Raw genomic sequence first — 57,561 nt, 5'->3', positions numbered from 1 at the left:
AGTCACTGACGCACTTTAGAAAGTTGGTACTTGTTGCCGTAAGACTACGATGTCCCTTCTATGCCACAGTGCGATTACCTAACTTTGAAATAAGGTTTCTCTTTCTCGTCTTTAAAAAGTTCAACACCGATGTCGATTAAACCACAATAAAGCAGCTCTCTCAATCGTGTGATCTGCTCAGCTGTCTGGACAACCAAGTTCAGACCGTTGATCAGCAGCCGTAAAAAGCTGGGATGATGCGACCCTGAGAAATCAAGACAACCTCACCAAGCCAGCAATGGAAAGTTGACAGGCCCGTCTATAAGGCCACATGACTTTTTGTTTGTACTCTCCTAAGTGGAATTAGATTTGATGACACCCTTTATCTTAAGACAGATCCGACTGACCGGTAAGACAAACTATTACAGAGATAATTGCACGGCTAACCCTCTTTCTACCCGGCACGAATCATCCGGCTCCCTACTGCCCGGGAATAATAGCGGCCTTTAGGTCTTCTATCACTCAAACAACTCTCGCGTTGATGCAATGTTTAATTTGACATCAGAAATCTGATTTTACATGCAAGTATGTTCCATCAAACCTGGCCAGCTCTCAATGTATATTGGTAATAACCTGTGTAGTCAGCTTTTGATTTTTAACTGTAGAACTCCATCTATGATGCATGCAAGTAAGTTTAATTTAGCCAACAGACCTGGCCAGCACTGTTTGGAAATTACCTGTCTAGTCGATATTCAGTTTTAGTCTCTAGATCTAGATTTCGATCATCCCTTGGCCATAGTTTTAACTAATACAGTGGAACCTCGATTTAACGAACCTCTATACAAGGAAGTCCTCGGTATAACAAACGATTTTCCTGGCTCCAGTAAAAGTAAAATATAGGAAAATAACCTCCACACAACTAAACCTCGTTATAGTGAACATATTTTGCCAGTCCCTTGGCCCTTCGCTATATCGAGGTTCCTCTGCACCTACTTTATGATATTTTTTGCGATCACTTGATTAATATGCGGTAGATTACAGTTGTTCTTCTTTTCCTTTCGGTTGGCCCTGACCAGGATCATTTGCCTTGTGATGAGCGCCATGGTTAGCTACCGATTTACGTGCGACGTAATCCTTGCTGGGTAAGGACCACACAACTTTCCGCCAATCACGATCTTTGTTATAGCAAGCACAATACGACCCAGCGTATTTCCAGTCGCAACCTTGCCATGACGTGTCATCTTTAGTATTAGCGTATGCAGTTTCCTTAGTTACACCTGTGTTTTGTTCCTCTTTCTTGTAGAACACACATGTTGGGCCTCGACAGGAACACCAAATTGGTTTGTAATGGCAGTCGTCGTCGCTGTGACAACCCTCTTTAGCGAGAGTACATTCGAACTCTGGATACATATCGTTGGACTTCTCGGTGTAGTCGAATTTCTGTATTTGAACTTTGTTCTTTCCTTTGCCACCTTTTACGTATGGACAACCATAATTCAAGAAGCCAAGGTAGTAGTACTGCAGGTTTAGGCCGCGGCGGTAGTTGGGTGATCCTGAATGAAACCGGCTTTGTAGAACTTTCCAAACGGCTCTGAAGGTGTGCTGGACAGATGAATGTGTGTCTGCGGCTTCGTTCATAAGTTGTTGAATCAGTTCCTTTGATCTGTCGTGTAACAGCTTGCTACGGGTTTCCCTGCTTCCTCCTCTAATGAAAAGTTTATCAGTCGAGCTCATTTCTCTGGCTTGTTTTGATTCACTTTTACTTATATTTGCGCATGCAGAGACACCGACCTTCCCAACGGATGTGGGGCCCGCTAACGAGATGCAGCTTTTTACCTGAAACTCTCTTTCACTGAAAGATTCAGAGCTCTGTGAAAATGACATTTGTTTAATTCTTGCTCCACGCTTAACGGAAGTAACAATATGGGAACCGTAAGTGTCCAAGAAATCATGATATGGCTTCCACGAATTCCGCAACCAGGGTGCATCAATCGTCAACGGCAATCCGACCAATTTCTCTATAAATCTCTTCTTGAACTTGAAGCTATCGTCATTTAGACAGTCATTGTCTAGATAGATCTTTTCTGTTAGTGACTCGACGATTAAGGAAATTCCACTCGCTTTCGATTTTTTCGAACTTGTGCTCTGTGTAACACTATTGAGCGTAGTGCTCAGAGAATAAGCTGACTGCAATGAGGCATCTAATCCAGCTTGGGTAGCCAATTTTGAATAGAAGGCCTTAGTACTTGCATAATATTCAAAATGACTTCCTGTGGAGTTCAGTTTTTCCTTTCTGAAGCATTCTGAAGGAAAAGCCTCAAAAATGCTTGTTTCTTTTTCCTTAAAGTCCTCCAGTAAGTTGGTTTTTCCAAGGTTAATGACTTTTCCAAGCTCTTGTGTTTCGCTGGTCGTCAGAGTGTCTTCGGTTCCTCCGGCACTGGGTATAGATATAGCTGTCAGGTAAATGACTAGCATCAAAGGTACAATTGCAAACATGGTTCCTGGGTGTGTTGCCTGTCTACAAGGACAACAGTGTCAATCGAATAATGCACCCTGTGTAAAAATCAATCAGTCAACATTTTATTTAAACACGCTGCGCTTTAGATCTAAGTAAGCTCGATCAAAATACGAATGCATGTGTATGCCAACTGAAAAAACAAATAAATAAATAAATAATTAAACAAATTGCATTGTCACCAAAACAACACAGTTAAATATCTATAGTACAAAATATGCACAGTCATGTATTTATATGTGTACCGTTAACGCTAAAAATTCAGCTATGTACAAAGTAGAAATGTAAATAACATAACGATAGGCCTATAAACATGCAGTAAAAGGTCTACAGTTCCCAATTTACTACTAAAATTAGCAACATAGCTGGCCAGCTCTCAGTTCTTTACTTATGCCGGATCATGCATATGCATACACAGACGGACCAGTCTATGTGTTCGTGGTTAATGATTGCATATCTAAATTACATCTCGGTCTGACTATCCCACTAAAGTTAAATGAAACGTTAATCGACTCATGTGTGGTGTTTTTTCGCTTTCCTGGCCCGTCTGAAGCGTCTATTTACGAAATTACTTTTGGCCGGAGACCAAAAGAGCGATGGACTGCCGTGGTATGCCAAGCGCTGATTGGTAGATTTGAAACGGCCTGCATGCCTTGAATTACTTTGGTCGCTGAGTTTGGCACCGATCATATTGAGAAAGCTGTTTTTGTGATTTCAGCATCGATTTTCTCGGAAAATATATGAGGGATGAAGCTCAAATTCGGCGAAGAGATAGAAAAAAAATCTCGTCGATTTACAACCGTCGCCATTCAGGTGAGATTTTCAGTATTTTGGCGTTAATTTCAGTTTGAAGTGGAGGAGGTCGCGGCTAGCGGCCGCCAAGTTGCAAGCCTGGTCTCCCTCTCTTGTCTTACCGGTCTCCGGCCAAACGTAATTTCGTAAAAAGACGCTTCAGACGGTCCAGAAAAGCGAAAAAATACACCACTCATGAGTCGTTTCATATAACTTTATTGTGATATTCATAGTGGTAATTGAACTGAGTGGAGTGCAATTTGGTCTGAAATCACAAGTATGATTTCAGACCAAAATTGCACGACCCGAAGTTCAATTGCCACTTTATTAGATCTATTTTGAAATTGCACATTTTTTTTTTTAGATTTTTGGTGTATTGTTCCAGTAGCCGGTTTGCTAAAAAAAAGCGGAACCGGAAACGCCTTTACGTCTCATTTAGTATGCAAAACGATGTCATGTGACGAAAACTCATTCGAGCATGACAATGAAACAAGCAGTTCTGAAGTCAGAACGAATATAGTCTACTTCAGGTATAAAAGTTCAATTCTCGTCGCCTGAATCAATTATGGAAGGCCTTCCTTTCTTCTGTGGTTGAGGCTGAGACTTTTCATTGTCTTTGGAGAAGGAATTTGAAGGTGCATATCCTGTGTAATTCTGCGATCGATTTCTTTTGAGTTGTGAAACTCCCTCGAGTGCACGATGCCCAGTGGATAGTACGTCTTTTTTTCCTTTCAAATACCGTTCAATGGCATGATTTTAAGGGAGTCCAGCTCGTTATCATCTCCGTTTCTTTTTGTGACCTCGGCGTAAGACTCAATGGGCCCTTTGCACTATCTGGTCACATGGTACAAAAATTAATTATGCTGGGACGCAAGTTACACGGTGGGACTTTCAAAACAAAGGAAAGTCGAGTTGGACTGGTACGAGTTCCTTTGTTTTGGAAGTCCCACTGTGCAATTTGCGTCCCAGCATAATTAATTCCGTACCATGTGACCGAATCGTGCAAAGGGCCTATACTCAGGACCTTGTCAAGTTCTTGCGGCGCCATTTGTTTTAAGATATTTCCAAGATGGCGGGACTAGCACGGGATTCGTAAGACGTTCGTTCATTCTCTATTTTGTGCAGTGTGGCGTATTTTGACTATGTTTATTCACAGCGACAGAGTTGAGCTCTTTTGTTGCTTCGTTTGAAACTACCGGAAACCTGGAAACATCTACCTTCTTGAGATGGCTCTCAATTTGTTGTTGTGTGGTTTTCGTTTGTTTATGTTTTACTGGACTCGGTATCATACGGATCTTGGGCAGATGTTCACAAAAAATCGCCAAAATATTCTTCAAAATGGAAACTGAAAGTTGGAAACTTCCATTACAGTAGGTCTTCAGCCTGAAGGAGCTCATAATCGTCATTCAGAAACTGTAATTAATTAAATTCGTCAAATTTTTTTGGAAAAAAACTACAATAACAACAACGTTTTGGCAATAGTGGTTGCAAAATTCTCCACACAATGGCTTTTTGCCTTTCATTTTCCTAAAATTTTATTGATTACTTTAAACCAATCTTGAAATCTGATTGGTTGTTTTGTTTTACTGTCTCATTCTCATTGGCTGACAAAAAGATGCGATTTAGAGCAAAAAATAGTGCGATTCGTGAATAAATCGCACCACCGAGAGCCAATCAGATTGCAAGGATAACCAGTGATTTCAAAATGGATTTAATGAAGATCGAGATGTAATTTAGATATGCAATTTTCAGAGCTTTATTCATAACCCTCATAGATTCTGTTTGTTTCAAATAAACAATTAATAACCACGAACACATAGAGTGGTCGGCCTGTGATACATGCGTTTAAACGTTTACATCAGTATCGGTTTGTTGGTTATGTTCTTAACACAGAATCTGCTTGTTCATATCACTAGATTAATATCTCTCTCAGAGAGTGAGTATAGTAGATCGCTCCTTTGCTTATTATCTTTATTTTTATTTTTAAACAAAAAATCTGACCACGACAAGCTTTAAATATTTCGCTTTTCTTCTCACATGTAATCGAATTCTCTACTGCTAATATGGATGTGCACGACTTTGAGACTATCTTTCTCTAGAGGTATATGTAATTGAAAAAAATAATCAAATAAAATGCCTTAAATTTGCCATGAACTGCTTATAAAGAAGTAAAGACATGATTGATCCTCGGAGGTGTGTATACAACTTAACCATAGGTTATAATAGAGCCTGAAAAAATTTTAGGCTTTAAGTAACAAAAGTAAAAAAGTAACCATTGAAAGGTTGTCATCCTCTAAGCTAACCAATAAGGGTGCTTGTTGGTAGATGAACAAAGAATATCAACCGTCTTCTTCAAAAATAATTTTAACAATGGTGAAATTAGTATCAACGCTAATCATTAGTTCATTTCGGTGAAAGTTTCCGGCTCGGCCACATGAACTACGATCAGCAACTTTAAAACTGATACTGAAAATATATAAATAGAAACGTTGATTTAAAGTTTATTTCGTACAATTTTTTTTTTTTTTAAATTTCATTATAGCTTAAGATGGGCTTCACTTTGGCCAATTGACCGTTTGAGCATTTCTCTGACAAGAATATGCGAAAAAGAAACACAATTCGTGGCTTTCGTGAAAGAGTTTCGTTTTGTACTGATCTGTTAAGTTTGGAAGTTTACAGCTTTGAGTGACCTTTTTTTTTCTGCATGTTACCATTTTTCGCAAGCAGAAAAAACCTAGAGAACGCGATTAAAGTCACATAACACAGTTACCACTTACTTGGATTGGCAATTTTGGCATTAGAGAATGATGGTTTTATTTTATTTTTTTTTTTCAGAACTTTCATTAAACTAATTCTGTGTTAAGTCGCGGATCGCACACCTCTAAATTCATTTGCTAATGATTTTTATACAAAAATAGAGAATATACACCAGTGAAGATGCCGAGTTAACCCAAAAGAGGAAATAGAATAGAACCATCTAAGGTATAGTATTATTTTCTACTAACCTGAGTTACTATTCTTCCAAAGTCTCTTGGTTCTGTGTTTCCTGCGCGTTGATATGAATTGAGGAGTGTTTAAGCTTACACAGAATATAGACTGTTAATTATAATTTAGAACTCTTAGCTCATTAAAGGTTACCGCAAGGTTAATTTGGTTTAAGGTTGTGAAAGGCTTTTTTAAAATTAAGTGGTCTAATGGATATAGCATAAAATCCATTAGTCCAACAATGAAGAAAATTTCAAATCCATTAACCCTTCCACTCGTTTAAGTGATTCTACTTGTACCCGCATTATGTCGTAGTCATTACACCATTTTTCAAGTTCGCAGACTGTGCCTTCAATTGTTATCACACAAGATAAGAATTTAAAAGCCGATAAAATAACTGGTAAATAACTGGTTGAATAATTAAGCACTGAAAAGAAATCATTGTGATTAATCTAATGTGCTTTTAGATAAACTAATTAGTTTTCTTGTGGTGTAATAAAGTTGATTTAAATATAAATATATCAGTGCACCTTCTTTCAGTAAGCAGATTGTCAGAATGTCGGCTTCTACCCAGCGTTTCTTATTCGTTGTTAACAGACTGATGATGAAGCCAACGGTGAAATCGATGGAATGGGTAATCACAAATGACGCTTGCACAAAAGTAGTAAGCCTGCGTTACAGGCGTAAACGGGGATGGGGACCTTTCACATAACGCCCGCTAGATTCCATGTTTTCCGATTTCAACTGTCAATACGTTCGCCAATATGAAACTAGCGCACACTTCTAGGCATTTTTGACTTTCCAGTTCCCCGGTAGTTCCATCCTTGCCCTCCTTCCTCCCATTTTTACGTCTGCTAGGCAGGCTAGGATTATATGCAGTTCTTAGCCGCAACTGCTTTGGACAATAGAAATATTTCGACTGAATAACAAACGTACTTTTTGTAGGCAAATATTCTAAAGCGGGATAGTCTTGTTTCATGTTCCTTGTCGCAATTAAATTTCGAGGACATAGTCATTGATAATCCCATGCTGATTTAGCAAGGAAATATTTATTTCTTACCCCCATTTAAAGAACATCCACTTGAGAAGAAATTTGAACAACAAATTATTTGACCGATTTTCGACATTTCGTAAACAAAGCCAGGACAAGCTCAAAAGCGAGAAATACGACTGAAACTGTAATGGAAATAGCTAAAATTTTACAAAAAGTAAATCTTTGCTCAAATATCTTTGCGTCAGGCAAGAAACAAAACATTAAACCGATGCAGTTTGCCTATAAAGTGCTTAATATATAGAACAACGTCCCTTGAAAAACTAAATTAATTTAAGCCGATAAAACACTCAGGACTGCTGTTGCGGTAGTTGCATGTCATCCTAATCATAGATTTTCAGTTTATTTAGCTTCCTTTCTATCTCGCACCCCAAATCATAACTGAATCAAAACGTGATTTCGGCGAAAGAGCATCTTTATGTTGGCTGTCAACTCCATTGCACCTATTTGCTTACGCCGGTTTTCTGTCGTTCAGTACTCTTATATGTACGTGTATGTGTATGCACCATTCTTGAATATCAAGCGTCCCTTCCATTCGTCTACAGCTGTCATTCAGGCGATTTGTGCGTCCGACATTGAAGAAACTTGTAGGGTAAACTGAGGCCAAACTCCATTTACCCATGACATTAGCAGTATAGTTCTTCACTACGAGACGTAATTAAGAATTATGTTCAAACTACCCTATCTACAGTCAAACTTCCCGCCCAGTTTGAAAAGTACAAGTTAACTATGAGTTGACATAGTAGTTATGCAAGGGAGAGAACAATAATGTTCATGTTAGATACCTGTAAACATGCGCTCGTTGATGACTCGGCGGGAAAATGAAAGGAGATGATTGAGGGTATCAACAACTTTATTAGTTATGATATTCCCTTATATAACTGAAAACACTGCAACCAGTATTGCGATCGCTAATAGACATGCGGTAAAATTTGTTCTTAATCCTATTAATTTTGCCTTTTCTGAAAATACTCGTTAGTTTCTGCCGGTCCACCGACCGATCCGAAAGTATCGAGGTTCATTACTTTGGGAACTCGGTGGTAACGATTGTGGACACGGTACATTGTAAACATTGTTATGAAAAATAATAACTGAATACAACAAGCTGAACCCATCAAAATGATCTGATATTTATTCCACCCTTATTATAGTTAACTCTCTTTGGCATGCAGTACATTTATCCCTTTCCTCTCAATCCTGTATAAATGTTGAAAATACCTCTATTTTATTAATTATTTGATCAGCCCACATCAGCTACCCTAACGGAGTAGCGACCAAAATCCTCCAAGAGGCTGCGACTCTCCGATCCGTAAAGTTCTGATGGGAGAAAAGCCTGATAGACCTGTTAACACTGAGACAAGTTATCGGTATCCAATGTAAGTATTTATCAACTTATTATACAACTCGGGAGGCGAGGCTTTAAGGTTTAACTCTATGCTAAACATTATTCTCCAGTGACTGTTTTACACCCGTGCTGATATCCGTATCTGATATCTTGAGGTAGGGGTCGGTTCAGGGAATGCTAACCTTTACACGATATATAAAACAGTGTCACGTTGACCGCTGGTCATTTTTCGCGTTCCCCCCACCCCGTATAAAAGCTTTTTCAAAATGCCTGGATAGTTTGGGACTGATTTGATGGAAATTGTTTTTTCTCGATCGGATAGAAACCACACATCGTGAACCGGACGGCGATCTTTTTCACAGAATCATTCGACCTGAACAATGCACCACATGTTCAGTTACATGGAATGCGCATAAATAACTCGGTTAAAAATATAGAAAGAGGAACTGGTACCTTATGGTACCTTATTTGTTATTTGTCATTCGCTCTACGATTGAGTCTGAAATCGGGATTACATATCTCCTAGTTTGTAAAGTGGCCAATTATAGAATATTTCACTGAATGTTGTAAACATTTGCTATTGACTGTTGAGATTCGGAGTCATGCTGTATAAGTTCGGTCAACCTGAGGTCAATTCCTCACTTCTCTCTCTAACAGCGGGTATATTACTGGTAATTTTTTTATCTCAGTTCTCGCCCGAGATGACTGCACTGTTCAGCACCAACATTTACTCAGCTAAACCCGTCGACCGAACAGAATGTCAATAATATCGTAATTTACTTTGAAAATTAGACTTTGTTGTTTATGCATCGTAACAGACGAGGTGTATTATTCTGATGAGACGGACCCGGTCTGCATGCAAGCGTGTACTATTGCCTTTGCTTCACGCGGCGAAGATGCTGGAGACAAATACCTACAGTAGGCATATGCACGCAGGCTAAGACTGACCAAGGTTTGTTATAACCCCAGAGGGGTAGTCCGAGAAAAATCGGGTGGGGGTGTGCGGCTCGCTTGCCAAAAACCTTACTCTATTTATGACCAAAATCTGCGATTTTCAATTCCCTGTTTATGACCTGACCCTAAATCAATACCCTGTTTCAGACCTGTCTCATACTTAGTTTCCTAGTGCAGACCGATGTTGAAGGCATTGTGAAGGGCTTTTGTTTATCGGTCCTATTGATAATGATGAAAAAGTAGCTTCTTCTAAAAAAAAACTGCCCAGTTCAAATCTAGAGTGCAGAAACCAGACCCTATTAATGATCAAAATGGCTAAAATCGATACCCTATTTATGACCAAAACGGGTGAAAAAATACCCATTGGGGTCGCACATACCTAAATAGGCCATATAAGGGGGTACAACCCGCCCCCCTTCCTTCACCCCCCCCCCTCCCCCTTCCCGAGATTATAACAAAGCGGTCAAACCCGCAGGAGAGAACATGCCAAAGTCATCCAAGGTCAAAGTAATACGGTATTTTAGAATGTATATCTCACTCCCCTTTAACCCCTAAATAAAGAGTATGTAGTAATCTTTTGGCGTAAGAAGCCACGTCCGTTATATCAATATTCTAACATGGCTCCGAGGCTTTCAGGACCAGATTGCAAATTTGTTAAGTGTATTTTGTTCCTCAATTTCCAAAGAGACTTGGAAACAAAGATAAAACCACTAAATATGGAAGTTTGTACTGAAATCTTCGTACCCATGTTAGAATAATGATATGACGAACGTGTCCTATTCGCCGCTTTAAAAACGAGAAGAAATCTGGGGCGAGTCTCCTCTCATAGTTAGTACTTGTGGGACCGTCACTGGAAACAATAGAGCTTCTGGTCTTTTGTTTCGTTCCCAGTAACGGCCCCGCAAGTCACTGTATTATGAGACTTACCACAGGTTTGCCCTCGTTTCTAAGGTGGCGACTGATTATTAAAAGATTAGTCCGACTTGATTGAACGCGCTTTTCTTTTCCATCTTTTTAACATTTATTAATCCGATCAAAACTTAGCCGTTGTACACGTAATAAAGTCTCCCAACTCTCACCTAATGGTATGGACTACAGGCATCTTTTAATTCTGGTTATTCTTTAATTTCAGATTCAGTGATTACTTTAAGTATCACTACACATGGAAGATTAATTTTGTTCTTCTTTTCCTTTTGGTTTCTTCTGGACTGCATCCTTTGTCTGACGGTGGCCACCATGGCTACGTGCTTTATGTGTTGGGTGATCTCTGCTGGGCAAGGACCATACAACTTTCCGCGCATCCCGATTTGAGTTAGTGCAGCGACAAACAGACCCGGCCACCTTCCAACTGCAACCGTGCCATCCCCAATTTGAGTTGGAATTTGCGTAGGCAGTTTCCTTTATGGCACCATTGTCTTGCGTCTCAGATTTGTAGCGAACACAGGAATTCCCATGGCAGGAACACCAAATTGGCTTATAATGGCAATCTTTGCTGTTGTGACAGCCCTCTTTAGCGAGGGTGCACTCGAATTCTGGGGAAATTTTAGGGGATCTTTTGGTGCGGTCAAATGCTGGGAAACGTTCAGTGGTACTTGCGATGTAGTCGAATTTCTGGATTGCAACTTCTCCACCGATACTTGGTATGTAGTGGCACCCGTAGTTCAAGAAGCCGAGATAGTAGTACTCCAAGTTTAAACCTCTGTTGTGGTTGGGTGATCCTGTATCGAAACGACTTTGTAAAATGTTCCAGATCGCAACGAAAGTGTGTTCGATAGATGCGGGTGCCTTACTGGCTTCATTCAAAAGTTTCTGAATTTCTTTGGGTGACCTTGTTTTCTGGTCCAAAAGCTTGTTACGGGTGTCGAGACTTCCTCCCAAAACGAACACTTTATCAGTTGTGCTCATCTTGCTTGCTCTGGATTTTTCACTTTGACTTATGTCTGCACAAGCTTTGAAATCGGCCTCTCCTGCAGTTGTGGGACCTGCTAATGAGAGACAACTTTTCACCTCAAAATCTCTCTCATTATAAGATTTTGAACTCTCTGCAAATGTCATTTGTCTGAAACTAGCTCCAAATGTAACGGACGTAATGACGTGGGAGCCGTATGTCTTCAGGAAACTATGGTATGGTTCCCAGGAAGACTTTTCCCAGGGTTTTTCAATTTTTTCCTGCAGGAGTTCAAAGTCTTTCACAAACTTTTCCTTTAAGGTCGCTTCATTGCCTTCTAAGCAGCCTCTCCTCACTAGTAGCTTTTCCGTTATAGCCACCGCATTTAAAGACATTCCACTCACTTTATTGGTCTGTGAACTTTTGCTCTTTGTCGCAACCTTTAGAGAAACACCCAGGGTGTATGAGGACTGCAACGACACGTCCAATTCTGATTGGGTGGCCAAAGAAGAGTAAAAAGCATTGCTATTTTCATAATATTCCATGAACTTTCGAGAGGATTGAACCTTTTTCTTTTCATCGATAAAGCATTTTGAGTCGAAGGGCTCAAAAATGGTTCTTTCGCGTTCTTGAAAGTCTCCAAGGATGTTGGTCCCTCGAAGATCTATCACTTTCCCCAGTTCCACGGTTTTGCTGCTGCTAGGGCCCTCGCTAGGGGCACCAGTGGATGTGGATACGACTATAAGGCAAGTGAGCAAAACTAGGGAGGCAAACATGGCTCAGTTTCCAATGTTAGCCAACGTGATCTGCCAGTAAACGAATACAACATTTGCATATGTTAGTGTGCAGTGTAAACTCCGTTATCTGGAAAACCGGTCATTTTGATGTAAGTTAATGGCACTGTTTACGCCTTAAAATGCACCTAACCCCAAATGTTTTTTCGCTAAAACGAATTCAATTGTTATTCTAAGCATTTGGGTGAAAACATTTTTGACTTTGGTTGAATCCTCGATTTTCTATGCCCTTTCAAAGTCGCGCTTGAAGTGTTGCACGACTGTGTTTTAGGGAGTTTGGGGTGGCGGTTGCTGATGACGTGTACCCAAGAACCAAACACAGTGGCGTATCAGTCAGCTCTCTGTATTTGCTCGAGAAAATGGAAAACAAAACTGATCGTTCCAATATATTTTGGGACTAAAACGGCCAATTTTTATTTCAGAATCATTTCTTTTTCGTCACTGGAGTCAGAGTTAAGTTTCGATTCGGAAGAATCCGAAATAAACTTCGATCGAGCCCGTTCGGCAACTGTGAACTCACTGCTTAGAGCTTTGAGAGCAATTTGCAATATTTCAAGCGACGACGGGGAAGACTTCTTTGCGGACGAGCTGCTTGTATATTAGAATGGAAAGCTAGATTCGAAGTGGAGGAGCAGGCAAACGAAAAGCAGTAAAGAAAACTCAAGGACTGCTTTGGATTGTAATTTCGTCACGTAAACACAAGATTCCCACGCGTGTTTGTAGCCCGTTTACATTTGTCCTTAGCGAGAATGTATTTTGTCAAGGTATGGTATCTCTATTAAATCCAGTTTGTGTTTTACTTTCTGGAATGCTTCATGTTTATAAGAGCGACGTAAGTGTTGCAGTTTTCGAGACTTGATGACCTCCAAAACACTGGAGTTCGATCGATTGAAAATCGTAGAATTGTTTGGACCTGTATTTTTGAAGCTGCGGGAGGCAAAGGCGGAAGGAAACATTTCATGCAATTACCGATTTCACAGTGTCACAACTCATAACTCCAAATAACCAATGTAAACTTTTCTCAAAGTTTGCAGTGAAATTTGTCGGATAAGCGAAAACGATATGTTTCATAAGCGGTCTGCAGATAATGTTACGAGGTCATATTTTCGACACTATTGCACAGAATGTTAGTCGCACTGCTGATTTCTAAACCTTCGAAAAACTCTGTGAGTCTAAAGTTTTGTTTTCATGTAATTCTTCAGGATTAATCTTCGACTTTTATCTAAATCGAAAGAGAAATAAGCGTTGGTTAGCGGCGTACAGTTGCGACCTACATTTACATATCAGTACATCGGTCGTAACGCTTCTTGATTGATCACACAACTTTGCCGGCTAGGTTATAAATACTACGGGACTGGAAGATATAGGTTGTCGGTAGTACTTCTACAAATTGCTGGTTGGTTCTAAGTACAAAAGTCTGCGGAACAAATTCCAGTGAGAGGTCTTCAATGGTTCTCACGGACTAAGTTGGCTTGTTTCGGTTCGACAAAATCAACCACCGTTTACGTCTTTATTGTAGCATTGACCGCTCATCGCCATTAAATTGTACAGTATGCCTTTCTTTATATCTAGGATATTGCTGCAACAGCCGATAGCACTTCTGGAAGGCGTTTCTGAGCACTTTTCGAATGTGTACTGCACCATCCTGAAGGAAATGAGAGGACGTGAGGTATACAACCTTCCTGGGTAGACGTCACAACAGCCGCTGGACCCATTCTCCTCAAACTCGATCGCGAAACAAAATGGCGGTGTTTTAGAGCTATTTTCGAGATTTCATCGGGGCCCAGAAAATCGAGGATTTAACCGAATCCAAAAATGTTTTCGCAGAAGTATTTCAAATAACAAGTAGATTCGTTTTAGCGAAAAGTAAAATTGGGGTTAGGTGCACTCTAATAATCGGTTTGGCTTTTTTCTCATTTAAATTAGTTTGATATTCTGAACGGTGTTAAATAATCCTGTTCTCTATGATAAATTTCCACCGTTTTTTGATGGTGTGACCATGTTTTACTGAACACGATCTCGAGAAAGGTGTCATCTTCGTCCACCAGAGGTAATTAAGGAGAAGGAGCACGTACAAAGCTCTATATTTTTATGTACATAATTCAGTGTCTAAGAAGTTTGATGGGTAGTGACTGGCCATGTAGAATAAAATGGCTTTCCATTTTTAATGGAAAGCTATTAAAAATAAAATATGAAAAAATTTAATGTCGTCCAAGGAAATATTTTTGTGGGGCTCCTATTCATCTTTTGCGATGGTTTGGTTGAGTCTTAAACATTTTCCTCTGAATCTTTTAAGCTATCTGATCTTAGTTTAGTTATTTTTCAAATTAAATCAGTTGCTTACATATGCGAGTTGTCCGCACAAAGAATAGAAAATATATATTTATCGCCTTGAGCACACCACTCAATGCTCAGAACAAATGATAGAAGGGGAGTATATATGATGACCATTAGTTTTATTTTAATCTTAATCTTATAAAACTTCATACCAGAATAACATGAACTGAAACACATCCATGTAAAAGGAATTAGTTATTATGAAAAAAGAACGAAAATCTACTGGTTATTCTGTAAAACAAAACTTGGTTTATCAACTTAATCAATCTGGGCTTGTTTTCGGCTGAGCGAAGTCTTCAAATTAATCCTTGGGTGCTTTGCATTCAACCACGAATGCCAAATATTTCGAACCGGTTACAAATGATACGGTCAACATTCTGGGAACGTTTTCAGAAAATCCGAAAAACTGTGGAATTTCTGAACAGCGAACCTTTCAACCGAAAAGTTCGGAAATTCTTAAAGGAAAAATGGAATGGAATTTCGAGGGAAGAAAGTTGAGTGACCTTGCGAGGTTGTCCTCTTTTTCGGAAATTTCAGAAAATGCTATTTCGTTCATTCAATGGATCGCGCTATTATTTGCTTGAAAGATATTCTGCCCACCAATAATTTTTAAACAACAGACAAAGAACACATGGAACACCCGCTGACCGAAATGATAAGGCGCATTCTGATTAGAGAGCGGAATGATGACGGTTCTTAGAGCCCTATACCTAAGAGACAAAATTCGTAATTAAAACAAGTTGTTATAAAATGTATTGCAAATATTTAAGAGCGGTTTTCCACTGAGTTTCTCAAATTCATCAATAATTCATCAAATTTAAACAAAGGAAATCATGACCGTGACTGTGTTGGGATATCTGACCTTAGATTTTTACTATTTAATTTTTCCGTTTTCTCCTTAGTTTTAGGTTCGATTGAGAAGATTTATCAAACGCTCAGGGCAGTGTCTGACCACATTTTGAAACACTTCAATGTTCGGCAAAAATATTCCGTTGCGCGTCATATTTTCGGTTCTGTTCTCGGTGTTTGGAAATGTGGTCAAACGCGGTATTTCGTGTTTGATATATTACGTCGTGAAACCAAAACCATAATAGGACAAAGACATTCCTATAAACCAATCAAAACTCAAAGTAAATACATGTGCTCTGGGAAAAGTGTGCGAACGAGTCACGATTGGGTTTGGTTTTACTTTCTGATTAAATGAAATTTTAGACTCTTGTGAAAGCAGATCTAAATTGTGATTTCAAGTTTTTTCTAATGGAGTTTCGATGTTTACCGAGGTGGAGGGGTTTCAGGAGGTTTTATACCACAAGTTATTAAGTGATTTAAATAACAAAGCAAAGGTGTTACTGCTAAGTTCGCTTACAGCTGAAATTCGAAATGTGAACATTTTAAATTTTTTTTGCCTTTACCCGAACTAATAAGAATGCCGGACAAACCCTTTTTTTCCTTTAAGGAAGGAATTTAAAAGTTGTCAGATTGATTTTCAGGGTGATCATTAATTCATTTCAGCGAGTGTCCGGCTCAGATACGAAGCGAACAGGAGTGACATCAGCAATTTTCCAGTTGAAGGTCCAAACAAAAACCTGACCAGGAGCCATAATCGGGGACGGAGACCGTAAGTCTTGGGATCCGCGCGCACCTATGATATGGGACAATTTTCCTATTTTTAGAACAAATTGCGCCATCCTGACGTCATATATCCGCGCGGATCCACGCACATGTCGGGGGCTCTCGCGTGGTTGTTGTCACGTTGCGTGATCAAATGGTGAGAGTTGCGAGATTCTCTTGCAGATTTTTCACAGCGATGGCAGGGAAAAAGGCAGGGAATAAGAACCAGGGCTCTTATATGTAGTTTTAAGCTCCGAGCGTATGGAAAAGGTGAGTTTTTCAGGGTCGAAAACATGACTTCGATTTCGCGCTGTGAATGAATGCTCGCGTTAGTTGTACGCGTAAGCTTTTGCGCTTGTTCTATAAAGAAAAGCTATATAAGAAAACTCTTTACTCTGGTATCGAGTTAATTTGTGAGTTTCCCAAACAATACTTAATCATAACCAAACCCTGTTTTGATAGTCTCTTATTGTTTCTGTTTGTTTGGCGAGTTTGCAAAGGTTTTTGAAAGGAAAGTCTGACGCGTACAAGTAGCTCATTTGCATAGTGCAGCGCGTGCACTTTCAAGTCCGAGTCGGTGTTTCCAATTGTCAACAAATCTTGACAAAGATTTCTTCCGCTGTCTTTTGTGCCGAGATGCTGCAACAATTTTCACCAACGCCAAAAGGCTACTAACATCATGAGTACGTGTTTCTTTAACATAGTAAAATTTAAAACTGCGAAAATAAAATAGACAAGGAGTTTTGATAACTCAACCAACAAAATCGAAATCTTTATTCGAGTACCGTGACTATTCGAGTTGATTAAAGAAAGCTGATTATTTCTGCTGTATTCACATATTTTCAGCTAAGCTTTTAATATGTTCTCAAACATTTATCAACCTTAAACATATTTGAAAACTAGAGATACATAAGTTCGATGTACGTTTTCACTCGAAAGTGGGGAAGTCCAATTTGTCATGTTTTATTGACTGTACAAAACACGCATCGGCAGGTACTCTTATTCATCTACAACAGTCAATTTATTGGATTTTTACCCAACAAAACTGAGCAGCATCTACAGACATAAACTTTTACTTTGTCGCGTATTGGGCCTTGATAAAACATCAAGCGTTGCTTACAATTCGGGCGAAACTCAAACTTGCAGTTATTTTTTTTTTTACTGTTCGGTCGAGATAGACTCTGGTGAAATCCTCGCAAGCGTGTGGCAAGAGGAGTCCAGAAATGCTACTATATCCAAATATGTCCAACTAGTTTTTGCTGTGTTTTGGAAAAGCTGTTAATCTTCAACATATGCAAAACGTAAAGTGAAGTAATGTGGAGCCCTTGTAAACCAAGCTGCGGAACACAACTTGGTTAGTGATATAAAGCAGGACATAACTAAATTTGACAGTCTTACTTCACTCAAACTGGAGTAGCTTAAGACGAAAACACTGAAGCAAAATTCCACCAGACATGAAAGTATCGAGTTGTGGGCCAAAAGCATCAAACATTTCGGGAATTTCGGACGCCATTTCCCCGCGCTATATCCGCAAAAATCCTCGCAGCATGTACGCGCGTGTGCCGCACGGGATGGCGCAATTTGTTCTAAAAATAGAAAAATTGTCCCATATCATAGGGACAGACCCAATACTAGAAATGGCGCGCGCTTACGGTCTTCGTCCCCGATTATGGCTCCTGACCTAACTTAATAAAGAAAACCTATTTGTTTTTGTCTTTTGTTTTTATTAATATAGCTAATTCTTTTTCGGCTTATCACGGTCTTGCTTAGAACGTTTTATTTTCAAAAAAAATTCATATTACTCTCAAAACGCCTTTCGATGGAATTTTAGCTCGTGGTTTTTATACAATGATATGTTTTACGTTCATAAAACCTTCACAAAGAAATTCAATCAGCTCAGCTACCACTAATTAGTTTGGTAATATTTGCGAATAGGAGATAGTCAAGCCTTTGATTTTTCATTCACATTCGTTTTTCCTGGGGTGAGTTTCAGCAGCAGCTAACTCGTTTAGAAAAAAAAAAAGGTTTTTTTTTTCCAGTGTCGGTGCGTGACAATTGACTAATTAATTGTTGATATAAATGCCTCGGAAGTATTAGGTGACAGCATAATAAATTTGAAAATGGCGAAATGATTGGAAGATGTTGAGTTAACCTAAAAAAGGAAATCGAAACCATCTCAATTAATTACTTCATGTATTGTTTTCTACCAACCTTACGATCCACGATCCTTCCGATTTCTCTTGATCTGTGTTGATATGAACTGAGAATAGATTTGCTTTCACAGAATATAAACTGTCAAGTTCAAACTCTGAGCTCATATATTTCTACCGTGTAGATTTATAGCTGTAAGAAGCGGATTGGCTCTCTAAAAGGATGTTGTTGAAATTAAACGGTTAATTGGAGAAAACTGAAATTTTCATGGTCAGCTAGTACCCACATTGTGTCGTAGACATTACACGCTCTAAAACTCTCTCTCCAATCCAAAATAAGGGTTAAGCTCTCATCTTGAACTGGTAAAACTGGTAAAATTAAACAATTTATAGATCAGTGTTACACAAACTAACTAGTTTTCTTGTTTTTTTTTTTGTTTTTTTGTTTTAGTTTTAATTCATTTCCTTTTCTTTAAAAACGTAAGTACAAAATAAAGGAGGTTGAAATAGTTAATTTATACAAAAAACTGGCTGTTTTGTGATTGTCAGTTTTTGGGAAGCTTGTTGAATGTTCGAAGGTTACAAGTTCAAAAGTCGCCATCAACCTGTGACAGACAAGAACTTGGTTTTTAGTTAATTTTATTCAAAGGTATGTCTTGTAAACTGTGTAGTGGACAAGTAGCCTTTAGTTAATTAACTCAGTTGTTACAATCATAACTTTTAAAACGGAACAAATGGCTGATCACAAACCAAGATTGTTCTGCAGTCGTTGAGACCTCGCGCTAGTTTCTCTCTTGAGCTGTTCTCTCGTAGAATAGTAGCAAGCCTTTCAACGAGAAAATTCAACGATAGTAGGAGCTCGTTTTAATGATTGTCTAGAGTTTGGGCCAATTTGTATAGCATATGGACCCAACCCGTAATCATGTCAAATTCCAAAATCACTTCTCTAGAAAATAAGCGCAAACAACACAACTCATCTCGGACATGGCCAGTTATCGGCCGCCTCAGACAACGATTATTTATGTACGTGCGTCTCCAGTCTTAAAACGGCTTGTCGTCTATCAGTTCAGCGCCCTTTAGAATACAAAACTCGGGAAACCTAAGGGCCGATTTACAAGGTACGACTTTGTCGCATGCGACAAGCTTACGACAGGTCTACGACATGGCTTAGGACCATTTACACGCGCTCGACATTTTAACTTACAAAATTAAATATGCAAACGTTTGCACCGGGATTTACGGAGCGAAAGTTCTAACAAACGGTAAACAAATATTTCAGATGTCCTACGCTTTGAAAAAACTTTCTAACGAGATATTTTTCGCTTTACGACTTCATGTGAATCAGTCAACAACAACTTCGTCCGTCATTTTGAGGTAAGAAAACTACACCTTCGTCCCTTACTCAGTAGAAATTTGTCACAAAATACGTCATTTTCTATCGATTTCAGCTACGATTGTCGCAGCGTTTTAAAACATGTTTTAAAATCATACGACAATTTTTTGACGTACATAACAGTCGTAAGCGAGTTGTAGGTTTGATTTACACGAAACAATTCATGTCGTAGGCCTGTCGTAAACTTGTCGCATGCAACAAAGTCATATCGTGTAAATCGGCCCCAAGAACGCTGCTAAGTTCAGAGGATATGTGTCTATTACAAAGATCAAAGTTATTCCACGATCATTGCATTAAGCTCAGTGTTTAGTAAAGGTATAGGGGTGTGACAGATACGACTCATAATCATTTTATCCATGTCACTGATTGTCAGTGATTTTTACTTAATCAAAAAGTTCCGATTAAAAATGTCCTCTCTGTGATAAGTAACACAGAGTTTGCTGATACTGAATTAGACTAATCTCTTTCTATATCTATGGTTAAGTTAAATTTGATTAATTTGAAATTTACTTGTCAAGTAGTTGAAAAGCACATATGGACAACTTAATAAGGACGGGCAAGCCCTTTCAAAAGCAAAAACATGATTTCATTTGAACAATTAAATGTTCAGCCATGCAAGAAAATAAAGGAAGAGAAACAGGTACCATATTTTTCCAGTTGAAGCACTACGAATTCGATTTCATTGAGTGGATCAAAGCCACTTAAAATTAAAACGTCTAGAACTGGCTTGTCGTTCGGATACGTACTAAGGCTAGAAATTTAGTGTAGAGAAAAAAAATAGGTTTCTTGTTCTCACAGGGTCCTCGTCAGACCTTTTATTCCTGAATAACCTTTTATTTATGAATACGTTGTATTATCAGCCACAAAGAAACTGGTATCAACATTTAAAAATAAAGCGGAATAGTGAAAGCATCAATTTTAAGAAAAACTGGGAGACGGCGCGACAGAGCCACATTTATGAATGACGGGGTAAAAACTGGTCTGAAGGGTACACTGAAATTATTCGAAGGAGTTTGGAACTAATACTTGAACAGCTGTGTTTGTGTTATTACTAGTTTCCTTATCACTAATCTTTTTCCACATTTATAATTAAAATGTGTTGTACCATTTAACCAGGAACACGGAACATGCTGGCGCATATCGGAACATGCAAGAACGCTAACGAAAACATGAAAATAATATTATTAAAGCTATAAGAAATCTTTCCCCAGATTTTTTTCTATTGAGCAGAGGATTGCCTTAAAGTATGAGCTAAAGAAAGCCCAGTTTGTCTGCGGTTAGCTTTCATTTGTTTTCAGTAATAAAATTGAGATTTTTTCAGATAGTTCTGGGTTTTCTGGACGGTCGAGTTTGAAACCCGATTATTTCTCTACAGATCTTTAGGTTTTAGGTCTTTGATCTTCATTTTGGTTCTTGTAATCATAGGACTGCCTCTATTCCATAATTATTCTACGATAAATTTAAATGTCACGCGACGCAAAAGCTTTAAGAGTTAAAGCTAATTAAACGTGTTCTGTTACAAAACGAAAATCCTGTCAAGTTAAGACTTTGTAAAACGTTCCGGCTTAAAGAGTTTGTTGAGACTAAAACCACATAAGGATAGGTATGTTTTCTGATTTCCAAGAATGATATTAAACGTCACATGAAAACCAGCAATAGCTCACTTTGGATGCTCGGTCCAGGACTCGACCATTAGATTTGGCCACGATTCTTGCCTCAGTCTGGGGTCAAAAGTTAACGGTTGATTCGTGACCGAAGCTTCGAATCCAATGGAATCTTTTTCTTTCAAAATTATTTTCTTTGTGGTACTGAAATCACCAGGATATTTGATATATTCATCGTCCTTGAAACATAAGAGGTAGGTATGAACTTCGTCTGATTTTAAGCGACCATTTGGTGCTCTCAAAAATAAACATCAGTCTTTCAGTATCTTGCTGTTATATTTTCTTATATCTCTCGTTTATATCTTTAGCATTTGACTGACCGCTGAAAACGATATCCCGGAAATGGCTTCAGTACAAAAACGCTAGAAGACAAAGATACCAGGTAGGTTTAAAACTTTATTGCGTTATCCAGTTCGATCGAATTCCAAGCAGCTCTTGTCAGTCCACGGCCCAAAGGTACAGTGTCTTAAATTAGTGCTCCTTGGATATTTAGGAGAAGTAAGTTTACAGACATCCAAAATTACTACCAGGTTTCTTTGTGTTCAATGCTGTCCAATATATGAGAAGTGGTAATCTTTTAAAAACAAACAACATGACGGCTCACGCGAGACCGAAAATCACGTGACCCTGATGTGCAAAGCTACTACTTCATGTAACGAACACTCGATACGTGATAAACTGACAAAACTTGATAAACCTTGTCCATGACAAAGCGACGATCGCATTTTGGTATGTGTGCCCAGGAAAACGGTATTTTTACAAGCATGAAAATCTTACAAACATGAGAATCTCAAAACATGATTATACCATGGCATAACTGAAATTTAAAGTAGCGCCCATTCAAAACGTGTCGGTCAGTTTACATACTATAAAAGAGCATGTTAGCTACTTTCTTAAAACGGGCACAGCGACTTTCTTTTAAAAGAAAGCGCGTCGGTGACTTTATTATTTAGTACGCCAGTGATATTAAATAGTGTGACAGTCGTGACTATTTTAATTTCGAACAAATATGGCTTGTTGCAGAACGTGTGCAATCTTCTTTCGATCTGTTTGATGTTTTCTACACTTGTAAGAAGTAGTTATACGGATGGACTCTTGATGAAGCCCTTCCTGTCGCCTAAGTGGGGTTGGTGGGCGGGGGGGGGGGGTGGTGGTAGGGGTGGCAGGAAGATTTACATATAAGGCGAGGTGACTTCAGTAACCACTCTTCAAAAAAAGTTGCGAATATGTAGTTTGGTCGCTGACATAGTGTCATACGTCGCTTACCCGCTTAAGGGCCTCTTCATATGAGCCCGGTAACCGGGCTGGCTCGGTTACCGGAACGAATTTTGTTGTCTGTTCATATGGGAAATTTCAGCCGGGTCTACCGGGATAAAATCCAAGAAGCACAACCAAAATGGTGGAACATAAACTTTTATCGTTCGCGGCTGTCGCAGCTTTGAGGACTCTTGTAACTTTACTAATAAAGCTAATTCGCCTACTCCTAAAGTGGAGAACATACTAGGCAAAAATTATGCTATTTTGGCCGCTATGTTGCGAAAGCGAAGCTATTTCGTCTAAAAAGTTGCGTCCCGGTTACCCGGGCTGGAGCGTTCATATAGGAAAATTTTCATCCCGGTTACCGAGATCTCGTTAACCGGGCCAGCCTGGCTTCTCATATGAACACGTCGAAATTTTTACGAAGGAAAGAGAAGCGAGGCGAGATCTCGTAAACCGAGCCAGCCCGGTTGACCGGGCTCATATGAAGAGGCCCTAAGTAACAGTAACATCAAGATGTACCTCGTATGCCACGATACGATTACCTCCTTTGAAGTGAATTTTTTTTCTTTCTTCGTTCCTGGCACGGCCAACGCAAAGCCTATCGGTCGAAGCTGACTGTCTTTCTACCAGGAACCCTCTCTCTTTAGCATTTCCAGTCAAACAACTCTAGCTTTGATACAATTTTTTATTCGACAATAGAAAGCTGATTTTACATTCAAGTAAATTATTTAACTTTGTCATCAAACTTAGCCAACATTGAATGTTGGAAATTAACCGTGTAGTCGATATTCAGTCCTAAAATCTATAGACCAGAATTTATTTTTCTCGTGGCCATAGTTTTAAAGTGCTTAAAACCCCCCAAAATATTTTTCTCTCGATAAAATCTTTGTATCGAGCTAAGAAAAATGCCACATTCGGTAAAAACCCAAACTATTTTAATTTTTGAGTAAAGATCGGAAAAATCGGACTTTTTCAAAACTTGACCGACCCGCAGTATCACTTAAAGAAGTCTGGGTATAGCGCTATTTTGACGTCATTCCAGGCCATCAATCGCCTTGTTCGGGACAGTCTTTGCTTCGGTTTGAAGATCGAAAATGCGACCGGATAAATGCATGTTTTTCGTATGCAACAACGGGTCAATAAACGGGAGCATGATCTCCTCACCAAATCCATATGATAGGACTGATAACATGGATAAACGCAAAAGAAAAAGGAAGTCGGTAGACTTCGTTAAATTAAAGCGTGCACATTGGGAACCCATAATATACACGGGTGTGTTCGAAACACTTTCGAGATGAAGATTATGTTTATTGGTCTCTCAAACGCTAATTTAAAAGAAGGCCGCGAAAGGGTGATTTAATTTTTTTGAGTTAAATAAACGTTCCTTTAACAAAATGTTAAACCCTGAAAACACCGAACCCATAACGAAAATGACCGGAGGGATACGAGCAAAGGCCTTGATGACTTCATTAGCTTAGTCCCATTCTCCCCTTTGCTCGGTCGTGCTTCAAAAGACGCTCACTCTACTTCATCAATTCATAAAGAGTTCGGGTTTGAACTGAATGCAAAATTTTTTTGAGCAGTTTTCTCAGTTTCATACAAAGATTTCACTCAGTGAAAACAATTTTCGAGGTTATAGGTACTTTAACTGATACCTACGTTACAATATTTCTGTGATCACTCGGATGATAATCATTGATATGAATGTGTGGAAAATCAGTTACAGTCATTCTTCTTTTCCTCTCGGATGGCCATGACCGGGATGCTTTGCCTTGCGGTGAGCGCCATGGTTAGCTACTGAGTTACGTGCGACGTAATCCTTGCTGGGTAAGGCCCACACAACTCTCCGCCAATCAAGATGGGTGTTTTTGCAAACACACCAAGACCCAGCCAGCTTCCAGTCGCAACCTTGCCATGCCGTGTTCTCTTTAGTGTTAGCGTATGCAGTTTCCTTAGCTATTCCTGTATCTTGTTCCTCTCTCTTGTAGAAGACACATGTGTCGCCTCGACAAGAACACCAAATGGGTTGGTAATGGCAGTCGTCGTCGCTGTGGCAACCCTCTTTAGCGAGAGTACACTGGAACTCTGGATACTGGTCGTTGGACCTCTCGGTGTAGTCGAATGTCTGTATTTTAAGTTCTCCACTTTTCACGTATGGACAGCCATGATTCAAGAAGCCCAGGTAGTAATACTGCAGGTTTAGGTCTCTGACGTAGTTGGGTGATGAAAGCGGCTTTGTAAAACTTTCCAAATAGCTCTGAAGGTGTGCTGGATCGATGAATGTGTTTCTGCGGCTTCATTCATAAGCTGTTGAATCAGTTCCTTAGACCTGTCATATAACAACTGGCTACGGGTTTCCTTGCTTCCTCCTCTAATGAATATTTTGTCAGTCGTGCTCATTTCGCTAGCCTTCTTGGATTCAGTATCAGTCACATTTGCACACGGAGAGACGCCGACCTTTGTTACGGCCGTTGTGGGGCCTGCTAACGCGACGCAGCTTTTCACCTGGAAATCTCTTTCACTGTAAGATTCAGAGCTCCGTGAGAATGACATTTGCTTTATTCTTGCTCCACGCAAAACGGAAGTAACAATATGGGAACCGTAATGATCCAAGAAATCATGATATGACCTCCACGAATTCTTCAGCCAGGGTTTTTCAATCTTCAACGGCAATCGTTCTAAGGTATCCATAAAGCTTTTCTTGAACTCGAAGCTTTCGTCATTTAAACAGTCTTTGTCCAGATGGATCTTTTCTGATAATGCCTCGACGATTAAGGAAATTCCACTCACATTCGATTTTCTTGAACTTGTCTTCTATGTAACACTATTGAGCGTAGCGCTCAGGGAATAGGCTGACTCCAGTGAGGCATCTAATCCAGCTTGGGAGGCCAATTTTGAGTAAAAAGACTTAGTACTTTGATAATATTCAAAATGACTTCTTGTGGAGTTTAGGTTTTCTTTTTTGTAGCATTGTGAAGGGAAAGCCTCAAAAATGCTTGCTTCGCGTTCCTTGAAGTCCTCCAGTAGGTTAGTTTTTGCGAGGTTAATGGCTTTTCCAAGCTCTGCTGTTTCTTTGGTCTTCGGAGTTCCTTTGGTTTCTTCGGTTCCTCTGCCACCGGGTATAGCTAAGCTTGTCAGGGAAATGATAAGCATTAAAGGGATAAACATGGCTCCTTGGTGTGCTGTCGGCCTACACGGACAACAGCGCCGATCAAATAATGGAACCTGCGTAAAACATAACAAATGAGGCAGTTGATTATTTGTGGTTCTCAGATACGTTTGCACGTGAGCATTGATACAACATAAATTGTTGGTTCCGTCGAAGTGTTTAATTAACAGAAATCAACCAACGGCATGCTCACGTTCAAGTACGAGCCTATTATTTGATATATTTCGAAATGAGCCCGCTTAGCGTCTTTAAACTACTTGCTATTAATCACTACATACCTAAAAACTTAAGATGACAGTTTGTATTTCTCGTTTTCCCCAGTCAATACCGCGAATTCGTGATCTCGTGTATCGCTCAAGCTCAGGGAGTCAAGGGCTGCCGTAGTTTGAGAGCGCAGGTTGATTGTACATGCGGTAAAATTTTCCTCACCAACGTGCTATTTGTTTTTTTTTGGAACGCGAGAAGTAATTTAGGTAAAAGCTGATAATTTCGTGGTGCCATTTAATTTGTAAATTTGCATGGCGTCCGATGTTTAAAGGAAACGAGAAAGATAAAAGCTTACTTGGTAAAGAACCATTGTTTTGCACGTCGGTAAGGTTAAATAGATATAATGGATTTATTTTGTAGCATAATTTCGGCAAACTACCGATCCACCGATCCACTCGGTGATTTCTTTCTTGGTTTCGGTGAGTTCTTGTCAACTGCTGTATTTGTTCACCATTTTATCATGTCTCTGGTGATTTGACGGATAACTAGAAGATAATCGACTAAATCTTGTGTTAAGTTTATCAGCATTAATGTCATCTCATAAGGATGACCAAGGGAAATAGGTATATTACTCTCCATGCATTATTAGACATTGGAGACTTTTAGATCGTCGAGATCCACGAAACGACGAACCAAAGGCAGACCTCACGTTTAAAATTTTCGACTTACGTTTTGAACTTTACTGAAGAGGTAGGTTTTTACGTAAGACCTTTACCTCAAGCTTTATTGCCTTAAATTTTATTTTATGCCACGTATAAATTCTAAATCGAATAAGGTAACCCTTTTTCTACAAATTGGTTATAGTGTTTAGGGAAATTAAAAATTACCTAGCCTTTTGTTGTTGTTTGTAGGGAAGGCACTCATCCTAAGTAGAAATCCAATATGACGGCTTTTTTTTCCAAAATCGGCGTTATTTTAACACTTTCCAATTTAAGGACGGAATGATTTCTATTCGCTCCAATTTAATCCAATCTAAATCGACAAACGTCTAAACGGCGAACGTCAAACGTCTAACCTTAAACCGCACTTAGACGTTTGAGGTAAACGTAGATCTTAAGAGCAGCTTCGCCTAAATATCAACTAGACTTGGAAATAGCGAAAAAATCGAATTTCTTCAAACTTGCCCAGAATGAAGCCCTACGGGCACTAGTTACAAAAATATCGTTTTAAGTTCGATAAATCAAAAATTATTTTTTTCCGCAATTTTTTCGTTTCGATGCCCCAAATCGGCCAAAATCCATCGAAAATGAGCCGCATATTCAGAGGCTCGTAAACTCAAAAGTAAAAATCTTCATTACAAACTGATTGCACGTCGTATTTGTACTTCCTTTTTTTGTCTATTTAGAGCTAAATAGATCGTGATTTGATTAGAACTTAAATATTTGACGAATTTTCTAAATTAACGACCCAAGACAGCTTTACAAGAGGTCTACATTTAGCTTATTTTCAAATGCTAAAAAGGCGTTCTGGTACACGACTTTTCCCAAAACGACTAGTTTGGTGTGAAAGAGCATTCTTTCTTCTTCAAATTAGTGAAATAAAATTTTTGGGTAAATAAAATCGCGAGCGCTGAGATAGCGAACTAAATGCAGCACTTCTTCCTGAAAACGTGACCTTTGACCCGAGCGTAACGAAACCGATTACTGCAAGAAAACCCGGAAGAAAAGCAAACGCTTCGTTATTTTGAAACAATTTCTAGTGATATCTCTCCGAAACCATGATTGCAAGAAACTATTTCCAGATATGAAATCTTACAGGGTCAAAAAAGGAGCTAAAGGGCGCATTTTGACACAATAACTTTGTTTGCTGAGAATTGAAGTCAATGACCGTTTACGAATTCCAGTGAAATTTGCAAACTTGAAGTATGTTAGCCGATACTTACCTGAATATTTACATTAATAGAAGAGTCGTCTTCTTGGATTAACCTTCAAAAGAAGCAAGATCCAGATTTGAAAACCTCTAAAAGAAGAAATGTTTAATGTTCCGTGACCTGCCCGCTGCTATAAATTAGCTTAAATTCCATGCACATGCCGACCGCATGTTTGTCGTAAAACCAACTGAACTCCACTGACAGTTTCCATGGGCAACCCCAAAATAAACAATCCCCAAAAATGTAAAGTGAAATTGGCTGTCTTCATGAACAGTTAGAAGCTAGAGTTAAGTTCCATTACCTTTAAAAAGTGCTTGAATTTATTTGTTTGCGTCGACTTTGTCCACTACTCTCACGTTCGAATGCCGCGAATCGGTCACGCCAAAACAGTGCAGACCGTGCAGACTGCAGACAACACCGCGTTCAAACGTCGGGCATGCGCAAATTGGTACATTTTTTGGCAGCCGCGCGCCAATTTCCCGCGCAAAAATTTAAAGGAAAACATGGGAAACAACCGGTGTCACGCAAAATTTACGAAAAAAAATTGAAAAGTTCATAGAAATCTGTAAAAGGAAAAGAAAGCAGGTAAAAGGAAAACTTAAGACTTTTCAGACACAAAGTTTATTAAGTTACCGGTATTCTGTTGATTTACCATTTTGTTTTGAGCTTTACCGAAAAAGTTTATAAGTCTTAAAACCCGTGTCATGCTACGAGCCGACGGCGTAGTATATTTTTATTTGTTTTTATTAATCACACGATGCGTGACGCCGGAAACGGACAACAAACGATGTGTAAAAGAAGGAAAAATGGGAGAAGAAAAAGACAATTGCAGTGATTCGGCTTCGCTCAGACGAGCTGGAAAAATTTTGGCAAGGACTGAGGGATTCCATCCGGATCCTTGATTTGTCTGAAGCACAGGAACGAGATGAATCGAAACGGCAAACGATGTTCATGTCCATCGTCATGGGGGCATAGCTGGCCAAAATACCGATCCCAAACCGACTGTACCTGGTCTTTGACCAGGTGGGAAAAGCTTTTCTAAACTACAAACCTGGAAAAAACTGGTGCACTAAATGCAAAGTCGAGGCGGACAAAAAATTCAAGGAGCACGGAAAATACATACCACGGAAAAGAAAGACCTGCAACAAGCAGAAGGTAGAACAATTTTTAACTCTCAAGTCATTTCTGTTAGCTCTCGTTGTACCGGCTAAAACATAAACAAATATATAAATAACGAGGAAAATGTCATTTATAGGATACCGATGACCCATGAAAAGAACAGTGTCATGAAAATATTTTGGCCACCTTTTAGTTGCTCCATTGCTCGCACATGCGCAGACGTTTGACCGCTGTGTTACTGCAGACACTTGTTTGGGCTTTTCATTGTGACTCCTTTTTTGGGTCTAGTTACAAAATAGTGTTGAATATATCTGAAAGTCTGTCATTTATCCACAGGCTGCACAAGCGCAGAATTGACTTTTGATTCAATAGACAAAGGCGTACAAGACTTTGTATGGGAAACTTACTCAGTCTGCACGGTCTGTAGTGTTTTGGCGTGACCGATACTACGCAGTATTCGAACGTGACAGTAACTACTGAGTGAACAAAGTAGAATCAAGCACTTTTAAAAGGTAATGGAACTTGACTCTAGCTTCTAACTGTTCATGAAGACAGCCAATTTCACTTTACATTTTTGGGGATTGTTTATTTTGGGGTTGCCCATGGAAACTGTCAGTGGAGTTCAGTTGGTTTTACGACAAACATGCGGTCGGCATGTGCATGGAATTTAAGCTAATTTATAGCAGCGGGCAGGTCACGGAACATTAAACATTTCTTCTTTTAGAGGTTTTCAAATCTGGATCTTGCTTCTTTTGAAGGTTAATCCAAGAAGACGACTCTTCTATTAATATAAATATTCAGGTAAGTATCGGCTAACATACTTCAAGTTTGCAAATTTCACTGGAATTCGTAAACGGTCATTGACTTCAATTCTCAGCAAACAAAGTTATTGTGTCAAAATGCGCCCTTTAGCTCCTTTTTTGACCCTGTAAGATTTCATATCTGGAAATAGTTTCTTGCAATCATGGTTTCGGAGAGATATCACTAGAAATTGTTTCAAAATAACGAAGCGTTTGCTTTTCTTCCGGGTTTTCTTGCAGTAATCGGTTTCGTTACGCTCGGGTCAAAGGTCACGTTTTCAGGAAGAAGTGCTGCATTTAGTTCGCTATCTCAGCGCTCGCGATTTTATTTACCCAAAAATTTTATTTCACTAATTTGAAGAAGAAAGAATGCTCTTTCACACCAAACTAGTCGTTTTGGGAAAAGTCGTGTACCAGAACGCCTTTTTAGCATTTGAAAATAAGCTAAATGTAGACCTCTTGTAAAGCTGTCTTGGGTCGTTAATTTAGAAAATTCGTCAAATATTTAAGTTCTAATCAAATCACGATCTATTTAGCTCTAAATAGACAAAAAAGGAAGTACAAATACGACGTGCAATCAGTTTGTAATGAAGATTTTTACTTTTGAGTTTACGAGCCTCTGAATATGCGGCTCATTTTCGATGGATTTTGGCCGATTTGGGGCATCGAAACGAAAAAATTGCGGAAAAAAATAATTTTTGATTTATCGAACTTAAAACGATATTTTTGTAACTAGTGCCCGTAGGGCTTCATTCTGGGCAAGTTTGAAGAAATTCGATTTTTTCGCTATTTCCAAGTCTAGTTGATATTTAGGCGAAGCTGCTCTTAAGGTCTCTATTAGCTACACAGCTGATTTTCGTGGCGCACTTCTCAATCATGCATTGACTATGTCTTCACTCGCGAGCGCACAATGTCTGAATCTACCGACCAATAACACCTCCGTAGATGACCCAAACCGAAGATGTCCGCAGGTATCCGAAAAGGTCCGAAGATTATCCAAAGATTGCCCAAGATGAACAGAAGTTTTTCAGATCATTTTCCAACATTACTGGGAGTTTTGCAAATATTTTCGGAAATTTTCGAAGATGCGCTGCGTAAAGCCCTATTTTCTCGTGCAATTATCTTAGTCTTTGAAATATTTGCTCGTGCTTATTTATTCCAAATCACACTCGAAATCATGAGATTACTTACACTTATGGTGCTTTTCTTTACATTAGCAAACTTTTCATTTGAAATTTGAAGTATAACACGCATCAAAAAAAAAAAAAAAAATTACGCAATAAACCATGACATAGGCCTTTTAAAAACATTAGTCTTGCTTCAGTTGTATAAAAATCGTAATGTGCCATGTACTCATTAGCTACTCAGTTTACGAAACATCTTAAGCTGGCTTTGATCGCGATAACCACACGCGTGATTACTCGGGGATCCTCAATCGACCTGGAAATTAAACCTCTACAGCGTATTGCGCTCTAGAAGTTTATGATTTAATGTGGCTACATTGGATGCAACACTGGCTTTGCAGGGGATCAGAAATTCTGAATCTTCTCCTGTGTTCTTTGGGGGATCAGAAATTCTGAACCCTTTCTAGAGTTCTTTAGGGGGATCAGAAATTCTGAACCCTTTCTAGTGTTCTTTAGGGGATCAGAAATTCTGAACCCTTTCTAGTGTTCTTTGAGGGATCAGAAATTCTGAACCCTTTTTAGTGTTCCTCGGGGGATCAGAAATTCTGAACCTTTTCTAATGTTCTTTGGGAGATCAGAAATTCTGAACCCTTTCTAGTGTTCTTTGGGGGATTTGAAATTTTGAATCCTCTCTTGTGTTGTTTGGGGATCAGAAATTTTGAATCGTTTTCTATGGAGGTACCTCTCGAGACAAGAAATTCAAAAAAATCATTTGGTGTCTTATGCGTGACTTAAACATTACATTTCAGTTCAAATAAAGAACAGGAAATTGCTTGGAAGAATTTTTTAATTCCTTGCAAACAGGGAAACTTTTCCTCTGAGTTTTAACACCAGTTTAAGATTCTTAGTATATTGCAAAATTCGTCTTTGGAATTAAATGGCAATCATAGATTTCCGTCTAAGCTCCACGTTTCACTTTAGGCCAATTTTGCACTCATTTCCAACGGGACTTCCAAGCCTGCAACGTAAAAATAACTTTTCTCCGAGACAGGTTTCTATTTTACACCGAAAAAGTAGCCATTTTTGAAGTGGTTCTTAGTATTTACTCTGAATTTTATCAAATTGGAACACCACATTTTAGTTTGGAAGGCGTTGTATACGAGTTGGATCATGATCTAAACTGAAGCCTCCTGACTGGTTTTCTTTGTGCCGTGGTGAGAAATCCTATTGTAATTTTTCATCGTCAGCCATTGTGTCTCGATCAAAGAGGTAAAACGATTAACAGAAATATATGTTCTTTTTTAGGACAAGGTGACTGGTGATTGCGTTGTATTTTCCATTCTTCATATCATTTGAATACGTTAAATGCGAACGAAACAGAGAAAAAGCTCAAATCTTTCAGTGAAAAATCACGTGTCCTTTTTCTTTTTCGATTCTAGGGGTGGCAAGTGGTAAACTCAATACTTTACGAGAGCCTCCGAGAAGACCGAGAAGAAGTTACAAAAACAATTTCAAGTCGGGGAGGCTCACTAAATTTGGCAAAAAAAAAAAAAAATTCTTCGAGATGCGTATTTTTTGAGAACCCATTCAGTCAACGTCCTTTTTTTGTCTTTGGTTCAGCCCTTGTTTTGGGCCATTCTAATAGCCAACCCTCTATAAAGTGAAAAATTGTTTTAAAAAAAGCAAGCTTTAGGTTTGAAGATCTTGACAGACATTCTTAAGTTTACAATTCTTCTCTACTAACCTTCAGCTTATGGACTCTTCTGCTCTCTCTTGACGTGTTGATGTGAAGGGTGTTATCTAAGAGGTGAGTTATATCTGCAACCACGCATTGCTGCGTAAATTTGGAATTCTTACCTCGGAAATCGTTGATAAGTAGGAAACTCTGTGTAAGAAGCGGATACGTTCTTTTTTCAAAGGAGGAGCCATGGATGAAAGGGAGGAATGTCTTCATCAGCTTAACAGGCCGCCCACCTCCATGTTAGTGTGTTTTCGCGCTGGTACTAGCAAAACTTTTTATGCGTAAAAGATGTGAACGCGTCGCTTGTTTTCTTTTAACTGAAGTCAAATTTCATTTTCTTTTTCTTAATGTGTTTTCGAGTGATATAACAGAGAAAGTATAGAAATGCGCTAATCGAGTAACTAGATACCAAAACATTAATGTTTTTCCTTATTATAATGGTAATTCCTAATTTAAAGAAGTTTAATCGTGTGATAGGCATCAGAGAAAGTAAGATACAGTAGCGATCGTAAATGATATTTTTGCCAAAAAATCAGATGGCTATGGAATGCTATTGACAGATTGAAACCTAAATATTAAAGAACCGTTTAATTTGGGCATTTTGTTTTGGGCTTATATAATGCTTGCACCAAATTCTTCTGATTTCTGGGAGGGAAAATTTGGCAACAGTTCGGTAATAACAAAAGCAATGCCTGTAATGATGTTGTGACTTGCAGTGACCATACTAGCCAATACTCTATTTAATTTGGAATGTATTGGCTCATAATCTGATCCTTTATATCTTTACTATAGACATACATCTCTTTGTTAACTCGGGGCTCTGTGAGAAAAATTTTCCGACGTTTAAAACTTTGACCGCTAAAAAAGTTTCTGACGGGTCCAAGATTAATATTTAACGGAAAAGAGCATATTAAAATAATAAAAAAAAGTTACAGTTTATTGTGGCCGTTGATCGTCGAGATGTCCGTTAAGTAATCTAGATCTTAGGAAATCCTTATTTTCTCGTGATCTTGTCAAATCTCGCTCTATAGCCAGATGTGTAGGCTACAAAAAACAGCCTTTCACGGCCCCTGAGAGTGTCGTGAACTCTACCTGGAGATTGACAGGTTGTAACCAGGACGTATATTGGACAACCCTGAATAGATCTTTTTCACATGACGCTATCAGGGTCTAAAATCCAAAACTAAAGAGCTGCCACAGTTTTTATCCTCATCCAGCATAAGTGACGCTAAATTTTAATTTTTTTTTTTTTTACAACGTTTCAGCTCAATAGCGTGCTTCGTTTGGAAAGAAGTGCATTTTTAATTTCAGTGTTATGGCGGGGAGTTTATGAAGTTATGATCGTGTTTAGATTTTTCCTGTTACTTTTGAGTCATTTGAAAAGTTAAAGTGTTAAAATAGAAAAGAGTTTATGTAAATGTCTGTTTGTCCAGTAGAGATAATCAGTGGCTTAGATATTTAACTAAAGGTGTGAAGTATATATGAAATAATTCATATTTGCGCTGCGGTTGTAGATGAAAGTGAAGAATGATCATCGCAGTAAATTTTCCAATTTAAGCAATTGGAAAGAAGAAGCCTGAAAAAATCAGGGCTTCAACGGGACTCGAACCCGTGACCTCCGCAAATACCGGTGCGATGCTCTACCAACTGAGCTATGAAACCACACATTGGTCCCGTTGAAGCCCTGATTTTTTCAGGCTTCTTCTTTCCAATTGCTTAAAGTCTGCTTCAAGTCTTAGTCTGCTTGAATCCCTTTTTTGTTACTGAGAACCTTTTGAATGAGATTTAATAAACTATTCTGCCGTAAATACTTGTCGAGATACTTAAGCAATAGACCACAAGTTCTTATGGTTTATAGGCTGATAAACCACGCGGGATGTTAGAAGAACACGAGAAGAATTCGTAAATCACGAGCTGCAGGCAAGTGGTTTATCATGCCTCTAAACCATAAAAACTTGTGGTCTATTGCTTTTATATAATAATTCAGAAGACACGCGAAATTTTCATGAGTTTACTGGCGCAATAAACCATAGCTGATTGACCAATCAGAGCGCGCGCATTCATTTGATTATTATATAATATCAGATAAAGAATACGATGTGGTCAATTTTGCCTTTTACGGGCCATTTATCTCGACATCAGAGAGTTTTAAAGTTTCTCCAAGTGGCAGCACTCCACTTTCTCTATAGAACACGGCGATTAAATGATTAACCTCTGAGAAAATTGGCAAGGAATGTCACAAGACCACAGGAGTTACATGTTTCTTTTGGGGGGAATTTTGGCCAGGTTACATAATGAAATGTTCGGTCTCAAAATTACGATGTTGAAGTCACTGATCAGTTCTCTAGAGAAATTGTATCGATGTATCAGCAAATACTCAGAAAGAACATAAGAGAAATATATGGATATTTTTAGGGATAATTTACGTAACGGGTTTGGGATTGAGGAGGATTGGACACCAGCACTGCGCGGTGGTATCACAACTTAGCATTATACACATCAACCAGATTTTACATGTGAAGCTGATGTGATGCAATACATAAGATTAGTCTTTTACGATGTACAGAATACTCTTCAACAAGATTAAAATACTTTAAAGCATAGTTAATAGAGAGAAATGGTTGCGAAGCCTGGAAAACATCAAAAGAGCAAACATAGATGCCAAGATTAACGTTGGAAGGTCCACACCCGTGTACAATCTTTTGTTTTGCGTTCATACATTATGCATAAATTACGTTACCGAAACGTTCCCATTAGTCAGTTCCTCAGTCAGTAGTAGACAACTATTGTGTTTTGTGCACGATCGAGGTCAAAAAAGTTAACAAAAACATGCAACAAAGAACTTTGTCGGGTTTCATAACCATTCTGCAACACTGACGGGGAAGGGGGTGGGGAGACGGTGGGCTTGTGATGGATGAAAGAAAATTAAAAATTGACCAGTATGTGCCATTTGTGACACAGCTCTTGTAATCTGTGGTTGGCAAAGTTACACCCCCACTAAGTAAATCAGGTGCTAAAACAAAGTCCCACGATCACGACGTTATCACGTGCGGTTTCCCGCTGTTGCAGCGCTCGTTAAATATGTACAAAGATTTCGAGTCCTCGTTGGTTAGTTATACGGCTTAGTTTGTTCTGATTGGTTATCTTAGAGCAGTTGTCAATAAGATATCGTAAAACCAAAACCAATGCAATCACTATAGCGAATTACATAGACAATTCAATGAACCAACCAAAACTTAAGTGAATACATGTAGCTAACGGAAAGCGCGGGAAAATGTGTGCGAGTGAATCACAACTGGTTTTGGGTTTACAGTCAACTCCCGTTATAGCAGACACCTTCGGGACCGCGATTTGGTGTCTGTAATAGCGAGAGTCCGTAATAGCGGGGTGCGAGAAAATTTTTATGTTATAATATTTGGACAAACTGGACGAACTTATTCATGGCAGCGAGACTGCAAAGAGGGCCCTAAGAGAAAAGATGAAAAAAATTTGATTGGTGGACAGAAGAAGCGGAAATCGGCCAAAAAAGACAAAGACAATCTTAAACAGCAGAAAAAATAGACTTGATATGTGTGCAAATATTCCAAGATGCTGCTCGGTGTCCGCTATAACGCGAGAGAAAACAATAAAATTGTGACGTTGGGACCGAATAAAGTGTCCGTAAGTCCGTAATAGTGAGAGTCCGTAATAGCGGGAGTTTGTTTCAGTCAAACGTCTGTAACTTTCGCCGGGGATTTAGCCGCTGTCCCTAACAGCGGGGTGTCCGTAACAGTGAGGTGTCCGCAAGGCGGGAGTTGACTGTACTACTGATTGGATAGAAACATGCATGGCGCGAGCTGTTAACTTAAAATAGACAGCGCATTGAATTGGGAAGGTGTAAGAAATGCATGTCGAACGCCGGAAGGAACGCGCACGTAACACATGGTTTAACAGACTAAAAGCCACATCTGGATAACTGGTTTGATACTGAATAATTAAAGACTGCAAAAATTAATGTTTTCAACCTAACGAGCTTTTAGTTAAAACTAATTAGGCAGAGGTCGCACTTACACTCTCGATATTTACATGGGTATAGATTCTGTCATTTCAAGCTCGCCACATGTGTGACCCTTTTTTGGTAACCAGACCTAACTATGGCCTAAGAACCTAAAAATCAAAGAGGCCAATGGCCTGATTCAGGTTATTATTTTGCTTCATGTATAACAAAGATAGTATTAACTCAATATTTTCATATTTGGAGGGAAAGTAAAGGCAGAGGAATGGCCATCTTTCTTTATTCAGTTGAAACATAAAGAATAATTGACCGTATTGTCAAGACCTTGGAGCGATATCCCGCTCCCAGTACTGCCCTCGCGCTTGGTTAATTAAGATATTAACAATTATTCCACGGGCGCGCGTTGGATATGAGATGGTAGATAGCCAACGAAGGCGCGTTGCGCCAAGTTGGCTATAACCATCTCATATCCAACATGAGTGGAATAATTGTTTTACTAAAAACGCTCCCAAAATATAGAAAACTAAAATAAAATAAAAATACCCCCCCCCCCCAAAAAAAAATTACGCGCTCACTTACCATATTTGTTGAGCATGGTATAATGTTCATATACCATGATGGCTAAACTAATGACTGAAAACTCTTGATAAAACACTGTAGCCCTCGCTATTTGTGTGTACTCTGCTGAGTGGAGTTGGAAAATAACCACCTTAATCTAAGACAGACTGACCAAGAAGACGACTTCTCACCGAACGCAAAAAGTGTTCTGGAACCTGGCTCTCTCTCTACCATAAACCCTCTCCCTTTTCTTTTTCTTTAATGCTGTTGAAACTCCCTTAAGCGACCGCCCAAGATTTCATGCCTTTGTGGTTGCTTACAGGAGATGGTCGCTTACGAACTTAGACCATACTGGGTCAAAATTTTGCCTCATTAGAATATGGTAACTGCCGAGACCTGCCCCATGTGCTAATGCCGAACCAATGTTTTATTCTTGTGAAAAGTCAATTTTAAGAAAAATATCCGTTACTTCCCATGGAGAAACTTTTAGCTCTAAAAGTGGTCACAGTCGCTTACGAGAGGTGGTCACTTACATGAAGCTCTAAATGTGGTGATTTGACTTGGAAATTTTTGGTATTTTGGAAAACTGGTCGCTGAGGAGAGGCGGTCGCCGAGGAGAGGTGGTCGCAACTGGAGGTTAGACTGTGGTTTACTTTTAGCATTTCCATCACTCAAACAACTCTAGCTTTGATGCAATTTTTAATTTGACAGTTAAAAGCTGGTTTCACATGCAAGTAAACTTAGTCATCAAACTTATTTTACATGCAAGTAAACTTATCCATCAAACTTATTTTACAAACAAAACTTTGCCATCAAACTTGACCAACACTGATAATTGGAAATTACCAGTGTAGACGATATTCAGTCTTCAACTCTACAGATCTTGATCTTCCACTGGTCATAGTCTTACTGATACCTACGTTACAATATTTCTGTGATCACTTGGAGTGCAATCGTTGATATGAATATTTGGAAGATTGCAGTTGTTCTTCTTTTCCTTTCGGTTGGCCCTGACCGGGATCCTTTGCCTTGTGGTGAGCGCCATGGTTAGCTGCTGATTTACGTGGGACGTAATCCTTGCTGGGTAAGGACCACACAACTTTCCGCCAATCGCGATGTTTGTTATAGCAAGCACAATACGACCCAGCGTATTTCCAGTCGCAACCTTGCCATCCCCAGTCTTCCCCAGTGTTAGCGTATGCACTTTCCTTAGATGCTCCTGTATCTTGTTCCACGGTCTTGTAGTGGACACAAGTTTGGCCTCGGCAAGAACACCAAACGGGTTTATAATGGCAGTCGTCGTCGCTGTGGCAACCCTCTCTAGCGAGAGAACACTCGAATTCTGAATACTTGTCTTTGGACTTCTCGGTGTAGTCGAATTTCTGTATTTGAACTTTGTTATTTCCTTTTCCACCTTTTACGTATGGACAACCATAATTCAAGAAGCCGAGGTAGTAGTACTGCAGGTTTAGGCCGCGGACGTAGTTGGGTGATCCTGATGGAAAACGGCCTTGTAGAACTTTCCAAACGGCTCTGAACGTGTGCTGGACAGATGAATGTGTGTCTGCGGCTTCATTCATAAGCTTTTGAATCAGTTCCTTAGACCTGTCGTGTAACAGCTGGCTACGGGTTTCCCTGCTTCCTCCTCTAATGAACAGTTTATCAGTCGTACTCATATCGCTCGCTTTAGATGATTCACTTTTACTTATATTTGCGCATGCAGAGACACCGACCTTTCCAACGGATGTGGGGCCTGCGAAAGAGACGCAGCTTTTCACCTGGAAATCTCTTTCACTGTAAGACTCAGAGCTCCGTGAAAACGACATTTGTTTTATTCTTACTCCACGCGGGACACGCCTCTACGCACTTTGTGCTAGGTAGTCTCTGCTTAGGTGAGGACCTGGGAGTTTTTTTTTTGTGGTTTAGGCTCTTTTGTATGTTATAATGGATCTTCCGGTCAAGCCTCCGTGCTATGACTCTAAGCCTCCATGTTTGTGTATGAAGTGCTACGTGTATGACTACGAATGTGATTTGTTGTCTCGTCCTGCCCTTGAGTTCTCACTTGATGGATCGTCCAGTTTGTCTACTCGTCCGTCTTCTACTGTTGCTGTTTCTACCTGTGGTTTAGTTAATATTGATGTCCCTCCTGTCGACTCTGTTGCTGTCCAGTCCAGCTGTTCTGTTGAGTCTGTTGCTGTTTCGCCTGCCCGTCCGAGTTGCCCTGCTGTTTCCGTCGCTGTTTCGCCTGTTGGCTCCAGTCCTGTTGACCCTGTTTCGCCTGTTTGTCCCAGTGTTGATGTTTTGCCTGCCCGTCTTAGTTGCCCAGCTGTTTCCGTCGCTGTTTCGCCTGTTTGCTCCAGTCCTGGTGAACCTGTTGCAGTTTCGCCTGTTCGCCCTAGTGTTGATGTTTCGCCTGTTTGTTCTAGTCCTGTTACTTCTTCTGCTGCTTCGTATGTTCAGCCTAGTCGTCCTATCAGTTCCGTTGCTGTTTCGTCTGCTTCACCGCCTAGTTGTCCTGTAAGTTCTGGTCCTCCTCGTGTTTGGCCTCGTCCTGTTTTGCCCAGTCGCCCTGTTAGTCCAGTTGCTGCACCGTGCCGTTTGCTGCCCAGTTTTCGTCCACCTGTTTTTTCGCCTGTCGTCCGTCCGCCGTTGTTGCCGAGTTGTTCTCCGTTTTTCCCGTTGGCTTGCTTTGCCTTGGTTATGATTCCTGTCTTGCTGCCCACTCCGTTTGGTCTTGTTCTCTCGTTTTTGCCTGTGCTTCGTTGAGTTTGGACTGTCGTTTTTGGACTGATTTGTTGTTGTTGTTTGGTCTCGGTTTGTTTTAGTTGCATATTGGTGGCGAACCTATTCTTATAGGATTAGTCTGTTGACAGGTGTCCCTTTTTGGGTCACCTTTCGCCGTTGCTCTGGAACAGTGTATGTTTGTCCTGTTGTCCGACGTTCATTGCCTGTTCGTCCCTCGTTTGTTTGTTTCTATGTTTTTTGTATGTAGGGGCGGGGTTCGATCCCTCGGTGAGTTTGACGTGCTGGTGCACCCCCGTTTTTTGGTGAACCGTCGTTGTTTGACGGGCTAGTTCTGTTCGACTGGCAGGCATTGCACTCTCCCTTTTTAGGGTGGCCTGGCCATTCACCAAAAAACACAAAAAAAACACTGTTGCGGAGCCCCCGCGTACTTGGTGGTGTTCGCCAACATCAAGATGACTCTCAAGATCACTGAATTTCTTAAACACCATCTGACATCTGACATCTGACATCCATCAAAAATGAATGTTAATAAACTTCCACATAAGGGTTGGTAAAATACCTTGAATCTGCGGTATGAAGATCACACGATTACACACCACGCCCACATGCCCCCATCCAAAACGAAAAAACTCGTAAACCCTGACCAACCAGCCGGAAGTTGTATTGCTAAGCAGCTTTGTAAAAAAATGAGCAAGTTTTGTTAATGGTGTTGTTTTGAATTTTGTGTAATATTCATATTCAGAACAAACCATATTTCATTGCGGCAGGGTGTCCGATAATCTCCCAAACCGCACTCGTGAAATGACTCATGGGAAAATGAAGTCTGTATTACCGTTAAGGCACTCAAACGTAAACAATATGCAGTGGTTACAACATAAAATCTTCAAAGTTAAAACTTACGCGAACCAACGGGTGTAGCTTTTCCAAAGATGTTTATAATTTCCCTGGCTAACTTGAAATGAATTACATGGGTTCCAGTCACCGTCACTGGTGATTTTGAAGATGCGAACTGATATCGCCGTCACAGCTGTTTAGGGCTACACATTCTGTAAATCCACGACTACTTCCACACGTGTCACTTGTAACTGCTGAGAAGGAACACAATGCTGCCATTGCAAACAGCAGAAACGACGCAAAGCGCAAAAAATAAAGTCGTTATCTCTTGCGTAAACTGAGTAAAACGCTGTCGACGTCAGACTTCTACAATTTGCATAATTCAATTTTAGCACAAAGGGCTACGCAAAAATAGCAACACGAAAAAAAAAAAGAATGTTGAATAAAAAAGGCAAAGCTTCCAAGCCATTTGTAAAATCAAATATCAACAGTAAAATAATTTATTTCTCAAGTATCCAGGACTGGTATTGCTTTTTAACGCGCAATGCAAAATAAACAGAAAGTGGATAAGGAGAGCCGCCAAAATAACTTTGACATTCCAGCGGCCGACTGAAATCGACATCTTATCTGTACATCTGAGGTACATTCGCGGTACACTATTATTTTTTTTTCTTGGCAATAATCATATGACAAACACTTTTACTTCTTAAATATGTTTAATATGGAATTTCTGTATAGTCCAAGGCCTGTGATGACCCAATTTCAGCAATTGTGTTTAGGCGAAACTTAAGGCAACTCACGCCGCAGCAGTTAGCTAATAAATTCTCAATTTTGGAGGAATCTTTGGTGAATTTAAGGCTATTCATACCTTATCCCGAACAAAGAGTACGTTTTGAGAATAATTGCTTCAAGGTAATATTATTTTATGCGGGAAACTTAAGAATTTATGTGGGAAACTTAGGAACAATAATCGGTGCAAAACTGTGTCACGCAAGCTTTCGCGTCTGAATATTAGCTATGTTGATCGTACTCCTGTAGTTCCAAAAGGGTAGTGCCCAAAGTTTTTTTTCCTGTTCCCGGTACACTAGCCCTAGTACTAAACATGGATATTGGTCAGGGCTCCAGATCACGTTATACTTTTGAGAAACACTCCTTCAACCAGTAGTATGCTCGCTAAAATTTTGCAAAGGCCTTCTGTGGGGCATTTTCAAAAAATCATAATTAATTTTTCTTGTGCCCGATTTTAAATATTTTACCGTTAATCGAAAGAAAAAACATGAAATAAAATTATCTGTAAGTTTTATTGTATTTGAGTAAAAGCGGAAATTTTCAGCTCCTTCAGCGCAACGCCTAAATTTGACTCGAAACAGAACGGTTTTTACGGTTTTGGACCGTACTCGGAAATCGTCGCCAGAAATATTGAAAAATGGCACTTAAAGCCAAACTATTGCTATTTTTATTTATCATATGGACTAGCTGTCTCACACAGAAAATTTGAAGAAATTCTGTTTTCGGCCGAAAATCGAGTGGTCGGTTCTTACACGGACAGCCTCTTAAATATGTTCTCAAACATTTATCGACCTTAAACACACTTGAAAACTACAGATACATAAGTTCGATGTACGTTTTCACCAATTTGTCATGTTTTACTGACTGTACAGAACACGCATCGGCGGGTACTCTTATTCATCTACAACAGTCAATTTATTGGATTTTTACCCAACAAAACTGAGCAGTATCTACGGACATAAACTTTTACTTTGTCGCGTATTGGGCCTTGACAAAACATCAAGCGTTGCTTACGATTCGGGCGAAACTCAAACTTGCAATTATTTTTTTTTTACTGTTCGGTTGAGATAGACTCTGGTGAAATCCTCGCAAGCGTGTGGCAAGAGGAGGGAAACTTTGAAGTCCTGAAACGCTACTATATCCAAATATATCCAACTAGTGTTTTGCTGTGTTTTGGAAAAGCTGCTAATCTTCAACATATGCAAAACGTAAGTGAAGTAATGTGGAGCCCTTGTAAAACAAGCTGCGGAACAGAACTTGGTCAGTGATATAAAGCAGGACATAACTAAATTTGACACTGTCTCACTTCACTCAAACTGGAGCAGCTTAAGACGAAAACACTGAAGCAAAATTCCACCAGACATGAAAGTATCGAGTTGTGGGCCAAAAGCATCAAACATTTCGGGAATTTCGGACGCCATTTCCCCGCGCTATATCCGCAAAAATCCTCGCAGCATGTACGCGCGTGTGCCGCACGGGATGGCGCAATTTGTTCTAAAAATAGAAAAATTGTCCCATATCATAGGGACAGCCCCAATACTAGAAATGGCGCGCGCTTATGGTCTCCGTCCCCGATTATGGCTCCTGACCTAACCTAATAAAGAAAACCTATTTGCTCTTGTCTTTTGTTTTTATTAATATAGCTAATTCTTTTTCGGCTTATCACGGTCTTGCTTAGAACGTTTTATTTTCAAGAAAAATTCATATTACTCTCAAAACGCCTTTCGATGGAATTTTAGCTCGTGGTTTTTATATAATGATATGTTTTACGTTCATAAAACCTTGACAAAGAAATTCAATCAGCTCAGCTACCACTAATTAGTTTGATAATATTTGCGAATAGGGGATAGTCAAGCCTTTGATTTTTCATTCATATTCGTTTTTCCTGGGGTGAGTTTCAGCAACAGCTAACTCGTTTAGAAAAAAAAAGGTTTTTTTTTCCAGTGTCGGTGCATGACAATTGACTAATTCATTGTTGATATAAATGCCTCGGAAGTATTAGGTGACAGCATCTCAGCATCGAAACCATCTCAATTAATTACTTCATGTATTGTTTTCTACCAACCTTACGATACACGATCCTTCCGATTTCTCTTGATCTGCGTTGATATGAACTGAGAATAGATTTGCTTTCACAGAATATGAACTGTCAAGTTCAAACTCTGAGCCCATATATTGCTACCGTGTAGATTTATAGGTGTAAGAAGCGGATTAGCTCTCTAAAAGGATGTTGTTGAAATTAAACGGTTAATTGGAGAAAACTGAAATTTTCATGGTCAGCTAGTACCCACATTGTGTCGTAAACATTACACGCTCTAAAACTCTCTCTCCAATCCAAAATAAGAGTTAAGCTCTCATCTTGAACTGGTGAAACTGGTAAAATTAAACAATTTATAGATCAGTGTTACACAAACTAGTTTTTTTTTTTGTTTTTATTCATTCCCTTTTCTTTAAAAACGTAAGTACAAAATAAAGGAGGTTGAAATAGTTAATTCATACAGGAAACTGGCTGTTTTGTCAGTTTTTGGGAAGCTTGTTGAATGTTCGAAGGTTACAAGTTCAAAAGTCGCCATCAACCTGTGACAGACAAGAACTTGGTTTTTAGTTAATTTTATTCAAAGGTATGTCTTGTAAACTGTATAGTGGACAAGTAGCCTTTAGTTAATTAACTCAGTTGCTACAATCATAACTTTTAAAACGGAACAAATGGCTGATCACAAACCAAGATTGTTTTGCAGTGGTTGAGACCTCGCGCTAGTTTCTCTCTTGAGCTGTTTTCTCGTAGAATAGTAGTAAGCCTTTTAACGAGAAAATTCAACAATACCAGGAGCTCGTTTTAATGATTGTCTAGAGTTTGGGCGAATTTATATAGCACGTGAACCCAACCTGTAATCATGTCAAATTCCAAAATCACTTCTCTAGAAATAAGCACAAACAATACAACTCATCTCGGACATGGCCAGTTATCGGCCGCCTCAGACAATAATTATTTATGTACGTGCGTCTCCAGTCTTAAAACGGCTTGTCGTCTATCAGTTCAACGCCCTTTAGAATACGAAACTCGGGAAACCTAAGGGCCGATTCACAAGGTACGACTTTGTATTGTCGCATGCGACAAGCTTATGACAGGTCTACGACATGGCTTAGGACCATTTACACGCGCTCGACATTTTCACTTTCAAAATTAAATATGCAAAAGCTTGCACCGGGATTTGCGGAGCGAAATGACTAACAAACGGTAAACAAAGCTGTCCTACGCTTTGAAAAAACTTTCTAACGAGATGTTTTTCGCTTTACGACTTCATGTGAATCAGTCAACAACAACTTCGTCCGTCATTCTGAGGTAAGAAAACTTCATCTTCGTCCCTTACTCAGTAAAAATTTGTCACCAAATATGTCATTAATTTTTCTGTCGATTTCGGCTACGATTGTCGCAGCGTTTTAAAACATGCTTTAAAATCCTACGACAATTTCTTGACGTACATAACAGTCGTAAGCGAGTTGTAGGTTTGTTTTACACGAAACAATTCATGTCGTAGACCTGTCGTAAACTTGCCGTACGCGAGAAAGTCGTATCGTGTAAATCGGCCCTAAGAACGCTGCTAACTTCAGAGGATTCGTGTCTGTTACAAAGATCAAAGTCATTCCAAGATCATTGCATTCAGCTCAGTGTTTAGTAAAGGTATAGGGGTGTGACAGATACGACTCATAACCATTGTATCCACGTCACTGATTGTCACTGATCTTTACTTAATCAAAAAGTTCCGATTAAAAATGTCCTCTCTGTGTTAAGTAACACAGAGTTTTCTGTTGGTGAATTAGATTAATCTCTTTCTACATCTATGGTTAAATTAAATTTGATTAATTTAAAATTTACTTGTCAAGTAGTTGAAAAGCACATATGGACAACTTAATAAGAACGGGCAAGCCCTTTCAAAAGCAAAACATGATTTCATTTGAACAATTAAATGTTCAGCCATGCAAGAAAATAAAGGAAGAGAAACAGGTACCATATTTTTCCAGTTGAAGCACTACGAATTCGATTTCATTTAGTGGAAAAATAATATTTGCTGAGTGGATCAAAGCCACTTAAAATTAAAACGTCTAGAACTGGCTTGTCGTTCGGATACGTACTAAGGCTAGAAATGTATAAGTGTAGAGAAAAAAAAAATAGGTTTCTTGTTCTCACAGGGTCCTCGTCAGACCTTTTATTCCTGAATAACCTTTTATTTGTGAATACGTTGTGTTATCAGCCACAAAGAAACTGGTATCAACATTTAAAAATGACACGGAATAGTGAAAGCATCAATTTTAAGAAAAACTGGAAGACGGCGCAACAGAGCCACATTTATGAGTGACGGAGTAAAAACTGGTCTGAAGGGTACACTGAAATTATTCAAAGGAGTTTGGAACTAATACTTTAACAGCTGTTTTTGTGTTATTAATAGTTTCCTTACCACTAATCTTTTTCCACATTTATAATTAAAATGTGTTGTACCATCAAACCAGGAACATGGAACATGCTGGCGCATATCGAAACATGCCAGAACGCTAACGACAACATGAAAATAATATTATTAAAGCTATAAGTAATCTTTACCCAGGTTATTTTCTATTGAGCAGAGGATTGCCTTAAAGTATGAGCTAAAGAAAGCCCAGTTTGTCTGCGGTTAGCTTTCATTTGTTTTCAGTAATAAAACTGAGATTTTTTTTCAGATAGTTCTGGGTTTTTTCGACGGTCGAGTTTGAAACCCAATTGTTTCTCCACAGATTTTTAGGTTTCAGGTCTTTGGTCTTCATTTTGGTTCTTGTAATCATGGGACTGCCTCCATTCCATAATTATTCTACAGTAATTGTTTGTTTAAGTTAAGGGTGATGCACACCCGGACTTTAAACCAATTTGTCTAGGTCGTATAGACAGTAATTTGTATCAATTGAACGTAATTTAGAACGCGAGTACTTTTTTTTTTTTAAATTATTGAATAAAAATTAATTGAATAAAAAAGTGCGTAAAATATTGTTTTACCACTCGAAAATAAGATAAATATCTTCGGGCCGCCAGGAAATATTCTCTCCATATAACCAATTTCATTATTTGTTTATCAACCCTTGATCTTACAAGTGATTGCCTACTCACTAGTTGCACTTTTACTCCCACCTACTACCATTTCAAATAACTCTGCGGCGGAATGGAATAAAAGTACAAGTATGCACACGTACGCACTGCGGACCTATATATATCAGAGAGGACATTTTTATATAAAAAATTACCAAGACATTGCAGCTCGTTCCTCTATTCCATCTATGGCTCCGCCCTTACGGCCTAATATATATGGGTTATTAACCAAGTGTGAGGTCAAGATGGCTGGATATTGGCCAAGTTCTTTTTTTGCGTGTTTATGGACCGAGACGGAGTCGAGGTCCATAAACCCGCAAAAAAGGAACTAAGGCCAATATCAAGCCATCTTGACTGAACAAGCTTGGTCACAAAGGATTTATTATATGGCTTTCGAGGAAATTTTTCTCGCGGGACACGGCGGGTAGTCCCGGGCGGGCAAGATAGCTCAATCGTGCCCGCTCGGGTAGCCAATCACGGCGCAGGATTTGGTTCATTTTGCCCGCTCACGGAGCTAGCCATATAATAAACGGAATTAAATGCTTCTCTCTGACATATTGAAATAAACAAATTATCTAATGCAAGGACTATTTAGTTGTCAAAAGCTCAAAAGATAAGTCATCTTCCACCTACGCGTCAGCCTTCTAGGGCCACGATTTAAATGTCACGCAACGCGAAAGCTTTAAGAGTTAAAGCTAATTAAACGTGCTCTGTTACAAAGCGAAAATTCCTGTCAAGCTAAAACTTTGTGAAACGTTCCGGCTTTAAGGGTTTGTTGAGACTAAAACCACATAAGAATAGGTATGTTTTCTGATTTCCAAGAATGATATTAAACGTCACATGAAAACCAGCAATAGCTCACTTTGGATGCTCGGTCCAGGACTCGACCGTTAGATTTGGCCACGATTCTTGCCTCAGTCTGGGGTCAAAAGTTAACGGTTGATTCGTGACCGAAGCTTCGAATCCAATGGAATCTTTTTCTTTCAAACTTATTTTCTTTGTGGTACTGAAATCACCAGGATATTTGATATATTCATCGTCGTTGAAACATAAGAGGTAGGTATGAACTTCGTCTGATTTTAAGCGACCATTTGGTGCTCTCAAAAATATGCATCAGTCTTTCAGTATCTTGCTGTTATATTTTGTTATATCTCTCGTTTATATCTTTAGCATTTGACTGACCGCTGAAAACGATATCCCGGAAATGGCTTCAGTACAAAAACGCTAGAAGACAAAGATACCAGGTAGGTTTAAAACTTTATTGCGTTATCCAGTTCGATCGAATTCCAAGCAGCTCTTGTCAGTCCACGGTCCAAAGGTACAGAATCTTAAATTAGTGCTCCTTGGATATTTAGGAGAAGTAAGTTTACAGACATCCAAAATTACTACCAGGTTTCTTTGTGTTCAATGCTGTCCAATATATGAGAAGTGGTAATCTTTTAAAACCAAACAACATGGCGGCTCACGCGAGACCGAAAATCACATGACCCTGATGTGCAAAGCTACTACTTCATGTAACGAACACTCGATACGTGATAAACTGACAAAACTTGATAAACCTTGTCCATGACAAAGCGACGATCGCATTTTGGTATGTGTGCCCAGGAAAACGGTATTTTTACAAGCATGAAAATCTTACAAACATGAGAATCTCAAAACATGATTATACCATGGCATAACTGAAATTTAAAGTAGCGCCCATTCAAAACGTGTCGGTCAGTTTACAGACTGTAAAAGAGCATGTTAGCTACTTTTTTATAACGGGCACAGCGACTTTTTTTTTAAAAGAAGGCGCGTCGGCGACTTTATTATTTAGTACGCCAGCGATATTAAATAGTGTGACAGTCGTGACTATTTTAATTTCGATCAAATATGGCTTGTTGCAGAACGTGTGCAATCTTCTTTCGATCTGTTTGATGTTTTCTACACTTGTAAGAAGTAGTTATACGGATGGAGTCTTGATGAAGCCCTTCCTGTCGCCTAAGTGGGTTTGGTGGGGGGGGGGGGGGTGGGGAGAGGGGGTATAGGTGGCAGGAAGATTTACATATAAGGCGAGGTGACTTCAGTAACCACTCTTCAAAAAAGTTGTGAATATGTATTTTGGTCGCTGACATAGTGTCATACGTCGATTACCCGCTTAAGGGCCTCTTCATATGAGCCCGGTAACCGGGCTGGCTCGGTTACCGGAACGAATTTTGTTGTCTGTTCATATGGGAAATTTCAGCCGGGTCTACCGGGATAAAATCCAAGAAGCACAACCAAAATGGTGGAACATAAACTTTTATCGTTCGCGGCTGTCGCAGCTTTGAGGACTCTTGTAACTTTACTAATAAAGCTAATTCGCCTACTCCTAAAGTGGAGAACATACTAGGCAAAAATTATGCTATTTTGGCCGCTATGTTGCGAAAGCGAAGCTATTTCGTCTAAAAAGTTGCGTCCCGGTTTCCCGGGCTGGAGCGTTCATATAGGAAAATTTTCATCCCGGTTACCGAGATCTCGTTAACCGGGCCAGCCTAGCTTCTCATATGAACACATCGAAATTTTTGCGAGATCTCGTAAACCGAGCCAGCCCGGTTGACCGGGCTCATATGAAGAGGCCCTAAGTAACAGTAACATCAAGATGTTCCTCGTATGCCACGATACGATTACCTCCTTTGAAGTGAATTTTTTTTCTTTGTTTGTTCCTAGCACGGCCAACGCAAAGCCTATCGGTCGAAGCTGACTGTCTTTCTACCAGGAACCCTCTCTCTTTAGCATTTCCAGTCAAACAACTCTAGCTTTGATACAATTTTTTATTCGACAATAGAAAGCTGATTTTACATTCAAGTAAATTATTTAACTTTGTCATCAAACTTAGCCAACATTGAATGTTGGAAATTAACCGTGTAGTCGATATTCAGTCCTAAAATCTATAGACCAGAATTTATTTTCTCGTGGCCACAGTTTTAAAGTGCTTAAAACCCCCCAAAATATTTTTCGCTCGATAAAATCTTTGTATCGAGCTAAGAAAAATGCCACATTTGGTTAAAACCCAAACTATTTTAATTTTTGAGTAAAGATCGGAAAAATCGGACTTTTTCAAAACTTGACCGACCCGCAGTATCACTTAAAGAAGTCTGGGTATAACGCTATTTTGACGTCATTCCAGGCCATCAATCGCCTTGTTCAGGACAGTCTTTGCTTCGGTTTGAAGATCGAAAATGCGGCCGGATAAATGCATGTTTTTCGTATGCAACAACGGGTCAATAAACGGGATCATGATCCCCTTACCAAATCCATATGACAGGACTGATAACATGGATAAACGCAAAAGAAAAAGGAAGTCGGTAGACTTCGTTAAATTAAAGCGTGCACATTGGGAACCCATAATATACACGGGTGTGTTCGAAACACTTTCGAGATGAAGATTATGTTTATTGGCCTCTCAAACGCTAATTTCAAAGAAGGCCGCGAAAGGGTGATTTAATTTTTTTGAGTTAAATAAACGTTCCTTTAACAAAATGTTAAACCCTGAAAACACCGAACCCATAACGAAAATGACCGGAGGGATACGACCAAAGGCCTTGATGACTTCATTAGCTTAGTCCCATTCTCCCCTTTGCTCGGTCGTGCTTCAAAAGACGCTCACTCTACTTCATCAATTCATAAAGAGTTCGGGTTTGAAATGAATGCAAAATTTTTTTCAGCAGTTTTCTCGGTTTCATGCAAAGATTTCACTCAGTGAAAACAATTTTCGAGGTTATAGGTACTTTAACTGATACCTACGTTACAATATTTCTGTGATCACTCGGATGATAATCATTGATATGAATGTGTGGAAAATCAGTTACAGTCATTCTTCTTTTCCTCTCGGATGGCCATGACCGGGATGCTTTGCCTTGCGGTGAGCGCCATGGTTAGCTACTGAGTTACGTGCGACGTAATCCTTGCTGGGTAAGGCCCACACAACTTTCCGCCAATCAAGATGGGTGTTTTTGCAAACACACCAAGACCCAACCAGCTTCCAGTCGCAACCTTGCCATGCCGTGTTCTCTTTAGTGTCAGCGTATGCATTTTCCTTAACTATTCCTGTATCTTGTTCCGCTTTCTTGTAGAAGACACATGTGTCGCCTCGACAGGAACACCAAATGGGTTGGTAATGGCAGTCGTCGTCGCTGTGGCAACCCTCTTTAGCGAGAGTACACTCGAACTCTGGATACTGGTCGTTGGACGTCTCGGTGTAGTCAAATGTCTGTATTTTAAGTTCTCCACTTTTCACGTATGGACAGCCATAATTCAAGAAGCCCAGGTAGTAATACTGCAGGTTTAGGTCTCTGACGTAGTTGGGTGATGAAAGCGGCTTTGTAAAACTTTCCAAATGGCTCTGAAGGTGTGCTGGATCGATGAATGTGTTTCTGCGGCTTCATTCATAAGCTGTTGAATCAGTTCCTTAGACCTGTCATATAACAACTGGCTACGGGTTTCCTTGCTTCCTCCTCTAATGAATATTTTGTCAGTCGTGCTCATTTCGCTAGCCTTCTTGGATTCAGCATCAGTCACATTTGCACACGCAGAGACGCCGACCTTTGTTACGGCCGTTGTGGGGCCTGCTAACGCGACGCAGCTTTTCACCTGGAAATCTCTTTCACTGTAAGATTCAGAGCTCCGTGAGAATGACATTTGCTTTATTCTTGCTCCACGCAAAACGGAAGTAACAATATGGGAACCGTAATGATCCAAGAAATCATGATATGACCTCCACGAATTCTTCAGCCAGGGTTTTTCAATCTTCAACGGCAATCGTTCTAAGGTATCCATAAAGCTTTTCTTGAACTCGAAGCTTTCGTCATTTAAACAGTCTTTGTCCAGATGGATCTTTTCTGATAATGCCTCGACGATTAAGGAAATTCCACTCATATTCGATTTTCTTGAACTTGTCTTCTGTGTAACACTATTGAGCGTAGCGCTCAGGGAATAGGCTGACTCCAGTGAGGCATCTAATCCAGCTTGGGAGGCCAATTTTGAGTAAAAAGACTTAGTACTTTGATAATATTCAAAATGACTTCTTGTGGAGTTTAGGTTTTCTTTTTTGTAGCATTGTGAAGGGAAAGCCTCAAAAATGCTTGCTTCGCGTTCCTTGAAGTCCTCCAGTAGGTTAGTTTTTGCGAGGTTAATGGCTTTTCCAAGCTCTGCTGTTTCTTTGGTCTTCGGAGTTCCTTTGGTTTCTTCGGTTCCTCTGCCACCGGGTATAGCTAAGCTTGTCAGTGAAATGATAAGCATCAAAGGGACAAACATGGCTCCTTGGTGTGCTGTCGGCCTACACGGACAACAGTGCCGATCAAATAATGGAACCTGCGTAAAACATAACAAATGAGGCAGTTGATTATTTGTGGTTCTTAGATACGTTTGCACGTGAGCATTGATACAACATAAATTGTTGGTTCCGTCGAAGTGTTTAATTAACAGAAATCAACCAACGGCATGCTCACGTTCAAGTACGAGCCTATTATTTGATATATTTCGAAATGAGCCCGCTTAGCGTCTTTAAACTACTTGCTATTAATCACTACATACCTAAAAACTTAAGATGACAGTTTGTATTTCTCGTTTTCCCCAGTCAATACCGCGAATTCGTGATCTCGTGTATCGCTCAAGCTCAGGGAGTCAAGGGCTGCCGTAGTTTGAGAACGCAGGTTGATTGTACATGCGGTAAAATTTTCCTCACCAACGTGCTATTTGTTTTTTTTTTGGAACGCAAGCAGTAATTTAGGTAAAAGCTGATAATTTCGTGGTGCCATTTAATTTGTAAATTTGCATGGCGTCCGATGTTTAAAGGAAACGAGAAAGATAAAAGCTTACTTGGTAAAGAACCATTGTTTTGCACGTCGGTAAGGTTAAATAGATATAATGGATTTATTTTGTAGCATAATTTCGGCAAACTACCGATCCACCGATCCACTCGGTGATTTCTTTCTTGGTTTCGGTGAGTTCTTGTCAACTGCTGTATTTGTTCACCATTTCATCATGTCTTTGGTGATTTGACGGATAACTAGAAGATAATCGACTAAATCTTGTGTTAAGTTTATCAGCATTAATGTCATCTCATAAGGATGACCAAGGGAAATAGATATATTACTCTCCATGCATTATTACACATTGGAGACTTTTAGATCGTCGAAATCCACGAAACGACGAACCAAAGGCAGACCTCACGTTTAAAATTTTCGACTTACGTTTTGAACTTTACTGAAGAGGTAGGTTTTTACGTAAGACCTTTACCTCAAGCTTTATTGCCTTAAATTTTATTTTATGCCACGTATAAATTCTAAATCGAATAAAGTAACCCTTTTTCTACAAATTGGTTATAGTGTTTAGGGAAATTAAAAATTACCTAGCCTTTTGTTGCTGTTTGTAGGCGAGGCACTCAACCTAAGTAGAAATCCAATATGGCGGCTGTTTTTTTCCAAAATCGGCGTTATTTTAACACTTTCCAATTTAAGGACGGAATGATTTCTATTCGCTCCAATTTAATCCAGTCTAAATCGACAAACGTCTAAACGGCGAACGTCAAACGTCTAACCTTAAACCGCACTTAGACGTTTGAGGTAAACGTAGATCTTAAGGTCTCTATTAGCTATACAGCTGATTTTCGTGGCACACTTCTCAATCATGCATTGACTATGTCTTCACTCGCGAACGCACAATGTCTGAATCTACCGACCAATAACACATCCGTAGATCACCCAAACCGAAGATGTCCGCAGGTATCCGAAAAGGTCCGAAGATTATCCGAAGATTGCCCAAGATGAACAGAAGTTTTTCAGATCATTTTCCAACATTAATGGGAGTTTTGCAAATATTTTCGGAAATTTTCGAAGATGCGCTGCGTAAAGCCCTATTTTCTCGTGCAATTATCTTAGTCTTTGAAATATTTGCTCGTGTTTATTTATTCCAAATCGCACTCGAAATCATGAGATTACTTACACTTACGGTGCTTTTCTTTACATTAGCAAACTTTTCATTTGAAATTTGAAGTATAACACGCATCAAAAAAAAAAAAAAAAAAAAAAAAAAAAAAATTACGCAATAAACCATGACATAGGCCTTTTAAAAACATTAGTCTTGCTTCAGTTGTATAAAAATCGTAATGTGCCATGTACTCATTAGCTACTCAGTTTACGAAACATCTTAAGCTGGCTTTGATCGCGATAACCACACGCGTGATTACTCGGGGATCCTCAATCGACCTGGAAATTAAACCTCTACAGCGTATTGCGCTCTGGAACTTTACTTCCTCTATAGGAGTTGGATCATGATCTAAACTGAAGCCTCTGACTGGTTTTCTTTGTGCCGTGGTGAGAAATCCTATTGTAATTTTTCATCGTCAGCCATTGTGTCTCGATCAAAGAGGTAAAACGATTAACAGAAATATCTGTTCTTTTTTAGGACAAGGTGACTGGTGATTGCGTTGTATTTTCCATTCTTCATATCATTTGAATACGTTAAATTCGAACGAAACAGAGAAAAAGCTCAAATCTTTCAGTGAAAAATCACGTGTCCTTTTTCTTTTTCGATTCTAGGGGTGGCAAATGGTAAACTCAATACTTTACGAGAGCCTCCGAGAAGACCGAGAAAAAGTTACAAAAACAATTTCAAGTCGGGGAGGCTCACTAAATTTGGCAAAAAAAAAAAAATTTCTTCGAGATGCGTATTTTTTGAGATCCCATTCAGTCAACCTCCTTTTTTTTTGTCTTTGTTTCAGCCCTTGTTTTGGGCCATTCTAATAGCCAACCCTCTATAAAGTGAAAAATTGTTTTAAAAAAAGCAAGCTTTAGGTTTGAAGATCTTGACAGACATTCTTAAGTTTACAATTCTTCTCTACTAACCTTCAGTTTATGGACTCTTCTGCTCTCTCTTGACGTGTTGATGTGAAGGGTGTTATCTAAGAGGTGAGTTATATCTGCAACCAGGCATTGCTGCGTAAATTTGGAATTCTTACCTCAGAACTCGTCGATAAGTAGGAAACTCTGTGTAAGAAGCGGATACAATCTTTTTTCAAAGGAGGAGCCATGGATGAAGGGAGGAATGTCTTCATCAGCTTAACAGGCCGGCCACCTCATGTTAGTGTGTTTTCGCGCTGATACTAGCAAAACTTTTTATGCGTAAAAAATGTGAACGCGTCGCTTGTTTTCTTTTAACTGAAGTCAAATTTCATTTTCTTTTTCTTAATGTGTTTTCGAGTGATATAACAGAGAAAGTATAGAAATGCGCTAATCGAGTAACTAGATACCAAAACATTAATGTTTTTCCTTATTATAATGGTAATTCCTAATTTAAAGAAATTTAATCGTGTGATAGGCATCAGAGAAAGTAAGATACAGTAGCGATCGTAAATGATATTTTTGCGTAAAAATCAGATGGCTATGGAATGCTATTGACACATTGAAACCTAAATATTAAAGAACTGTTTAATTTGGACATTTTGTTTTGGGCTTATATAATGCTTGCACCAAATTCTTCTGATTTCTGGGAGGGAAAATTTGGCAACAATTCGGTAATAACAAAAGCAATGCCTGTAATGATGTTGTGACTTGCAGTGACCATACTAGCCAATACTCTATTTAATTTGGTATGTATTCGCTCATAATCTGATCCTTTATATCTTTACTATAGACATACATCTCTTTGTTAACTCGGGGCTCTGCGAGAAAAATTTTCCGACGTTTAAAACTTTGACCGCTAAAAAGGTTTCTGACGGGTCCTAGATTAATATTTAACGGAAAAGAGCATATTAAAATAATTTAAAAAGTTAGAGTTTATTGTGGCCGTTGATCGTCGAGATGTCCGTTAAGTAATCTAGATCTTAGGAAATCCTTACTTTCTCGTGATCTTGTCAAATCTCGCTCTATAGCCAGATGTGTAGGCTACAAAAAAACAGCCTTTCACGGCCCCTGAGAGTATCATGAACTCTACTTGGACATTGACAGGTTGTAACCAGGACGTATATTGGACAACCCTGAATAGATCTTTTTCACATGACGCTATCCGGGTCTAAAATCCAAAACTAAAGAGCTGCCACAGTTTTTATCCTCATCAAGCATAAGTGACGCTAAATTTTAATTTTTTTTTTTTTACAACGTTTCAGCTCAATAGCGTGCTTCGTTTGGAAAGAAGTGCATTTTTAATTTCAGTGTTATGGCTGGGAGTTTATGAAGTTATGATCGCGTTTAGATTTTTCCTGTTACTTTTAAGCCATTTGAAAAGTTAAAGTGTTAAAATAGAAGAGAGTTTATGTAAATGTCTGTTTGTCCAGTACAGATAATCAATGGCTTAGATATTCAACTAAAGTAAATACCAGATGGTTACCCTATTTTACTGCCGCCATGTTGGTGTATCACTGAGGTAGTACGCCAATATGGCGGCTCCGTATTGGGCTCTGCAAATTTGTTCGAAAAATTTCGACGAATATCTTAAGTTTGGCATAATGGACATACCTTAAACTTGGTGAAGTGACATCTTTATTTATCTGCTATAACATCTTATTTCCTTGACTTCATTAACTGGATGGTTTTCCATTTAATTTTTAATTACAAGACAATGAAAACGATCAATACTGGGCCATGTAGACGTTTGACACCTATCCTGTCAGTTTTTCAAAGGATTTATTCCCTCCAAGATAAAGCGGATTTTTTATTGCCCGCGTTTTAACTTCTTATGTCACGGCCATGATAGGATGCCCTGGAAAACTCTCCTATCATCTAAGAGAAACCAATTCTGTCTGACACTCGTTCTTGCAATATTTCATTAATATCCTAAAAGGTACAGAACACTGAACTGAAACAATGGTTATTTGGATCGAAACGAAGTAAGCAGTACTGAACCATATACTTCACTGGTGCTGACTTCTATCGAACAGTCTGCTTGAACCCCTTTTTTTGTTACTGAGAACCTTTTGAATGAGATTTAATAAACTATTCTGCCGTAAATACTTGTCGAGATACTTAAGCAATAGACCACAAGTTCTTATGGTTTATAGGCTGATAAACCACGCGGGATGTTAGAAGAACACGAGAAGAATTCGTAAATCACGATGGATGAAAGAAAATTAAAAATTGACCAGTATGTGCCATTTGTGACACAGCTCTTGTAATCTATGGTTGGCAAAGTTACACCCCCACTAAGTAAATCAGGTGTTAAAACGAAGTCCCACGATCACGACGTTATCACGTGCGGTTTCCCCCTGTTGCAGCGCTCGTTAAACATGTACAACGATTTCGAGTCCTCGTTGGTTAGTTATACGGCTTAGTTTGTTCTGACTGGTTATCCTAGGGCAGTTTTCAATAAGATATCGTAAAACCAAAACCAATGCAATCACTATAGCGAATTACATAGACAATTCAATGAACCAACCAAAACTTAAGTGAATACATGTGACTAACGCAAATCGCGGGAAAATATGTTCGAGTGAATCACAACTGGTTTTGGGTTTACAGTCAACTCCCGTTATAGCAGACACCCTCGGGACCGCGATTTGGTGTCCGTAATAGCGAGAGTCCGTAATAGCGGGGTGGGAGAAAACTTTTATGTTATAATATTTGGACAAACTGGACGAACTTATTCATGGCAGCGAGACTGCAAAGAGGGCCTTAAGAGAAAAGATGAAAAAATTTTGATCGATGGACAGAAGAAGCGGAAATCGACCAAAAAAGACAAAGACAATCTCAAAAAGCAGAAAAAA

The 57,561-nt window shown here is 39.3% G+C and overlaps 3 protein-coding genes and 2 pseudogenes across 5 annotated transcripts; all 5 read right to left on the bottom strand.

The window, feature by feature from the left end:
* Window positions 1-514: 514 nt before the first annotated feature.
* On the bottom strand, window positions 515-6,503 carry LOC110056930 (DELTA-alicitoxin-Pse2b-like). Of its 2 annotated transcripts, none has more exons than XM_089293814.1 (2): window positions 6,292-6,503; window positions 515-2,532 (listed from the first exon to the last, which is right to left on the bottom strand). In XM_089293814.1, the coding sequence occupies exon 2, from the start codon at window positions 2,473-2,475 to the stop codon at window positions 1,015-1,017; it is 1,461 nt and encodes a 486-aa protein (XP_089149940.1). In that variant the 5' UTR covers window positions 2,476-2,532; window positions 6,292-6,503; the 3' UTR covers window positions 515-1,014. The 2 variants fall into 2 exon arrangements, with proteins under 2 accessions (XP_089149940.1, XP_089149943.1); XM_089293817.1 differs by having other exon boundaries at window positions 515-2,497.
* Window positions 6,504-10,724: 4,221 nt separating this feature from the next.
* LOC149118325 (DELTA-thalatoxin-Avl2a-like) lies at window positions 10,725-43,859 on the bottom strand. Of its 2 annotated transcripts, none has more exons than XM_089293807.1 (2): window positions 43,794-43,859; window positions 10,725-12,315 (listed from the first exon to the last, which is right to left on the bottom strand). In XM_089293807.1, exon 2 carries the CDS (start codon window positions 12,283-12,285, stop codon window positions 10,792-10,794), a length of 1,494 nt encoding a protein of 497 aa, XP_089149933.1. In that variant the 5' UTR covers window positions 12,286-12,315; window positions 43,794-43,859; the 3' UTR covers window positions 10,725-10,791. The 2 variants fall into 2 exon arrangements, with proteins under 2 accessions (XP_089149933.1, XP_089149929.1); XM_089293803.1 differs by lacking the exon at window positions 43,794-43,859 and adding an exon at window positions 18,463-18,575.
* Window positions 24,361-25,886, bottom strand: LOC149118327 (DELTA-alicitoxin-Pse2b-like; annotated as a pseudogene).
* Window positions 38,043-39,201, bottom strand: LOC149118326 (DELTA-alicitoxin-Pse2b-like). Its single transcript, XM_089293795.1, has one exon. It carries the CDS (start codon window positions 39,184-39,186, stop codon window positions 38,299-38,301), a length of 888 nt encoding a protein of 295 aa, XP_089149921.1. The 5' UTR covers window positions 39,187-39,201; the 3' UTR covers window positions 38,043-38,298.
* Window positions 43,860-50,676: 6,817 nt separating the features above from the next.
* LOC149118324 (DELTA-alicitoxin-Pse2b-like) lies at window positions 50,677-52,118 on the bottom strand (annotated as a pseudogene).
* Window positions 52,119-57,561: the final 5,443 nt, after the last annotated feature.

Source organism: Orbicella faveolata, unplaced genomic scaffold (genome assembly GCF_042242905.1).
Source record: "Orbicella faveolata isolate gen_17 unplaced genomic scaffold, um_ofav_v1 contig_1, whole genome shotgun sequence".
Lineage (NCBI taxonomy): Eukaryota > Metazoa > Cnidaria > Anthozoa > Scleractinia > Merulinidae > Orbicella > Orbicella faveolata.
This window is presented reverse-complemented; position numbering and strand designations above follow the sequence as displayed.

Coding starts and splice junctions, on each gene's coding strand:
- LOC149118326 (XM_089293795.1), bottom strand. CDS start 39,186: ATGTCGTTTTCACGGAGCTCTGAGTCTTACAGTGAAAGAGATTTCCAG.
- LOC149118325 (XM_089293807.1), bottom strand. CDS start 12,285: ATGTTTGCCTCCCTAGTTTTGCTCACTTGCCTTATAGTCGTATCCACA.
- LOC110056930 (XM_089293814.1), bottom strand. CDS start 2,475: ATGTTTGCAATTGTACCTTTGATGCTAGTCATTTACCTGACAGCTATA.